This window comes from Procambarus clarkii, chromosome 4 (genome assembly GCF_040958095.1).
Source record: "Procambarus clarkii isolate CNS0578487 chromosome 4, FALCON_Pclarkii_2.0, whole genome shotgun sequence".
Classification (NCBI taxonomy): domain Eukaryota; kingdom Metazoa; phylum Arthropoda; class Malacostraca; order Decapoda; family Cambaridae; genus Procambarus; species Procambarus clarkii.
This window is the reverse complement of record NC_091153.1, coordinates 7,649,989-7,722,077: the sequence shown is the minus strand read 5'-3', so window position 1 is coordinate 7,722,077 and position 72,089 is coordinate 7,649,989. Positions and strand designations below refer to the sequence as shown.

The 72,089-nt window shown below is 40.6% G+C and overlaps 1 protein-coding gene across 2 annotated transcripts; it reads left to right on the top strand.

The window, feature by feature from the left end:
• Window positions 1-30,029: 30,029 nt before the first annotated feature.
• LOC123751564 (long-chain-fatty-acid--CoA ligase 4) lies at window positions 30,030-63,335 on the top strand. 2 transcript variants are annotated; one of them, XM_045733666.2, is made up of 3 exons: window positions 30,139-30,155; window positions 32,548-32,815; window positions 55,024-63,335. In XM_045733666.2, the coding sequence occupies exon 3, from the start codon at window positions 55,031-55,033 to the stop codon at window positions 57,053-57,055; it is 2,025 nt and encodes a 674-aa protein (XP_045589622.2). In that variant the 5' UTR covers window positions 30,139-30,155; window positions 32,548-32,815; window positions 55,024-55,030; the 3' UTR covers window positions 57,056-63,335. The 2 variants fall into 2 exon arrangements, with proteins under 2 accessions (XP_045589614.2, XP_045589622.2); XM_045733658.2 differs by lacking the exon at window positions 32,548-32,815 and having other exon boundaries at window positions 30,030-30,155.
• The last annotated feature ends 8,754 nt before the right edge of the window (window positions 63,336-72,089 follow it).

Sequence of the window (72,089 nt, the reverse complement as noted above, 5' to 3'; positions counted from 1 at the left end):
TGCTTCTATATTGGAGCGGAGTCTTGAGGTGGGTAGAATATAGTTGTGCAATAATTGGCTGTTGATTGCTGGTGTTGACTTCTTGATGTGTAGTGCCTCGCAAACGTCTAGCCGCCTGCTATCGCTGTATCTATCGATGATTTCTGTGTTGTTTACTAGGATTTCTCTGGCGATGGTTTGGTTATGGGAAGAGATTATATGTTCCTTAATGGAGCCCTGTTGTTTATGCATCGTTAAACGCCTAGAAAGAGATGTTGTTGTCTTGCCTATATACTGGGTTTTTTGGAGCTTACAGTCCCCAAGTGGGCATTTGAAGGCATAGACGACGTTAGTCTCTTTTAAAGCGTTCTGTTTCGTGTCTGGAGAGTTTCTCATGAGTAGGCTGGCCGTTTTTCTGGTTTTATAGTAAATCGTCAGTTGTATCCTCTGATTTTTGTCTGTAGGGATAACGTTTCTATTAACAATATCTTTCAGGACCCTTTCCTCTGTTTTATGAGCTGTGGAAAAGAAGTTCCTGTAAAATAGTCTAATAGGGGGTATAGGTGTTGTGTTAGTTGTCTCTTCGGAGGTTGCATGGCTTTTCACTTTCCTTCTTATGATGTCTTCGATGAAACCATTGGAGAAGCCGTTATTGACTAGAACCTGCCTTACCCTACAGAGTTCTTCGTCGACTTGCTTCCATTCTGAGCTGTGGCTGAGAGCACGGTCGACGTATGCGTTAACAACACTCCTCTTGTACCTGTCAGGGCAGTCGCTGTTGGCATTTAGGCACATTCCTATGTTTGTTTCCTTTGTGTAGACTGCAGTGTGGAAACCTCCGCCCTTTTCCATGACTGTTACATCTAGAAAAGGCAGCTTCCCATCCTTTTCCGTCTCGTAAGTGAAACGCAGCACGGAACTCTGCTCAAATGCCTCCTTCAGCTCCTGCAGATGTCTGACATCAGGTACCTGTGTAAAAATGTCGTCAACATACCTGCAGTATATGGCCGGTTTCAAGTTCATGTCGACTAAGACTTTTTGCTCGATGGTACCCATGTAGAAGTTTGCAAACAGGACACCTAGGGGAGAACCCATAGCGACCCCATCTACTTGCTTATACATGTGCCCATCCGGGCTCAAGAAGGGTGCCTCTTTAGTACAAGCTTGGAGTAGTTTCCTCAGAATACTTTCTGGCATGTCAAGAGGAGTACAGGCTGGATCACGATACACTCTGTCGGCTATCATTCCGATTGTCTCGTCCACAGGTACGTTGGTAAACAGCGATTCTACGTCCAACGAGGCTCTTATCCCTGTGGCCCGTGCGCCCCGCAGTAAGTCCACAAATTCCTTTGGAGACTTCAGGCTGAAGGCGCAAGGAACATAAGGAGTCAGCAGGCCGTTGAGTCGCTTCGCCAATCTGTACGTGGGTGTGGGTATCTGGCTAATGATTGGCCGAAGTGGGTTTCCAGGCTTGTGCGTCTTGACATTTCCATACGCATATCCAGGTTTATATTCCCCAATGATCTTTGGCAGGTGGAGTCCGGATTTCTTGGCGTTCACAGTTTCGATCAGTTTGTTGACCTTTGCTTTTAATTCGGCTGTAGTGTCCTTCGTTACCCTTTGGAACTTAGTTTGGTCAGAGAGTATGATGTTCATTTTCGCCAGATATTCGTCTTTTTTAAGAATGACATATATTGGCGACTTGTCACCTCTCCTGACAACTATCTCCTTGTTCTCACGAAGGTTTTTAGCTGCCGCTCTAAGCTCGGGGGACAATTCGTGTTAGAATTATTAATCTTACTTTTTCGGTCATATTTAATAAAATATGTCTACAGGAAAGACTGCTACCAAAATATACTAATGTTAAAGTGCACGACCCAGCAGCAAGGAATCAAGCCTTCACGATAAAATATCGCCAGGATCTGATTCGTGATCAGATATACAAGGCAGAGAATGAAATCAAAGACAAAAAAACGCAACTACTTCATGCTACAAACGAGTGGAGAAATAGCAACATCGACCCTAGTATCCGTACCCGCATTGAACAACACCTCGACATCCTCACAGACCAACATCACCTCAGCACTGAAACAAGGATTATCAAGAAACTAACAACATTATATGGAGGACCTATGGCAATTCCACGACCAAGAGATGGCTTCCTGAACCTTGCAGGAATTAACCTCACTGAGGACCAAGTCACTCTCCTAAATCTGGGCATAAACTGTCATGTTATGTCCAGACCGAGTGAAATGGCCCGGAAAGTGGAGTTGGAAATTCTGTTGGACGACATATTCGACCTCGAGACACAAAAGAAGGTCACTACCAAAGATACCTTACAAGCAGAACTTATTGCAGAAGGAGGAAAGAATCGAGGCAACTACAGAAGCACCATACTGTCCCCCGAGCTTAGAGCGGCAGCTAAAAACCTTCGTGAGAACAAGGAGATAGTTGTCAGGAGAGGTGACAAGTCGCCAATATATGTCATTCTTAAAAAAGACGAATATCTGGCGAAAATGAACATCATACTCTCTGACCAAACTAAGTTCCAAAGGGTAACGAAGGACACTACAGCCGAATTAAAAGCAAAGGTCAACAAACTGATCGAAACTGTGAACGCCAAGAAATCCGGACTCCACCTGCCAAAGATCATTGGGGAATATAAACCTGGATATGCGTATGGAAATGTCAAGACGCACAAGCCTGGAAACCCACTTCGGCCAATCATTAGCCAGATACCCACACCCACGTACAGATTGGCGAAGCGACTCAACGGCCTGCTGACTCCTTATGTTCCTTGCGCCTTCAGCCTGAAGTCTCCAAAGGAATTTGTGGACTTACTGCGGGGCGCACGGGCCACAGGGATAAGAGCCTCGTTGGACGTAGAATCGCTGTTTACCAACGTACCTGTGGACGAGACAATCGGAATGATAGCCGACAGAGTGTATCGTGATCCAGCCTGTACTCCTCTTGACATGCCAGAAAGTATTCTGAGGAAACTACTCCAAGCTTGTACTAAAGAGGCACCCTTCTTGAGCCCGGATGGGCACATGTATAAGCAAGTAGATGGGGTCGCTATGGGTTCTCCCCTAGGTGTCCTGTTTGCAAACTTCTACATGGGTACCATCGAGCAAAAAGTCTTAGTCGACATGAACTTGAAACCGGCCATATACTGCAGGTATGTTGACGACATTTTTACACAGGTACCTGATGTCAGACATCTGCAGGAGCTGAAGGAGGCATTTGAGCAGAGTTCCGTGCTGCGTTTCACTTACGAGACGGAAAAGGATGGGAAGCTGCCTTTTCTAGATGTAACAGTCATGGAAAAGGGCGGAGGTTTCCACACTGCAGTCTACACAAAGGAAACAAACATAGGAATGTGCCTAAATGCCAACAGCGACTGCCCTGACAGGTACAAGAGGAGTGTTGTTAACGCATACGTCGACCGTGCTCTCAGCCACAGCTCAGAATGGAAGCAAGTCGACGAAGAACTCTGTAGGGTAAGGCAGGTTCTAGTCAATAACGGCTTCTCCAATGGTTTCATCGAAGACATCATAAGAAGGAAAGTGAAAAGCCATGCAACCTCCGAAGAGACAACTAACACAACACCTATACCCCCTATTAGACTATTTTACAGGAACTTCTTTTCCACAGCTCATAAAACAGAGGAAAGGGTCCTGAAAGATATTGTTAATAGAAACGTTATCCCTACAGACAAAAATCAGAGGATACAACTGACGATTTACTATAAAACCAGAAAAACGGCCAGCCTACTCATGAGAAACTCTCCAGACACGAAACAGAACGCTTTAAAAGAGACTAACGTCGTCTATGCCTTCAAATGCCCACTTGGGGACTGTAAGCTCCAAAAAACCCAGTATATAGGCAAGACAACAACATCTCTTTCTAGGCGTTTAACGATGCATAAACAACAGGGCTCCATTAAGGAACATATAATCTCTTCCCATAACCAAACCATCGCCAGAGAAATCCTAGTAAACAACACAGAAATCATCGATAGATACAGCGATAGCAGGCGGCTAGACGTTTGCGAGGCACTACACATCAAGAAGTCAACACCAGCAATCAACAGCCAATTATTGCACAACTATATTCTACCCACCTCAAGACTCCGCTCCAATATAGAAGCATCAAGAAATATGGACCAATAGGCTTTCTACAAACACTTCTATTCAATATCCATTGTTTCGTGTTCTGTCTTGTGTTGATACTTTTAATACCCTATTAATATCCTCTAATGCCACATCATCCTTCCCACCTTACTCAAATGTAATGCCACATCACCCTTCCCACCTCACTCAAATGTAGATATAAAATCAGGGAAACGCAAGTTCTAATCAGTTGTGTATTTGTGAAGTCTTTGAAAATGTAATAAGTTTTACGAAACGCGCCCGTGTCGCGTCAGACTAGAAATAAAAATGAATTTTGGAGAAGTGATTTTTGATTTACCTCCAACAGTGAAGCATAATGTACGAAAGATTGAGAAAATTCGTGTTAGAATTATTAATCTTACTTTTTCGGTCATATTTAATAAAATATGTCTACAGGAAAGACTGCTACCAAAATATACTAATATATATATATATATATATATATATATATATATATATATATATATATATATATATATATATATATATACTCTGGAGCACCAACAATAAACGTGTCAAATATACAAGCAACACAGATCCACCGACAATTTGCAGTGCATTGTATTAGGATATCAACGTCACTCCCTTCACCATCACCTGTTTTTTATTAAAGAACAACAGAGTTCTATTTCAGCTTTATGAGAGATAATTAATGATTTGCGTCCCGCGCTGCCGAATGCGTGTGCATATATATTTCTCATTAACAATATACAATTAAGTCGAAGGCTACGCTACTTTAGGCTCTTGCTCTTATTGTTGCTGTTGATTTTTGGCAGTGAGAATTTGTTTTAATTAAAAAAAAATTGTGTTTTGTACGTTTTGAATAAAAATACAGAATAATGTCATAATAATGGTGTCAAAATTTTATTGTCCTGTATTGCCGCCATAATAAATTGTTTTAAAAAAGCATTCAAAAACTAAATCCAAAAAATCTTCTGTCTATTCCTCATTTTATTAGCACAATCTATTATACTAAAATTGAAGTCTCCTACAATGTAGAGCGCTTAACATGTGCCATTATTTTATATTGATATTAATGTAAATGTTACTTTATAAGTGGTCCTCTTATGAGCATGGAGAGAAAATATATTATTATATTATTCAGTCAATATTATTATATCATTCAGACACCCCAGAGTTACAAGGGCTCGGGGACATGAGACAGACAGACAGATGAGGAGTCACAATAACGTGGCTGAAATATATTGACCAGACCACACACTAGAAATGGATTCACTTGAGAATGGTCCAAGAAGGACCGAAACGTCGTCGTCCCTTCACTTTCTAGTGTGTGGTCTGGTTAACAGACAGACAGACATAGAGAAGGAGAGAGAGGGGAGGAAAACTCGTGCCTCCCCAACTCTTTACAATTTAGAATAACTGTTCTACATGCTTCTATTTTACTCTCGACTTTTTTTTTTACTTTTAGAAATAAAGGCTATGATTGCTTTAGTGTATCTCTCTTTTTTTCCCCAAATGGAATAATATATTAAGAAAAAGTCATTGTGTTAAAGGGCAGCCTTTTCTCTTATTCAAAGTTAAGTCCTATTAAAATAACTATTATTTGTGTTTAAAATTAATAATTATTGCTTTGTAGTGTCTTAAATAACTACAGTTCATCTTGAATTCATTTAATTAAATTTTACAATTAAATTATCCTTGCTCATTAAAGGGATCTATTGTTTTAGTGTATATTTAAAACAAAACACAAATTTACTAGTAGTTAGAATTCAGTAGTCAAGAATGTGTTTAAGCATTGATTAATGTCTTAATATTCACATAATTTGATCCACTTAGTACAAACGTCTGGAATGGAAATTCAGTAGATTTTCTAGCAAATGTAAACATTAACAGATGTAGAAGTTCTATAGTTATTATTTTCATATTATAAACTGCTTCATTCATACGAGGTTTGGTTCCCTATGTAAAACTCATATGTTCTGGCAATCATTATTTTTATTTAGTTCAAGCCAAATTGTTACTGCATGTAGCTCTGTGATGATTTCCGGTATGAGAGTATATAGAGTAAATATTTTCTGATGAATACAAATATTGCTTCCCTCCTCTTCTATTTCATCTGGCAGAGTGCAACAATTCGTATCTTTTAGTCTGATATGTTGTAAATAATTTTCTATATTCATCCATGTTTCTGTGATTGCAATAACATATATTAATAATGTGTACATAAGTGCATTTAATTCAAATATTTCATGTCGAATACTTCTGCTTTGTTTGTAGTATGACATTCATGTGTAGTTATGTGTGCATTTGAGTGCCTCTATGTTATGGTCATATTCTCAAGAAAAATATATATTCTTAAACTAAATTGTTTTCTGAATTCCAAAGCATTTTATACAGTTTCTCGGCAGGTTTATCCTAAATACAATCCTCCTCTTTTCGCCATTTGTGTGTGTGTGTGTGTGTGTGTGTGTGTGTGTGTGTGTGTGTGTGTTGATTAAGTCCTTACACACTCCACCAATAGCAGCTTTCAATGAAGAGATGAAAAGATATGATCCTCGCACTAGATATGTGCATCCCATCCCCCTATATACATTTCATATCGTTTATAGAGTTGCTCTCAGTTGTCAATACATGAAACTGAATTAGCCTGTTTCCAGACTATTAATTAAATTTCATGTGTAAAGGAAGAAATGTATATGGTTATCACTCAGAATGTTCAGTAATATCCTTATTGTTTGTGATGTGTATTTATATATACAGATGAACACGTTGTACTGAACGGGGATGAGAATAGCTTGAGCTACCTCATCCCTTTGTGTGTCTATTTATACCTCAATATACTTATTTGAATTAGCCTTGAAATTTTTGTATAGTCGGCAATATGTATCAAGAACTCTTCACGATCATTTCTTTCTATCGTCTCTACTAAGAACACCCTCGCATAATTGGAATCCCTCCATTGGACATCATTCTACCTATAGCTAATTGATCAAGCAATTCCTCACTCTAAATAAAAGAGCCTAGGGTCTCCGAGTCTCCTAGGAGACTCGGTTCGAGTCTCCTACAACCCAGGTGCATGGAACTTCACTGTTAATGTTTTCCTGTATCATGCCCTTCTGGGTTTTGGCAGGTGTTAGGTTAATTTTCACTAATATTTAAGATGTCTGCTCGTGGTATTGAATGCATCACTCATCCGAGCCTCAAAAAAACGTCCACATCCTTTCTACTATTTCAAGTCGTTGTTACAAGCTGTCCAGGCCATGTATCTAAAATTTTCTTGCCTGTATTGTCGGCGTTTATCGTCAGAGATTGGTCCTTATTCGTCTTAATATGGTCCTTGAGAACTTCATCAATCCACCATTCGTCTTTAAGAGTAGTAATTTTTTTTCCTATTAAATACTGAACCTTTATTACTTATTTTTGCGTTAGTCGTTTTCTTCTTGCTGATGAACCTTTATTACTTATAAAGGTCCACTTCTCCTGTGCCTTATTTTTATCTTTATTTTCTCTATTGCCTTATTTTCAAACATGTAAATGTTTAAAGTTTCCGATTCTCATGCTTGAGAGTTCGCACTTGTCTATCGTATGTAATTCTATCTTAAATTCAAAGAGTTTTCGAGGTTTCCTGAACGAAACATTGTAAAAATCAAATACGAAAAAGCCTAGCCTTACAGCATTGTCTAGACACATCTATAATAAAGATTGCTATGAGTTAATATATCATTTACAAAACAGCAACCATATTGTCCTTTCTTTACAGCTGAGGAAATGGCGGCAAGCAATTCAACAATTAACCGACAGACGAGATGAATATGGAAATGAAATGAATATTAAGATGGAATACTGATATATGGTCAATAGTGTACACAAGGCCAGTAGTGTGTGTGTGTGTGTGTGTGTGTGTGTGTGTGTGTGTGTGTGTGTGTGTGTGTGTGTGTGTGTGTGTGTGTGTGTGTGTGTGTGTGTGTATGTGTGTGTGTGTGTGTGTGTGTGTGTGTGTGTGTGTGTGTGTGTGTGTGTGTGTGTGTGTGTGTGTGTGTGTGTGTGTGTGTGTGTGTGTGTATACTCACCTATTTATGCATGCAGGATCGAGCATTGACTCTTGGATCCCGCCTAATGTGTGTGTGTGTGTTCACCTAATTGTGCCTTTCCAGTCGAAGGCTTTCTAATGTTACTACTCCTGACCTATTTTTCTTTCATATCTACTTTTCAAACATTAGATCCAGCTCTTTCAGCCTTTCTTCATGCCCCATCCCTCACAATTCTGGAACGAGCCTCAATTCAAACCTGTGTATCTTTTTAAGTTTCCTTATGTGCCTATTGAGATGAGACTACAGCTTTAGAAAATCATTTGGAGTGACTTCAACCCGCGTTCTGGTGATTCTCACACACCTTCCTTAACCGAGTCGACTGGTCGGGTTGACTGTAAAAAACCTGGTTGGGCTCCGGTTCGAGGCCTCCAGAGCCTCCTTCGTATCCCCTCATCTGGAGGCCATGTTCAGATCAACCCTAAAGCTATTTGCATACTAAAACCCGTCAGCCCTTTCGAGCCTAAATCCAATTTGACGCTCTCCTCTGAACTGCTTCGTAGCCTCCCTAAAATCCACGACCACGGCGATATTTAATGGAGAGGCTGGTATTGCAAGGGTATGGGGGTTTGTCGCAGTATTCGTCAGATATATATATATATATATATATATATATATATATATATATATATATATATATATATATATATATATATATATATATATATATATATATATATATATATATTAGGGGTACCACCTCTGGTGCAATTGCAGGGACCCACATCCTCGAAGAAGAAAACAAAGAGCATTCAGAGAAGACCTTGTGGATTCTCACTGAATACTTTAATATTTTCCTCTCCTACCACCCCTATTATGTTTTTTGTGTTTTGTTTTATTTTATATAACAACTGAAAACTCACACCCCAGAAGTGACTCGAACCCATACTGCCAGGAGCACTCTGCAACTGGTGTACAGGTCCCCTTAACCACACGATACTACAGATGTGTGCATAATAAAATCTAGCCAAACTACTTTACGTTATTCGAAATTCAACCCAAATATGTAACAAAAAACTGAGTTTATACTCAGTGCACAATAAAATTGCTTTTAACATGTTGCGAAGCTAATGTAACACAATATTTTAAATTTAATGCATAAAGATATCACCTCGCAGTATGTCTGGGAAATTTTCCCAAAGCCTCGTCTCCTTGCATAGAAAGCTATTTATCTTATGACATGATTGGGAGAGGGAAGGCGTGAGGGAACGGACATTCCTTGCTTTTCCCTTTATCGTAACATGAATTCTCTGCATCCTCTGATATTGTCACATTTAAGCAAATAGAGTAGCAAGATAGGCGGCGTCTCTGATGGAAAATGCCATGCCCCTGCGAAATAGTGCGGCAGCATTCACTAAGGGAACAGCATCAACACATTCCTGCGTATTCTAGCTGCAAATTGTAGCAGAGATAAACATTGCTGTTCATCTGAGCTCAGCTACGCTAGTCACTCCGTTAAAAAATTACCTCCGTTGCAGAGTCGAGATGACTAGTGGTGTCTAGACTTTGAACAGAGTGGAAACTTTTCGTAAATAAATATCTGGGATCAGAGCTGCGATTAACAGTCATCTGACAACCGAATGGCCCTGGGTCTGAGGCGTTCTTACACCTGATTCATCTGGTTGGTCAGTTAGTAGGGGTCATTACCCCCCTTTATTACCGTACAGAGGTGAATTTTTTTGCCAATACTAACCCCTACTATTTAACCATTCTATATAAAATAGCCCTGCAGAATAGCCTCTCCTCGCCCAAAATTTGCCACAAGTGAGATTTATTTGGGGTTGTCCCCAGTGGGACTCAACGTGGTTATGTCGCGACAACCACAAAATCTTTCCGTGTCGGAAAGCACATACAGCACTGACTAGACACATTTCTCCGTGTCAGAGAAATGGTAAAGGAAGAAAACGGACTATGTTTACATATGATCCCAAGAAGAGGGACAGGCGGCATTTACTGTGTTGTCTGTCTCTCTCTTTCTGTTTACTCTCTTCCTCTGTCCATATTTACCCTTACACTCCCGTACATTTCCCATTACCCTTCAAGCTCCCCATTGATCTGGATTTTCTGGAAAAGGCGTAGAATATATAAAAAAAAAATATCTGAAAATGTTTTCTGTTTCTCTACAGCAACACGATACAAGAACGCATTAACTAAGGGGAAAAAATGAGTTGGAGTTTATTATGGTAATAATAATTAGATGTCTTGATCCTAGAACAAATTTAAGCCTCCTTTTCTATCGGATATAATATCTTGCACAACTCGCCACTGTATTCCATGCCGACATCAAAGAATTATTTTCAAAATAATCTGAATTTTGTCTTTGAATATAAACAGTATTTTAATATATCAAGGAAGGTTTGACAAGTGTTAACTCTGTGTGCTGAATATATTAATAATCCGTGATGTCGAAATGTATCAATTAATGCTTCTTAATTACTTGTGGAGGCTTCAGACAGCAAGATTATATAATAATAACGACCGGTGATGAACGAGGTGACATAAATGCATGTGAGGTTGTGTGGTTCACCCTGTCGCAACGGTTGGGCAATACTCCCGGTATGTTATGAGTTAGAACAGTTATTCTGGAGGGTAAATAGGAGAGATCACATGATGTGAATAACTAAGACGTATCAGCAATGGTAACATGGTAGCCTCACCCATTAGTAAATTTATTATGATGAATTATGTCTCTTTAGGACATTGGTGTTGGACTTAAGGTCAATCTACATCTGGAGGGTATTGAAGGCTCCCCACAAACGGTCACTGATCAACCAGCAAACATAATTTAGTACTGAAATACTTTTGTTTGGTGTAGAAAAACTTTCGAGACTGGCTACAGGTTAAATACAGGTAATCCCCACGTCCTCAGTCCTCCTATTACTATTTCTCCTTAGCGTTTTTCTCCCACCAATGGATCTCAGACATCATATTTTATTGTTTTCGTTAGGTTAGGTTGTTCGGTTGGGCTGGGTTATTCCTTCCCTTAATTCTCTTCTCTCAACCTAGATCACTGACCCAGCATTGCTTGCACCAGGCTACTCATCCTCACCCACTCTACCTTACCACCACATTCAGCTCCCAACCACAATCACTCCCCCACTCTGCCCCTATTCTTTAACCCTACTCGCTCTAGCTACCCCCTCCCTATACACCCTTCGGCGCCCCCCACACCTATTCATCTAGTGAAAAGACGAACTCGGCGCCCCCTTCCTACGGACCCAGCACTGTGGGCCAGTCCCCGCCTCATCGCAGCAACTTTATGGACTTCAAACAAAATATTTCGAATAAAGGAGTAAATATTTTCACCTTCACTTTTTTAACACAGACTAATTTAGACTTTTCGCATGAAAGGGTATAGTGGAGGTGTAGGAGGAGAGGAAGAGGAGGATGGAGAGGAAATGGAGGAGAAGGGGAGAAGAAAAAAAATGTGGAAGGAAAACATGGTGGAAGACACGGAGAGAAGGAACAAGTTTGGGAAGACGAAGGACGACGAGAAAGGTGAAAAAGGAGAGGAAGGTGTAGATGCTAGTGATGGGAGAGAAGGATGAGGAACGGTTAAACCCGCATGAGCACACGAGCCACATTAGCTTGGTTACGATGGGTATAAATTATAATAATGTAAGAACTCTTCTATACATAAATAAAACTAAAAAACATAATGTTTCCACTAAAACCGCATTATTTCTCAGTGTGTTACAGGTTTAGTGTCACACATATCCACCAGACGAGGGTTAAGCAAATGTAAATTATTAGTTTTAATGCATATATTCTACATATGTACAAACTCCAGGAGGGAGAGAGAGTACTCGATTATTTTTGTATGCTGGAAGCGTGTGAGCTGGTCGGTTGGTTCCTTTCAGCGCCTCTGCCATTTTCTCTGATCTCAGCCATGTTGTAGAGGGGACTGAAGTAATATTCAGGGAACAGTTGGTGAACTAGTGAAGCTGTTCTGGTTCATCTGTGGTTAATGCAATGGCAATCATTGTTATGGACATTAAAAATGAAAAAAATATTACAACTACAACTAACAAGTTTAAAATTCCATTAGATCCATTAGTTCCAATCGGTTAGATGAAAGGCGAATGAAGTACTCACCTAGTTGTACTCGCCTAGTTCTGCTTACGGGGGTTGAGCTCTGGCTCTTTGGTCCCTCCTCTCAATTGCCAGTCAACTAGTGTACAGATTCCTGAGCCTACTGGGCTCTATCATATCTACATTTGAAACTGTGTATGGAGTCGGCATACCTCTGAACTTTTTCCAGCTTCGTCTTGTGCTTGACAAGGTACAGGCTCCATGCTGGGGCCGCATACTCCAGGATTGGTCTTACATATGTGGTATACAAGGTTCTTAATGATACCTTACACAGGTTCCTGAAGGCAGTTCTGATGCTAACCAGCCTTACATACGCTGCAGATGTTATTCTTTTTATGTGGGCTTCAGGAGATAAGTTTGGCGTGATATCAACCCCCTAGATCTTTCTCTCTGTCCGTTTCATGAAGGACTTCCTCTCCCATATAAATAGAAGTTGCATTCTGGGGAGGGTCAGTAGTTATATATACACAAGCTTCCTGTTCCCTACAACGGGAATTAAAATTTCTGAAACCTTACAACCAGGTTCTCAATTACTGTTTGATGTCCGAGGAGGCGAACAGAGAAGGAATGAGGCCAATATTATTCCAGCTATCCTATTGTTCGAATTCGGGTCCTCTTGCTTGTGGAACAGCGTGAATTACTCCAAAATAAGGGTTTATATAAATAAATGCATTAGTTTGGCATAATTTCCATTGTCTCGTTTTCTTTACGGACGTATCTCATTTTCAATTTCTTTAACAAGGGACACTTAAATAATTTGTAAATCAACTTAGCGATACTTTATCATATTTCGTAATAGTTCAATTTACCTATATTGTATTTCTCTTCTAAGATTTTCAAAAATTACTTGCTTCTCCTTTCTGTTGTTATTTAGTTTAGTTCATTTATTATGCACCCCATACCCATCTTGTGGGCGGTATTTAGCATTTTCATTGTTCTAATTATTTTTAAGTTTCCCTCTTCAAGTTTTCCCAGCTAAATAGCCACTGCCTCTCCAACGCCGCCTCCTTCCTTAATCCTGTGGTAGACATCTTACTGCCTCAGGAAGTCAACAAGCCAGCAAGCGGCTTAGATGCTCACAAAATTGGATTAAATATAAAATATTCGGGCCATGCATGTGTTAGGATTCAGTCAGGGGAAGCGCTTCGCGAGCAATTTGGCCTGGGTTCGTATCCAGGCCGGGAAGGATTGACTAGGCGCCAATCCGTAACTATAGCCTCGGTTCACCCAACAGTAAAATGGGTACCTGGTTGTTAAACGATTTGGCGGGTCGTATTCCGGGGAATATTACGATTAAGGACCCGCCCGAAATGCTATGCGTGGTAGTGGTTTTACAAGAATGTAAGTTCTCTTGTATAAATAAATAAAGAAAGAAAGAAAGAAAGAAATCGGGGCTTATTGGTGTATTATATATATATATATATATATATATATATATATATATATATATATATATATATATATATATATATATATATATATATATAATTAGCGACATCCTGAGTGACGACTCCAAATTTCAACGAATCACGAGGAACCCCGTAGAAGACCTTAAGCGGAAAGTAAACAAAACAATTACAGCAATCAACGCAAAGAAAGGTAGTGTGCATTTCAATAAACTTCAAGGCGACTATGGCTTAGGATATGCCTACGGCAATGTTAAGACGCATAAACCAGGTAACCCACTACGCCCTATAATCAGCCAAATACCAACCCCAACTTATCACCTGGCAAAGAAACTCAATGAACTCCTAACTCCATACACTCCAAGTAAGTTTAGTCTACAATCATCAGCAGATTTCCTAGAATTGATCAAATCTACCCAGCCCGATGGAATCATCGCTTCCCTGGACGTTGAATCCCTTTTTACCAACGTCCCAGTCGACACAACCATAGGAATGATACTGGACAGAGTATACAGAGACGAGAGCACCCCCAAATTAGACATACCTGAGCCACACTTGAAAAGTCTTCTCGAAGCATGTACAAAGGAAGCCCCTTTCATCAGTCCACAAGGAGACATGTATTTACAAATAGACGGAGTAGCAATGGGCTCCCCCTTAGGAGTTTTATTTGCTAATTTTTATATGGGAACCATCGAAGATAGGGTCTTCAGTAGCAGACAAAAACCAACTGTATACTGCCGTTATGTAGATGACATATTCGTAATAGTAAAAGACTCAGATGAACTAATTGACCTAAAAAGACACCTAGAGAGAGAGTCAGTACTCCGATTTACACATGAAAATAGTGAAAATAACAGTCTGCCATTCTTGGATGTACTAATAACAAAAACAGGAACCTCTTTAAGCACCAACGTATATACCAAGCCCACCAACATAGGATTATGCCTGAACGGTAGAAGTGAGTGCCCCCAAAGATACAAAGCCAGTGTTCTCAATGCTTATATTCGTCGAGCGCTTACCCACTGCTCTGAATGGAGCAACGTGAGTAGAGAGTTTGAAAGAGTAACTCAGGTATTGGTGAACAACGGATATAGCAACGCGGAAATAAACGCTGCTATAAGAAGACACTTGGACCGTTGGTATAATTCAGAACCTAGAACAGAAACCACAACACCCCCAATAAAATTATATTACAAATCAACCATGCACAGTGAACATATAAAAGAGGAAAGAATAATGAAAGAAATAATCCGTAAAGGAGTAAAAAGCACTACTCCTAACCAAAACATAAACCTGATAATATTCTACAAAACCAAGAAGACTTCCGAACTCCTTATCAAAAACAGCCCGAAGCCGACGGAGAACCCTCTACAGCAGTCAAGCGTTGTATACATGTACACTTGCCCCCACGAAGGATGTAACCTTCAATGTAAGTACATAGGTATGACGTCGACCAAGCTGACGAGGCGTTTGACATGCCATCTTCAATCTGGTGCCCCTAGGAATCACATGAGACAAGCCCATGACATTACTCTAACAAGAGAAATGTTGAACAAGAATACTTGCATAATAGACAAAACACAAGATTCAAGAAGATTACAAATTCTTGAGGCAATTCACATAAGAATAGAGCGACCTACCATGAACACCCAAATCACGGAACTATTTACTCTACCCACCATGAGAGTAAGGACAAGACAAGAACATATCGATGCCAACACAGAAGACAATGTCCAACATAACAGGCCAATTACACTGGATTAATCTTTGTGTTTAGATAGGAGATGCCTCGTATGGGCCAATAAGCCTTCTGCAGCCCCTATGTTTATCCCTTATGTATCCCCCAATGTTTTCACCTTCATTGTATTATCACCTGACCTAATGCGGGTATAAAATCAACTAGTATTGTAAGATCTGTTCACTTGATAATGAACCATGGAGGTTCGAAACGTCGTGCAAATTATACAAATAAGTGTAATACACTCTATAGTAAATCACTTCTTTTCTTCACCTTAAAAGTACGAAAATGAGTTTTGGAGAACTCCTATTTCTATTAAGCCCTGATGCTAAGAAAATAGTTAGAGGGATAGAAGCCCTAAACCAGAAAATAATAAATACAGAATATGCGGTCATATTCAATGAAACATGTTTGAAAGAAAACCTGCTGCCAGTATACACCAATATAAACCCACATGACCCAGCAGTCCGCAATACAGAGTTTACCTATAGGTATAGGCAAGAGCTCATTCGGCATCAACTAAACAAGAAGAAGGAAGCCCTCCAAACCTTTATAGAGCAGGCGGAGCATCTGTTAAACAAATGGACCCAGTACGACATCCCTATCCAACTCAAGCAAACCATCAACAGTGAACTTTTTAACCTGAAACAACAACATAAAACTCTTGTAGAAACAAAGACACTCCGTAAGTTAACAGCCCTAAACGGTGGACAGCTAAAAATCCCTCGTCCTAAAGATGGCTACTTTAACCTGACTTCTTATGATCTTACCCAGGACCAACGAGACCTCTTAAATCTTGGTCTAAATTGTCAATTCTTATCTAAACCAAAGATGCATCAAAAACGCCTGGAAATCGAAATGCTTCTGGACGATATCCATAAGCTAGAAGACAACAAAAAAGTCATCACCACTGACACACTTCAAGCTGAACTACTTGCAGAGGCAGGGAAAAAACGAGGAACATATTCATCTACAATCTTAACCCCACGACTCAAAGAAGCAGCGAAACAACTAAAAAATCTGAAAGACGTAACAATAAGAAAAGCCGACAAAACAGCAGCATATGTATTGATTCCTACCCATGAATATATGAACAAAATTAGCGACATCCTGAGTGACGACTCCAAATTTCAACGAATCACGAGGAACCCCGTAGAAGACCTTAAGCGGAAAGTAAACAAAACAATTACAGCAATCAACGCAAAGAAAGGTAGTGTGCATTTCAATAAACTTCAAGGCGACTATGGCTTAGGATATGCCTACGGCAATGTTAAGACGCATAAACCAGGTAACCCACTACGCCCTATAATCAGCCAAATACCAACCCCAACTTATCACCTGGCAAAGAAACTCAATGAACTCCTAACTCCATACACTCCAAGTAAGTTTAGTCTACAATCATCAGCAGATTTCCTAGAATTGATCAAATCTACCCAGCCCGATGGAATCATCGCTTCCCTGGACGTTGAATCCCTTTTTACCAACGTCCCAGTCGACACAACCATAGGAATGATACTGGACAGAGTATACAGAGACGAGAGCACCCCCAAATTAGACATACCTGAGCCACACTTGAAAAGTCTTCTCGAAGCATGTACAAAGGAAGCCCCTTTCATCAGTCCACAAGGAGACATGTATTTACAAATAGACGGAGTAGCAATGGGCTCCCCCTTAGGAGTTTTATTTGCTAATTTTTATATGGGAACCATCGAAGATAGGGTCTTCAGTAGCAGACAAAAACCAACTGTATACTGCCGTTATGTAGATGACATATTCGTAATAGTAAAAGACTCAGATGAACTAATTGACCTAAAAAGACACCTAGAGAGAGAGTCAGTACTCCGATTTACACATGAAAATAGTGAAAATAACAGTCTGCCATTCTTGGATGTACTAATAACAAAAACAGGAACCTCTTTAAGCACCAACGTATATACCAAGCCCACCAACATAGGATTATGCCTGAACGGTAGAAGTGAGTGCCCCCAAAGATACAAAGCCAGTGTTCTCAATGCTTATATTCGTCGAGCGCTTACCCACTGCTCTGAATGGAGCAACGTGAGTAGAGAGTTTGAAAGAGTAACTCAGGTATTGGTGAACAACGGATATAGCAACGCGGAAATAAACGCTGCTATAAGAAGACACTTGGACCGTTGGTATAATTCAGAACCTAGAACAGAAACCACAACACCCCCAATAAAATTATATTACAAATCAACCATGCACAGTGAACATATAAAAGAGGAAAGAATAATGAAAGAAATAATCCGTAAAGGAGTAAAAAGCACTACTCCTAACCAAAACATAAACCTGATAATATTCTACAAAACCAAGAAGACTTCCGAACTCCTTATCAAAAACAGCCCGAAGCCGACGGAGAACCCTCTACAGCAGTCAAGCGTTGTATACATGTACACTTGCCCCCACGAAGGATGTAACCTTCAATGTAAGTACATAGGTATGACGTCGACCAAGCTGACGAGGCGTTTGACATGCCATCTTCAATCTGGTGCCCCTAGGAATCACATGAGACAAGCCCATGACATTACTCTAACAAGAGAAATGTTGAACAAGAATACTTGCATAATAGACAAAACACAAGATTCAAGAAGATTACAAATTCTTGAGGCAATTCACATAAGAATAGAGCGACCTACCATGAACACCCAAATCACGGAACTATTTACTCTACCCACCATGAGAGTAAGGACAAGACAAGAACATATCGATGCCAACACAGAAGACAATGTCCAACATAACAGGCCAATTACACTGGATTAATCTTTGTGTTTAGATAGGAGATGCCTCGTATGGGCCAATAAGCCTTCTGCAGCCCCTATGTTTATCCCTTATGTATCCCCCAATGTTTTCACCTTCATTGTATTATCACCTGACCTAATGCGGGTATAAAATCAACTAGTATTGTAAGATCTGTTCACTTGATAATGAACCATGGAGGTTCGAAACGTCGTGCAAATTATACAAATAAGTGTAATACACTCTATAGTAAATCACTTCTTTTCTTCACCTTAAAAGTACGAAAATGAGTTTTGGAGAACTCCTATTTCTATTAAGCCCTGATGCTAAGAAAATAGTTAGAGGGATAGAAGCCCTAAACCAGAAAATAATAAATACAGAATATGCGGTCATATTCAATGAAACATGTTTGAAAGAAAACCTGCTGCCAGTATACACCAATATATATATATATATATATATATATATATATATATATATATATATATATATATATATATATATATATATATATATATATATATGTCGTACCTAATAGCCAGAACGCACTTCTGAGCCTACTATGCAAGGCCCGATTTGCCTAATAAGCCAAGTTCTCATGAATTAATATATTTTCTCTATTGTTTTTCTTATGAAATGATAAAGCTGCCCATTTTATTATGTATGAGGTCAATTTTTTTTTATTGGAGTTAAAATTAACGTAGACATATGACCGAACCTAACCAGCCCTACCTAACCTAACCTAACCTAACCTATCTTTATAGGTTAGGTTAGGTTAGGTGGCAGAAAGAGTTAGGTTAGGTTAGGTAGGTTAGGTAGTCGAAAAACAATTAATTCATGAAAACTTGGCTTATTAGGCAAATCGGGCCTTGAATAGTAGGCTGAGAAGTGCGTTCTGGCTACTAGGTACGACATATATATATATATATATATATATATATATATATATATATATGTATATATATATATATATATATATATATATATATACACACACTAGGAGCCGGGCGTCTTATTTGAATGCAAATATCTAATTTTGCTCGCATGGGTTGAGCTTCGCCTCTTTGATCCCGCCTCAGAACATTCAATCAACTAGTGTAAAGGTTCCTGAGTCTATTGGGCTCTCTGATAACTATATTTGAGACTATACATTGAGTTAGCCTCCACCACGTTATTTAAATTATTGCATTTCATTTGTATATAATATACAAATGATATAGTATATACAAATAAAATCAATACTGTCACTGAATTTTTTTTTAGAATATCTGTGTGCTTATTATATTACGCAATTTCCACCTATGTCCCTTCGTTCGTGTACCACCAGTCCCAAATAATCTATTTGTCTGCCCTACCAATTTGCTTGAGAATTTCGAATGTTGTAATCATGTCTCCTCTAAACCTTTCTGCAGCAAAACATTCATTCGTCACGCTGGGTATTGTCGAGTAATAACCATGTGGGAGGATGGTCACTAAATGGAATGAACAAATTCACATAGGCCTTAATTAGGATTCGAACCTATGTGCTGGATATTCCCAGACGCGTTGAGAGTGATATACCCATTAATATATCACGTTATTGTGACTTCTCTGTGTACTAAATGGAATGTTATTCACGGTGTGAATAATAATAGATGATAGTGTGAAACTTTCAGTGCCTTCTTAAGGCAGTTTTCAAGAAAGTGCAGAAAACTTGCATCCGTCTAAGACGCTTAAGTTCACGCAGAGCAAGATGGATTGGGAAGAGTCATCTCAGAAAAAAATGCTAATGGGAAAGAAAGGAAGTATTGAAAGAAAAAAGAATAAATGGAGGAAGAAAGGAAAGAACTAGAAAAGTTAATAGATGGATAATAAATGAGAAAGAGGATAAGGGGGAAATATAATGAACGTATAGAAAGGTGGGAAGATGAGGGTGGAGAGAGAGAAGGAAAGAGAAAGATTAAGTTACTGAGAATGGGAGCAAGGTGAGGATAAAGAAGGAATCTGAGGAGAGGCAGGGGGGGGGGGGAAGATTAAGGTTTAGGAAGAGTTGAAGGAGAGGACCATTGTGAGAGTGAAGCAAGACCTCCTCCATCTCCCCAGGTCCCTCAGGTGACCAGTGAGACCTCCTCCCAGAATCCTGCTGTCACATTGTCTTCATCTGCCACAATGGCAGCAAATTTGAATATGTCTTCTCTAAACTCTATCTTCCATTTACGATCTTTAATTTTATTTCTCTCAAACACTAGGAAGCATAATCGTGCTTCATAAATACACACACACACACACACACACACACACACACACACACACACACACACACACACACACACACACTAAACTGGAAAAGGTTCAAAGGTTTGCCACCAGACTAGTACCCGAGCTGAGAGGTATGAGCTACGAGGAGAGACTACGGGAATTGAACCTCACTTCGTTGGAAGACAGAAGAGTTAGGGGGGACATGATCACCACATTCAAGATTCTCAAGGGGAATCGACAGGGTTGATAAAGATAGGCTATTTAACACAAGGGGCACACGCACTAGGGGACACAGGTGGAAACTGAGTGCCCAAATGAGCCACAGAGATATTAGAAAGAACTTTTTTAGTGTGAGAGTGGTTGACAAATGGAATGCATTAGGAAGCAATGTGGTGGAGGCTGACTCCATACACAGTTTCAAGTGTAGATATGATAGAGCCCAATAGGCTCAGGAACCTGTACACCTGTTGATTGACGGTTGAGAGGCGGGACCAAAGAGCCAGAGCACAACCCCCGCAAGCACAACTAGGTGAGTACTCGCTCAACTCACCAATTGATTGACTGATGAAAGGCGGGACCAAAGAGCCAAAGCTCAACCCCTGCAAGCACAACTAGGCGAGTACAACTAGGTGAGTACATACATACACGTACGAGGCGGGATCCAAGAGCCAACACACGATCCTGCAGGTACAAATAGGTGAATACACACACATAAACCCACAGTGGAAAGAAGAATATACTAGATACTAAGGGGAATAGAGAATGAGGAATGCACTCTCTTCAATAGTGTATAACAAAGGTAAACTTAATGTGGAGTTTACATCATTTAAATTTTTCAGTTATTTTACATCAAGATCCAGCCGTCTACTGTTCATATTAGAAACTTTATCCACAACTTTTCAGGTACCTGAGCAAAGTTTCGAATATCTCTGAGCTAAGTTTCGAATATCTCTGAGCTAAGCAAGCACAGATTACCAAGTCCCCACTCAGACACTAATGATCAGAGAAATTTTAGTCTTTTTAAGCGCGAAAAAGCCTACATCTGCATTTTCAGATGATATAGGAACAGTTAGCGTCAACATACCGAACAAAAGCAATCACTAAATGCTGGTTAAAATTACTAACAGCATTTAAGCACATCCTTTCTGTCATTAAATGAATTTGTTGAAACAATAACTTTTACTACTTTGTCCTGAACCTTGAAGCCTGTAGCTCGATTTTTGTAATTATACTGACGCTGTTTTGCAGACATTTTAGAATTATATATTATATATATATTATACATATAGCACACTAGGCTGCAGACTTAACACATTTCTCATTATATTTTGTTTCCATCCACTACTCTGATCCCTCAAAATAAGGCTGGATTAATGGCGCATTGGTTACAAAACTAGTTTCGCAAGCTAGAGGACATAGGTTCGATTCTTGAGTAGGTTTGCATGATTTGGTTACCACTCTGGCCCAAACACAGAGACAAACACGCCTGCAGAAAAACACTTACACACCTTACGCTGATTTATTATTGCATGGAGTCGAACCAGCAACAATTTCTCCCAGCTTGACCTAAACACAACAATAAATAAGAGACAGAACTAACGAGGACAGTGCCAGGACGTGTCACTTGAGGACTGTACCTGCTGAGAGGAAAGTAATGACGGGATGAGTATAGGATGAATACACTCATCTTATAGTTTACAAATCTACATTGAGAATAAATTAGTGTCAATATGTGAAAATATCTTCGAACATGTGCTCTCTGTACTCCCAAGCAAACACCTTTAGACCACGACAGTCAAAAAAGCATTGCAACCTGGGATTCAACTGAAGCCGTACTTAAATTTGTACTCATACCTTGCATTTTTTTATCGATTTAAGTCCGCAAAAAAAATGTATTAGATGAGAGGAGACATATTAGGAGAGAGAAGATGTGTTGGAATACAAGTAGTTGAAGCAGTTTGAAAAACTGAAACATTATTTTTTAGATATGTGTGTAGTGATGTTAAATAGATCTTCCGTGATGAGGCTCTCATTTTCCATTTATTTGTCCTGCCATGACGTATCACACACATTATACCTAAAGTTGAGGGTTTCTCTCGTACGCGTTCAACAAAAAGGAAAAATAAAAAGCAATATCCTGGAATCTCTCACTCATAAAATTTATACCCGCTAATCTCTCTTTGTGTCGACTCTCTGCATTGTTGATAATTATGATGGATGAGGCTGTGGTGGTAGAGGCATAGATGATGACAGAGGTACTAATGATTAGGTGATAATGTACTGTTATCATCACTGCCTCATCCACCATAGTTATCATGGTGGATCTCATCCTCCTCATGCCTCATCCACCATAGCCACGACGTAGGTGGTGGCCAAAGAACAAGTGAGGATGACGGAGGAAGGGAAGGAGAGACGAAATAGGGAAGATGAAAAGTAGCAAAGAAATGGAGAGGGGTCACTGGACATAGAGACGCAGGCAGAGAGACAAAGGGTTGGAGAAACAGAGGGGGAAAATAATAGGGAACACACATAAGAAGTCTGAGGTAAGTGAGAAAGACAAATGAAAGGAAGCAGGCATAGGGTGAGTGACGAGGGAGGTGGGACAAATATAAGGCGAATGGCGGGGAAAGAGAGGGGTGGACAAATAAAAGTTTGGGAAGTGAAAAATGAAAGAGGGAAACATCGAAAGGTAAAGACAGAGGATTAAGGACAGTACAAGGCAGAAAGGGGAAAGGCAGGCAAGAGAAAACAAGTGCTGAAGGAGAGAAACAAGGCAGAAAGAAGAGATAAGGGAAGAGACAAATTGTAGGATAGAGAGATTGGATGAGAGAGGTCAGGTCTTATCTTCAGCCACGATATTGTGACTTATAGTCTGCGTCAGGTGGAGCATAGAAGGGATAGGAGGGAAGAGTAGTGAAATGGGAGGGGGTTAGAAGAAATGTTGGCACGGAGGGATAGGGGGAAGGAGTGAGGTGAGCACAGGTACAGATGGTATCATTCAGACTTTGCTGGCACGGTGTGGCTCTTGACGTCATCTGAACACCTGGCCAGTCAGGTGTTTACACAACTAGACCAGCTCAAGACTTGGCCGAGAATCAAGCCTGTCTCAGGTTCAAGACGCTGTGTGTGTGTGCCTAGTGACCTATATTTCTTTGTATAGAGCTCCAACTCTGTGTATCTAGTTTCATCTAGCTGCCTATCCTCCTCTTTAGATAGTACTTTTTGTAACTATGTGCACCATAGTACAAATATTGACGTACTAAGCAATTGGATAGTAGACTTTTTTACTACTGTATCTACTTTATAGAATCCAAAAGAAATGAAGCTAAAAATAAACTTAAAAATTCCTAGGGCTAGAACATCACTTAGTAAGACGTAAGTTAATGTCAGAAGGTACTAAGTTAATAAGACATAAGTTAATAAGTAAAACATTAATAAGTCTAGTAGCCTATTAGTTACAAAAAAAAATGTAAGTTTCATGGATAATCTATAGCGCTGTGATTACCATCGTCGGCTCTCATCCCGATTGCGTCAGAGTTCGATTCCCGGCCAGAGGAAGATGTTCGGGCACATTTTCTTACTCCTGATGTTTCTGTTCACCCTAGCAGTAAACAGGTACTCCGGAGTCAAGCAGCTGTTGTGGGTTGTATCCCAGGGAAGGTCATTCGGTAGACCTAGGGAAGAGCTTTGATTAGGCTGAGGCTTCCTGTCTCCGAAATTCTGAAACTCATGTTTGTTGATGTCTCAGAGGCGATGTGTGCCAGGCCAAGGTAGCTTATATTAGGACTTGGATGCACAAGCTCGGTGCTTGTGCATGCTTCAGCTTGCTTGCTTTAGCTTGCTTCAGCTTGCTTGCTTTAGCTTGCTTCAGCTTGCTTGCCTTAGCTTGCTTGCTTTAGCTTGCTTGCTTTAGCTTGCTTTAGCTTGCTTGCTTTAGCTTGCTTGCTTTAGCTTGCTTTAGCTTGCTTCAGCTTGCAAGATTCAGCTTGCTTCTGATGCTACACACAGTGCTAATATCTTTATTTAATTGAAACATGTTGACCAAAGCCTTTGTAATAACAATAATTCCTGTCCATTAACACCCCCAAATATGTAATAATTAAGCTCCATTACATCCCTCATGACAATAATATTCACACTCCATTACATCCCGCATGATGATAATAACCACCTCCATTATCTTCCCTATGAGTAATTACTAATTACTATCACTATCATTAGAAATAACTTGCTACTATCACTGGCCTTCTCCTTCACCACCATTACACTATAACAAATACCCAGCTATAAACACCATACCATTAAAAATACGTCCCCCTAACCATCACTCCGCAGAGGGAATTAACGCTATTACTTTCCCATTTTATACAATCTTTCCCCTTGAAACAATACCTGTAGCTCGTTTACTCTTCAATTCTACACGCAAGACGTGAAGCCTTGCCTGACCTTGTATTCTGTTGCCAACATTGTTTAGCTGCAAGATTAAGAACTAACATGAGCTGCAGCGTCACTTACTTTGCCTTTACTCTACAGCCACTTTACTTACTTACATCACCTGTCGCCATCTTTGCCAGCTACAGGCGTCGACCTTAGTTACTCTGTGGCTCTCGTCATCAACGCTATGATGATGATAGTGACGATTTCTCATCATAATTAAATATTCACGAATTTTGAAATATCAGTACCGTCCCCAATGAACCTTAGTCTCAGTTTAGAAAAGGAGACAAACAGAGGTGGAGGGGCTCTGTGGTTACGAGATGAACGACGTCGATTCCCTACCGTAAGTCCCAAGTTCGAATCCCGACCGGAGCAGAAACAAACTGGCAAAGTTCCTTTCACCTCATGGCTCTGTTCACCTAGCAGTACATAAGTACCCGGGAGTAAGACAGTTTCTGCGGTCTGCACTGGGACCGGTCATTAATTAGTCAAGTAGTAACTCGGAGACGATTGACTGGGAACCAATCCACAACTGCTCGCCCCCTGTTCATCTAACAGCAATTGGAAACTTGAAAATTGGTTTTACTAAAGAGTAAAACCCGAACACACTAGAAACTAGAACACGACCCGAACTGGTGTTCGGGTCGTGTTCTAGGGAAAAAAAAAGAGTCAGAAGCCGTCTATTCCTGTACCCACACGAGAAGAAAAAGAGTGGAGGCGAGGAAGGTAGACCTTGCCAGTCTTTTATCATGTGTATATAAAACCTTCAGACACTTTGGTGCGGTTGTGGAGCTTTATATATTAAACGAGGAGAGTGCGGGAGCCTGGGAAGGCCATACACAGCCTAGGGCCAGCATTGTAAACAGGGAAGTTATGGGTTTATGACTGGTGCAAGAACAGAGGGGGCCAGGGAGAGGGATAGAGAGAGCGCTGGGAGCGGGAAAGGAACAGAACCAAGAATCAAGAGGGCAGAAATAGCAGAGATGAAGAAAGACATCCTAAAATAGAATGTCTTTCTGTCCGAGGTTAGAGGCCAGACGCTTTGGTGATAGCCTCATTAAACCTGGCATGATTAATGATGATTTTTATTGGGAGTGTATGTGTATGATGTTATTCCAAATTATGAGTGTATGATGTTATTCCAAATTATGAGTGTATGATGTTATTCCAAATTATGAGTGTATGATGTTATTCCAAATTATGAGTGTATGATGTTATTCCAAATTATGAGTGTATGATGTTATTCCAAATTATGAGTGTATGATGTTATTCCAAATTATGAGTGTATGATGTTATTCTAAATTACAGAATATGCAGAACCAGCCTTGCCGGCATTGGGAGAGTCAACACAATAGTTTTCCTGGTGTGTAGTCGAACACAAGTCTTCCCTGATGAGTAGTGTCAACACTTCGTCGACTTCCCTGGAGTGTAGTGGCAACTCTAAACAGTCTTCTGACACCTAACAATCAAAGGAAGCCCGCCTGAGTCTCCCTCACCCCACAAACACTGAAGCCCTAGCAAGTGAGAAGGAGGAAGTGAGAGGAGAGTATCGGGAGGGAAGAGGGGATGGTCGAGGGGACGAGGAATGAGAGAGAGAGAGATGGAAGCATAAGAGATAGAGAACCGAGGAGATAATTGAGACGGAAAGAACGTGGGAGGGAAAAAGAAGTTGGAAGGCAGTACAGGAGGCACTTGAGGAGAGGCAGTAGACAACGCACTGGAGGAGAGGCAGTACAGGAGACACTGAAGGAGAGGCAGTACATGAGACATACAGACATCATGTCTTCGTTTAACCATTACCACACCCCTTGGGTTGCCTCTGAACACAAGTAATGCAAGATAGGTTAGCCATATTAATGCTTTTAAAAATCTCTACAGTTCCAGCTAGGCATTGTACGTGATGCCTTAATTGAAATCTCTGATAAATAAGAAACTTGCGAGATCTTCTGGCAATTCTTTTACTGAATGAGGCTACCGATCCTGCAAATAAGAATTTAGAAATTATATTAGAAATAATCTTTTAAACTGCAGGAAATATGAAGAGCTTGGGAAAGCATTAATAAATGCTTTGTAATTTGCTGATGAGTTCAGTATGTCAGCAGAGTTAGCACCAGAGCCAGTTCACATTACGAGTTAGCTAAACGATCCCAACCAACAAATTTGCAAGTGAACTAATAGTTTTCAGTTGTGAACGCAGCAGCAATACGATCATTGCAGAAAGCTTCACACACACACACGTTTAAAGATTTCTGTTTGACTTCGTTTGTCTATCAACTGCACAACGTTCACGCCAACCAACCAATCAACGCCCAACGCCATTAACCTCAAAATACCATCTCCTTCTTCCCAAACCCTCCATTTCTTTCCCTATACCATCCTCACAACATATTATCTACCCCATCACAAATTACGGTAAATCACTCTCAGAGAGAGAACCTACCCGACTAATCTTATCTAATGACAGTATCACTTAGTGAAAATAATCTGCCACGATAAGCTAGGTCTCCTCCAAACTATCTGAGATCAGATCTCTAATGACCCCAATGACATCTTAGTCAATTAACTATTTGCCGTTAATTAGGATACATTATTGTTGTTGTATCGTCATTGTATTCATACCTGTATTTAAATTAAAAATGTATATTAATTATTATGCTGCTAGTTTTCACCTCCAAGATTTTTTTTCATTATAAATATTTATAATAGATTAATTTATTTAATATTATTATTATTTGTTATATATATTTTAATATAAGTATTATTATTAATATAATTATTATTATTTTAATATATATATATATTAATTGTTTAGTATAAATATAAATATATATTAATATAAATATTAATATAAATATTAATATAAATATTAATATAAATATTAATATAAATATCAATATAAATATTATTATTTGTGATATAAACATTATTATCAATATACATATTATTGTTTATTACTACACATTTTACTATTTATTAACATATATATTTATTCATCTAAATATTATTACTGTAATTATACTATTTAGATCATGGTTTTTTGTTAGGTTACTTATGCTAATTTGACGTAAGTTAGAACTGCACTCTATGCTATAGTTATGGCAGCTCATCCTCCTAGAATGAGAGTACTTATCGTAACTGCTGGGTGGAAAGTACCAGTATGTGGTGACGGATCGCCAGAAAGTACACTTTTTTGTACTTTAAATTTTATAGAACCTGTAAGAAAATAAAGCCAAAAAGCTAAAGTTGAATATTCACAGGATTAGTATGTATAGCACATGCTAATATTAGCTCCAAGATTGTGTGTGTATCAGGCCTAGGATTGCTAGGAAAAGTTAGATTTGGTTTTAGAGTTATGCTGCGGTTAAGAAAGTTTCCCATTTGGCCAAATTCTTGAAGAACACGTCCATTTGGTGACATCTCTTGCTTGGTGTGGTATTCCTGAGGAAGAGAGGGAGTCGTAGAGAACTATTTTGGGGATAGTTTACAAATAATTCTAAGAGGTGGCACGGGCATGAATACAGCCCGTAGGCGTTAGATGTTTAGAGTAAATGTGATATTTAGTGGTGGAACATCTTGAAGTGTCTCTGGGCCTGGCTCGTGTCTAAAGAAAATACGAACTAAACATTGATTTTTAAATAACAAAATTCACGAAATTCCTTCTGAATTAGTCAAATAGCCCCCCTTTTGATTTACGTGTATCCATTTGATCTCTCATTTTCCTTTGTGATGCCTCATACAGCTACCTACCGGTTGCATTTATTGTCACGCTCCACACCTGGCTTATTGCTGTAGTTCCCACACCTGACCTTTCAAGGCCCCGTCTCACACTTGCCCTTTCAATTGCAGGCCCCCCACACCCGGCTTCATATTGTCCCGTCCCCACATCTAATTCCTCCCGCCTCCCCAGCTTAACACCCCACCCCCACGGAGCGCCTATCCCACCCTATCCCAAACATAACACCCCCACACCGAACCCCTCCGTCCCTTCCCCCAGCGTTACCGTCCACACGTGTCTGTCTCATCTACAAGGTCATATACCCCAATGAACTCTTCCCTCGGTACACCCCTCACCTGGCCCCCATCCCTGATATTACGGCCACATCTGCTGGCCCCTTCCCTCGTGTGTCGTCCCCCTACCAACACCCAGCCCCTTGCTCCTCGTTGCAACCCATGTCTAGTCTCTACCAAAATACCTCACCCCACCTAATCTAGGTTACGGCTATAGAAAGAGAAGACGCAATAAATTAGATTACGTTTATAGAAAGAGAAGACGACACAAATTAGATTACGGCTATAGAAAGATAAGACGACACAAGTTAGGTTACGTCTATAGAAAGATAAGACGACACAAATTAGGTTAAGTCTATAGAGAGAGAAGACGACACAAATTAGGTTAAAAGAAGAAACCAACACATTAACAATAGACAACTCAATCGTAATGTTTAAGAAATAAACATTTATTTGATGCGGGATTTATTACACAAAATCCTAACATACGCAGGTTTCACACTTGCTTATCTCATCTTTATCCAACGTTATGGGATATGGTCATGTAATTACATCAATAACCCTGAAACTTGTATCACAAATTTAAGGCAATAAAACCTGTAACTAGTACAAAAATTCTAATAGGCTTCCTGCCCCTAACTCTGAAAAGCCCATTCGCTAATACACATTCACACATGCATGGACCCAAAGCCGCGAGTTTTATTAAAAAATAGTTTATACTTTTATTACCACACCAAAGCTTTTTTTTGTACATTTTAAACTTTATTTGAAGAAAGATGGACAAATAGTATTTTGTTTTTGTTCTGCTAAGAAAATATAAAACATAGATTGATTAATTACTGTATAAGTCACTGGAAATTTAATTAAATAAAGAAAGTGTTGTTAAGAAAAGTACTTTAACATTCCATAATTCCTTCCTTCACACACACATATATAATTTATAAAGTCACGGTTTCTAATAGAGTAATCCTATTTTCATGCCAAGATATGTGATCTTTAGGTCTAACTCTCACGTTTATGCTTAAGCTGCATCCATGTGACACACTTTTCTTAACCCGCGTTATCAATGAGGAGATAGGAGGAGCACGCCACTGAGCCTGGCTTCTTGACCTCAAATGATTGATAAATCGCATTTTTGTAAGTGGGGCGTCTTATCTCGTCTCTGAAACAGCCGAAGGCACCTTTGTGCGTTTTCAGTACGCAATATCTTCCACCTGGTGATGTCTTTCACTTCGTAAGCCTCTATTGGCACGGGGAAAACACAGTGTTTCATAGCACGGTGAGTACTTTTCTCTCCCCAAGTCCCTCTCCTGATAATAATAATAATAATGAGAAAATCTGTAAGAGCCGTGATGAAGATTCGAACCTATGCGCTGGGTATTCTCATTGATTTTCTCATCGATACATCACGTTAGTGTGATTTTTCTCTGTGTAGTAAATAATAACGATAATGTCAGAGTTGCAATGGTACTGCGAGATTTGTCATTGGGGGGTTGACGTTGACACAGCACTATTTTCTTTGACAACATTCCCGATCCCCTTCATGTTGGGCACGTATCCAGCAGCAATTACTGGGAAAAATAGAGTGAATTTTGCCCCCTAGCGTCTGGCCTCCAGTCTCAGAATGAAGACGCTTGAAGGAGAATGTCTGTCTAAGGTTGAAGGCCAAACGCTTCGGGCTATTATCACCAAACTTTACAGGGTGAGTGGTCTGGGGTATGGGATGATCTGAGGCTGGTCGGAGTTGGTTATATTGGTCCTATTAAGAAGTGGGTCAGATGCAATAATAACACCACCTCTTCCATGTAATCAGATTAAAATTCCAAGCCTACTACTTTGTTCATCTCTATCTTTAAATACCCCATTCCATCCTAAGATTCATTACACATTATTTTCATCGTGATTAAATGTTAGTTTGTCTTATGTAGTTTATTGATGAAGATAGTGTATATTGAAATAGTTACACTGACGAAGGGAAAGTGGTGAAGGGTAGGGAAGGTAGTGAAGGGTAGGGAAGGTGGTGAAGGGTAGGGAAGGTGGTGAAGGGTAGGGAAGGTAGTGAAGGGTAGGGAAGGTGGTGAAGGGTACGGAAAGGTGGTGAAGGGTAGGGAAGGTGGTGAAGGAGATGGAAAGTGTTGAAGGACAGGCAAGGTGAAGGGTAGAGAAGTTAGTGAAGTGTAGGAAAGATGGTAAAGAAGGGTAGGAAAGGCCTTCCCTCTCCTTCCGTGAAGGAGAGGGAAGGTCGTACTGTAAATGGGGAACCCAGCGAAGCCTGGGTAGTGATGAAGGTTACAGAGATGAAGACAGCATTTAGTGAACACGGTTACAGTTATGAGGATAGTCGTGTGTAGTGTAGATAGTAGACGGTTACAGTGATGATGGTTGAGTAGGTAAGATGGTTACAGTGAGGAAGATAGTGTGAAGTAAAGAGGGTAAGTGAAATATTGTAGTGAAAATTGTTATAGTAATGATTGAAACAGGAATTTCCTTAAGTACTTTCGTATTTAATAATACATCTTCAAATAGATCCATCTGAAGATGTATTATTAAATACGAAAGTACTTAAGGAAATTCCTGTTTCAATTCTTCTTTCGTGGTCTGAATAATATATAAATATATAAATAAATAAATAAATATATATATATATATATATATATATATATATATATATATATATATATATATATATATATATATATATATATATATATATATGTGTGTGTGTGTGTGTCGTGTGTAGTGTAGATAGTAGATTACAAGATTACATGATTACAAAATGTGGCCTTAACACATATATATAACACAACCAATACAAACAAAATCTAAAAAACAAGTAAAAATCCCATATAGTATATATATATATATATATATATATATATATATATATATATATATATATATATATATGGGTGGTAGGAGAAGAAAATATCAAAGTGTTCAGTGAGGATCCACAAGGTCTTCTCTGAGTACTCTTTATTTTCTTCTCCGAGGCTATGGGTCCCTACACTTGCACAAAAGAGGTGGTACCCCCTTTAGGTAATAATGAATAATATTATATAATAATATTACGTCTCCAAAGGATTCCTGATCAACCAGGCTGTGACTCATACGTCAGGCTGCGAGCAGCCGCGTCCAACAGCCTGGTTGACCAGTCCACCAACCAGGAGACCTGGTCGGCGACCGGGCCGCGGGGACGCTAAGTCCCGAAAACACCTCAAGGTAAGTCAGCCTCGCTGATGAAGGGAGAGAGGTGAGTGAGAGGTTGGGACGATGGGAGGGGTGGGATAAATGAGCGAGAGGTGAGTGAAACAGCTGGTCTCTCCCCCCCTCTCCCAGCGACATAACTTCCATGTCACCTTCTTTCCTCCTCTAAACCCCCCGCCCCCCTCCATCCCACCTCACTCCCTCATCTCTCACCCCCCCCTCCCTCCTCCTCACTCACACGTTGCACCTCACGTGATTCCACGCTGCCGTGGACACCCCCCTCATAACCCCCTTCCTCCTCTGCCCCTCATATCCCCCTCCTCCTCCGCCCCTCATATCCCCCCACTCCCGCCCCACACATCCCCCCACCTCCTCCGCCCCTCACAACCCCCCTATACCTCACCCCTCTCCCCCCTCTCACCACTTTCCGCGCACATCGTACGATCCGGACGATCAATATTCCTCAGTGACTGCTGCAGTGGCCGTGTGTGTAGCGGGTGTCTGGGCCTGTGTTTACCTCGTGTTACAGCCATAGCCTCCTGCAGCCTCCTGCACCTACGGGCTATACCCCATCAGACCGCCCCTAGCCCCTCGGCCCGCCCCTCAGACCGCCCCTCAGACGGCCAGGGACACACACGTGTGTGTGGATTATTCCCGACCGAACGCCATCCGCAGCGGACGACCCAAACAGGACTCTGGTGATCTACCTTTGCCGCCGTCTCCCGCCTCCTACAGGTAAGATGCCGGTGTTTCTTAGGTGGTTAGTGGTTGCTTGTGATCCTAAGGTGCGTGTGGGTCCTGTAGGAGGCGTAATAGGTAGTTAATGAACGAAATATGGCATGTTTAGGTTCATCTTCCCTCACATCCGCTTCCCGTTAGGCTGTAGGACTTAAAGCTGCGTTTCATTCAGTTTGGATGGTACCGCTTGAACGACCGTCTCGTAGATTAGTAGCAGTACGGTAGTGAACGTAGATCACATGTTTGTAGTTCGTTATATACCATATAACGCCCAGTTTTGATGAGGGTCGGGCTGCGCATGCGTTCCTGGGCGCAAAGCCTTATGTTTTCCATCCTCACAGTGTATACTGCGCGTCTGGCAGTGCGCATATGTGTATTTCTAAGTTAAAATGTCGTAATATCTATCAAGGGGGTTCTTCAAATAGTGTCAAATTCAAAAGCCGGTAGAATAGGAATTTATTGACGCGAGACTAGGGTCGTCGATCTAGTTCATTATAACGAGGTTCACCGGGTCAGCCGATTCCAATCGATACATGAGTGTGCACAACTGTTCCTCCTGCCCTAAGAATGACCCAAGATAGGGAGAGGGCGCAATGAGTGCAACTTGAGGAGGCTGGAAGGACCTTTCAAGGAGTACATGAGGGAGTGATGCCGGTATTGACCAGGTGGAGGACAAGGCCCACACTAGCGGGGTCCGGACCGGCATGGCGGGCCCTGCCAACGTTCGGATGACGTAGCCCAAGTCAGGGCCGACCGGACATGCTGACGTATGAAGCTTCTACGAACCCTTTTATTAGCCGTTTTCCTCCTACGTCACTGGTATTGCAGTAAGAGAACTACACATGATAGTTGTACATCCTGTGTGTCTATATATCTCAAAAGTCTAAAATGAATTCCTCCCACAGGACCTTTCGTATCAATTTTATTTTGCCCAGTCACTAATACTTCATTCCGTGTAACTATTTCCAAGTAAACATTTACACTGTATATTTAAAAAACTATCTAAATGTCAATTTAAAAGATAATCCAACGTTCAGTATGAGACTGATGTCTCAAACGTTGAATTGCGTCATATTCCAGCAAAAGTTGCTAGTTAGTTTATATTATCATTGATTTTAGTTTACATATTCCTTATATATATATATTTAAGTTCATTTCTAAGCGTCGCAATGTTCAAACTGAAGACCTAACGCCAGCAGAATCTACAAAGCCCAATCACCTTCGCGCGGACTTGGGTGTTGTGTCTTGGTGTGAATGACATTGCGGGGCGAGGTTTGCACACCATGACATTATCGACGGCGGTGGCACGGAAACTTAGACCTTAGGGGTGTATGAGGATACGGCTTGTATTACCGTGTTTTCAATTATCACGTGTTCTTGTCTGCCCCCCTACCCCCTCTCTCTCTCTCGTCAGTCTGGTGTCTGGGTTAGGTTGGAAGGGCGCCGGTGTCTTCAGAGATGAGGAGCGGGCCATGTATTTCCTGTCAGAGAGAGGGAAAGGGAAAGGGAGAGAGAGAGAGAGAGAGAGAGAGAGAGAGAGAGAGAGAGAGAGAGAGAGAGAGAGAGAGAGAGAGAGAGAAAGAGAGAGAAAGAGAGAGAGAGAGAGAGAAAGAGAGAGAAAGAGAGAGAAAGAGAGTCAGAGAGAAAGAGAGAATCTTGAGAGTGAGAGTCGAGAGAAAGAGAGTCAGAAAGAGTCCTGAGAGTGAGAGTCTGAAAGATAGTGAGAGAATCTGAAAGAGAGAGTCTGAAAGAGAGAGTGAGAGAGAGTCTGAAAGAAAGAGAGTCTGAGAGTGAGTGAGAGAGAGAGAGAGAGATTTAGCTCTTCATTCCCGGCACGCTAGACTTTTGTACTTGGTGCGCCATTAAAGACTTTTACCTGTAAAGTTCTGTTGTATCTGTTTCTGAATTTGTGGATGGAAATAATTTCGTTGGTCTTTCATTTTCACTAGTGGTCCCTTACTTTTCAAAACTATTGTTGGTTGTGGCTTTCATCAATGTTCTTTTATCTTATTTCTCAGACCTTGTAATTCACCTATCTTGTATGTAGTGATTATATCCCCTTTCTTATTTGGTCTAGGGTTGGTATTGAGTTACTGTAACCTGTCGTAGTAACTTGAAACCTCATGAGTATGATTTTAACCCACTTGGGCTGGATGGTAGAGCGACGGTCTCGCTTCATGCAGGTCGGCGCTCAATCCCCGACTGGCCAAGTAGTTGGGCACCATTCCTTTTCCCTCCATCCCATCCCAAATCCTTATCTTGACCCCTTCCAAGTGCTATATAGTCGTAATGACTTGGCACTTTCCCCCTGATAATTCTCTCCTTCACTGTTGCAAGTTTCTGTACATTTTCAAGTTCCTTTGCTTGATGAGCTACGGATTCCATGCCTGTGCTGCATACTATTGTATAGCAAAAGCGGTCTGTGTTTTTTTAAAGCCGGACAGAAAGGATTTTTTTTTTATATTTGTTATATATTTGCCAGTTTCGCTTGTGAAGCTGTGATGTTTGTGTTAGAATTGCATCCAATTAAGTCATTTTCTTTATTGGATTCTTGTTGCTACCTTCTCCGTATGGCGCACATTCCTTCTTGTTTCCCTATCTCCCATTACGTTGTGTTATTTAACACTTGTTGGGGTTGAACTCTAACAGCCATTTGTGTGCCCACTCCTTCAGTTTCTTCCTGAAGCACCCTTTGAGTCCTCAGTTTTTACTTTCTATATATTTATCTCCAAATATTGACATGTACGAGTTCTCTTTCTCGAGTCGGGCCTTTACGTGTATTTTGGATAGCAACGGACCCTAGACCGAGTCCTGGGTGACCTCGCTCGAAGGGACCCCGCCCTGTGTAACCCCACTCTCTGGGACCCCGCCCTGTGTGACCCCACTCTGGGACCCCGCCCTGTGTGACCCTCTACTCTCTGGGACCCCGCCCTGTGTAACCCCACTCTCTGGGACCCCGTCCTGTGACCCTCTGCTCTCTGGGAACCTGCCCTGTGTGACTCCACTCTGGGAACCTGCCCTGTGTGACTCCACTCTGGGACCCCGCCCTGTGTGACCCGTCTCTGGGACCCCCGCCCTGTGTGACCCCACTCTCTGGGACCCCGCCCTGTGTGACCCTCTGCTCTCTGGGACCCCGCCCTGTGTGACCCCACTCTCTGGGACCAGGCATTCTACCCTCTCTCCTCTAGCCAGATTAATCTTGACCAGTACCAGCTGTGATAAGAGTCATGTACCTGCTGAGAGATAAGGCTTTTAAGTGCATTTTCCAAGACCTTGAATATACTGTATACTAAAACATGCTTCTGGTTCAAGAATATGCTTTCCTTAAGCATGCAGAAACTAATTGCTGGAACATCTACTACAATATTCTTAGTTATCTATTTGCTATCTATTTGTGCAAGTGAATGCTTAATTTGTTCCAATGTAGTTTTGGAAATTATGTAAATCCTGAACTGACATAATTGTTCAACGTAATTACAAATGTATGCTGTATTTGTTAAGAGAATATCACGAAGATGCAGGCGATGAGTCACAATAACGTGGCTAAAGTATGTTGACCAGGCCACACACACACTAGAAGGTGAAGGGACGACGACGTTTCGGTCCGTCCTGGACCATTCACAATCGACTTGAGAATGGTCCAGGACGGACCGAAACGTCGTCGTCCCTTCACCTTCTAGTGTGTGGTCTGGTCATCACGAAGATGGAATTAGAGGAGAAGGGGAGGGAGTAAGTGTGTGGTAAAAGACAAGGAGGATGTTAGAGGGGCGAGAGAATGTGAGAAAGGGGGGGAGTGTTGGGGGAAAGGGAGGGTGGTGAATGACAATGGATGCTGTGTGTGAGTGAGAGAGAGGGAGAGAGACAGGCAGAGAGGGAGAGGACAGAAAACGTGAGTGAGAATGTGGAGGGGTGAGTTTCAAAGTTAATTACAGCGTGTTTTATGTGCGTTTTCTAGGTATGCTGACCTATATGTATTTTCAGGGTCAAGGCTACAGTTATGGGAGGATCTACAATGTAATGACGACTTTATATGTTTCATTATTTACATTTAAAACACTTATTAATTTGTTAGCATTGACATCTTCCTCGTATAATACTTTTGCATTTTGTTTACGACATTTGTACAGAAGTTGTTCATTCTTGTATCAAATTCAGTTTTTTTCCCCATTGTTCTTTGTTCTGCTGTTTCTGTCGAATTAGTCAGTTTTTATATCTGCTATTTTCTTTCTAACAATGTTGTGAGGTCCCGTTTTCTCGATATTTGTTCATAGCTCAGTCCCCCATAACTCTGGAACAAGTGTGGCTGCATGAGTTTTGTTCATATTTTGTTTTTGCACGAGTTTGTGTGTGTTTTTTTTAGGTAGGGGAGTTCTATGTCAGGGGAGTGTATTAAAGCATGAATTGTATATATATCGTCTCGAAGGGGGGGGGGGGTTCCTTTTTAAGAGTTCTTGAAAGCACTGGAAGTTGGTCAATTTGATGGTTATGCTGCAGACATTGTGCTGGCTTCTTGGAGCAGACATACCTTTGGTGTTAAGGCTGATTCTGCTTTAAAGTCTTTTTCTGAAATGGTAGGCTGACCCCATTTCATTTTGTTCTGTATTTGGGGGTCTTCTCATTATTCCCTAGCCTTATTATTTTTGTTTGAATTAAAGTTCTGGATTAAAGTTCAATGGCAATTTTTCAGACCACATCTGAAGAATATCTTGTAGATTCTGCAGTGTATCATAGTTGTCTTTTGTTCTCATTCTTCTCATTAGTTTTGTATTATCAGCAAATATTAAGCACTTTCCTTAGGTTATTTGTGTATATTTGCAACAAGATAGGTTCCAGTATTGACCCTTGTGGTAATCCACTCCTAACCTCTATTGATACATTCCCTCTCAAGTGATCCTATGAAAAAAAAGCTGCTATGTAATTCTTATCCTTCTCTACTGCCCTCAGAATTCCTCTGTATTCATTCCTTGTTATTATACTCCCAGTATTTCTTTCCTTTTCATTTACTGCCCGTTTTCTCTCTTAAAGTCTGTTGAACCATAGACATTTTTTATCTAAGGAGACTATATATGAAGGTTCATCTAGGTGTACTTGCTCCCTGCTCTTTAATTTTTTGTATATGCATTAAGCAATTCCCTTATGCAACTTTCACTAATTTTGAGTTCCGTGTTACATCCTACTATGACACTTTCTTGAGTTCCAATCAACATCAGTTACGTTTTTAATCAGTAATTTTGCTCTCTCATTTTATGTGCTGTTGTTGCTCTGTTGGGCATTTGTGTATGATCTCTTGGCTTCGTATTTCTGTCTGTGTATGCTGTCTGGAGGGAAGGGAGGATTGTATACAGTATTTCTACATTTACTATATTTTTTGTACAGTATCTGCTTTTAAAAAAGGTCCTAATGTGTGTATTCAGTGTTGGTCAGGGTATATGGTCCAATTATCTTCTGCAATTTTGTAAACAAAATCTTGTTATTTACTATATAAAAACACCCCCCCTTCCTTTTGTTCGTGTTCATTTCCTTATCTAGTGTACCCCTTCGTAATAATGCATTAGAGATTGCCTCTGATTTTTGTTTCCATTAATGCAATTATGTTGGGGTTCCCTTTTCACGGATCTTTTTTTTTTATTTCATCTACTTTGTCTTCAAGATTACCTGGTTGCTAATGGCCTGGGTCCTAAATGGGGAAATGGGCATACTGCTCTGATGGGAGTATTGTGAGATAAATAGAGGTTGTGGGATAGGCTCTGGGGTTGTGTGTGAAAATATATAGAGGTTGTGGGATAGGCTCTAGGGTTCTGTGTGAAAATATATAGCCTGTATGTGAGATGTTGATCTGTAACCAGGTGCTAGATTCACGAAGCAGTTACGCAAGTACTTACGAACGTGTACATCTTTCCTCGATCGGCTTTGGTTACATTTATTAAACAGTTTGCAAACATGGTAACTTGCCAATCAACTGTTGTTATTTTTTTTTTTTTGAGATATATACAAGAGTTGTTACATTCTTGTACAGCCACTAGTACGCGTAGCGTTTCGGGCAAGTCCTTAATCCTATGGTCCCTGGAATACGATCCCCTGCCGCGAAGAATCGTTTTTTCATCCAAGTACACATTTTACTGTTGCGTTAAACAGAGGCTACAGTTAAGGAATTGCGCCCAGTAAATCCTCCCCGGCCAGGATACGAACCCATGACATAGCGCTCGCGGAACGCCAGGCGAGTGTCTTACCACTACACCACGGAGACTGTAATTGACTGTAATTGTTTTCGATATTGGCTGCATGAAGGTTCATACTACATATATTTTGTTATACATTTACATGGGAAATCAAATTAGCTAATCGGAACAGTTTAATTATTCTCTAAGATAACACGCCGTAAAGATATTAACTCATCAAAAGTTGCTATCTTCCCAAGCACTTAAGTCAGACCTACTCTCGTTTTCTATGAAACGTACAAATGTTGTCTGTTGGTTAATTCGCATTTATTTATTTATTTATTTATATATTTATTTATATACAAGAAGATACATTGGGGACTAACAGAGAACATAGAAATTAAGTTGATTTTTACATTCTTGTAAAGCCACTAGCACGCATAGCGTTTCGGACAAGTCCTTAAACTAACAGATAATTTTTAGATAATTCACAGTAAAATTGACAAACATTTTTACAGGTACTTTACAAGTACATATCATTTTAATTAGAATAATTACAGTGAAATTGACGAATTTTTTTTACAGGTACATTGCTAGAAATTTTGACACAAAAGCAGATTAGAATAATACACAATAATGAACAAGGATTACTAGGCATATTAGGATAACATTTCAGGGTTATACATTGGTTCACTAATGTATTGGATATTGGATATTCTGTATTGTATTGGATATTCTGTATTGGATTTATACATTTGATTTACCGAGAACAAAAAATTATAGGTAATTTACGCATTCTATAAATGGGGGCAGTATACTTGTGTACTTAAATAAGGACGCTTTATAAATGATCTCATGTTAACCGGTTATCTTGCAGCGGCATCTTCGGGGACGACAATCTTGACCTGTATCTTAAGAAGAAGAGTCACGTCCTCCATTTCGTTATCTAAGTACATAATTCATTGGCAATGGGTCACATATACGCAGACACACATACATGCACCAAGGTCCAAAAATGTGCAGCCAGGCTCCTTTCTAGGCTATTCAATTTTATTATTTATTATTATTAATGCTTGTTTATGATACACAGTTTTATCTTGAATGATGTATGTGCACATACACTTCTATTTACTCAAACAACTGTGTACCGATAGTCTTATTAAGGCAAAGTATGCAAAGAATACATTTTAATAGTGATAAATACATTTGAACATGCCAGTAACAAAACGACATTGATAAGGCGTTTTATAAGAAACAGAGCACAACCCATGTGTTCAATTGTACCACATGGTGAACACAGGGAGTATTGTGAGTTGAGTACAGAGAGTATTGTGAGTTCAACAGCAATCGCTGTTGAACTCACAATAAGCAACACACACCAGAAATTGACATTCAGTGGAGGAAATAGCCAATTTGTTCTACTCGGAACAAAATGTTCCAAGTAGCGCGGGCTATGGTGAGCGCGCACTTTTTTCCTTTTTGTTATTATTTTTGTTTTATTGTTTTTCTTTGTTTTATTTGCTTTTCAATCTTTTTATCAACCAAGGATAGATTAGTATCGCAATAAAGACAAGTTCCTGGCTAGCCAATGTGAGGACTATTTCGGGTCTGGGTAGTGTGAGCAGCAGTTAATAGGCTGTTCAACGTCTTCCCAACGAGCATCAGAAATATTGCCGGAACAACCGTGGACATCTTCAAGAGAAAACTAGACTGTTTTCTAAAAGACGTTCCGGACCAACCGGGCTGTGGTGGATATGTGGGCCAGCGGGCCGCTCCAAGCAATAGCCTGGTGGACCAAACTCACAAGTCAAGCCTGGCCTCGGGCCGGGCTTAGGGAGTAGAAGAACTCCCAGAACCCCATCAAGGAGGTATATATTCAATGTAAATATCTCCCCCTTCTCGACACACTTATAATCTATTTTGCATTAGTTTTGGTCTCTTTTTTGCTCTCCCTTTGGTCTATTTAAATCTGTCTGCTTTCATACTGAGTATTGCTTAACTTATCTGGGGTTATATTTGGATTTTGAATTGCCATGCAGATTATGGCAGTGGCAAAAATTCTAATTTAATATATCATAAGCCAAAACGCACTCCCCAGTTGAATTAAATATATTGAAGTGGAATACATTATCATTCATAGTGTGATATTCGTCTGTCTAGCCCCTAACAGCATTTGGGGCACTGATATATCTGCTTTGGATATCTCCCCTCTCCATCCCTCCTCCATGAAAACAGACACACACACAGTAGGGGAGACATGATAACCACATACAACATTCTCAAAGGAATTGATAGGGTAGATAAAGATAGGCTATTTAACATAAGGGGCAGACGCACTAGGGAACACAGGTGGAAATTGAGTCCCCAAATGAGCCTCAGAGATATTAGAAAGAACTTGTTAGTGTCAAAATAGTTGACAAATGGAATGCATTAGGAAGTGAGATGGTGGAGGCTGACTCCATACACAGTTTCAAGTGTAGATATGATAGAGCCCAATAGGCTCAGGAACCTGTACATCAGTTGATTGACAGTTGAGAGGCGGGACCAAAGAGCCAGAGCTCAACCCCCGCAAGCACAATTAGGTGAATACACCATGTATATATGATTTATATTGTATTTTATTAAATAAAGACAAAAAAATACACACTTGTATACAAACGAAACAGAATCCTTAAGTTCATCAATAACCCAACCCTGTCCTATCGGAATCGGAATATGCCCACGGGAAGGAATTGGCCTAGATTTGGGATATTGCCAGGGGGGGAATGGAAATATATATCGGGGGGTGGAATATGCCCGGAAAGGTATACAGTATACCCAAGGGGGAGAGGGGGTGGTCCAGAGAGGGTAAAAATAGCCAATGTTCATAGTCTAGCCAATGCTATCCACAGAGTACTTAAAAAAACCAGTGGAGTATAGGAAGCAAAGTGCACTAAAGGTGTAGAAGGTATAGTCTTAGCCGGTCGGCCGAGCGGACAGCACGCTGGACTTGTGATCCTGTGGTCCTGGGTTCGATCCCAAGCGCCGGCGAGAAACAATGGGCAGAGTTTCTTTCGCCCTATGCCCCTGTTACCTAGCAGTAAAATAGGTACCTGGGTGTTAGTCTGCTGTCACGGGCTGCTTCCTGGGGGTGGAGGCCTGGTCGAGGACCGGGCCGCGGGGACACTAAAGCCCCGAAATCATCTCAAGATAACCTCATCTCGAGATAACCTCCTGTATACAGCCTAGTGTTATGTTCAAACCAGCGAACCCACCCCCCAGTTTCACGAATGAAGTAATAAAGAGAGTACGTTAGTGGACCCTCTACATCACTATCCTCGGCTCGTCACGTTGAAAGCCGGGATGAAATACAGTGCGGTGAGGGGGGGGGGGGTTAGGTATAGTGGTTGGGTGATGGTGGGAGTAGGTGGTTGATGGTGAGGTGTTGGGGTGATGGTGGGAGGGGACGGAGATGGGAGTGAACACAGGTGCCTGGGAGTTAGATTTCAGTTGTGGGTTGTCTCCTGTGGAGGGTCAGTCTTTGGCCTTAGTAAGACCTAAACCAAAGGGATTAATACCTTTGGTTTAGGAAAACCTGAGTAATCCCTTTGGTCTAGGGAGACCTGAGTAATCCCTTTGGTCTAGGGAGACCTTGGTAATCCCTTTGGTCTAGGGAGACCTTGGTAATCCCTTTGGTCTAGGGAGACCTGAGTAATCCCTTTGGTTTAGGGAGATCTGAGTAATCCCTTTGGTTAAGGGAGACCTCAGTAATCCCTTTGGTTTAGGGAGACCTCAGTAATCCCTTTGGTCTAGGGAGAACTCAGTAATTCCTTTGGTCAATGGAGACCTCAGTAATCCCTTTGGTTTAGGGAGACCTCGGTAATCCCTTTGGTCAAGGGAGACCTCAGTAATCCCTTTGGTCTAGGGAGACCTCAGTAATCCCTTTGGTCTAGGGAGACCTCAGTAATCCCTTTGGTCTAGGGAGACCTCAGTAATCCCTTTGGTCTAGGGAGACCTCAGTAATCCCTTTGGTCTAGGGAGAACTCAGTAATCCCTTTGTTCTAGGGAGGGAATGCAATTATCAAGGGAAATCGCCAAGCCATTACGACTATATAGCACTGGGAAGGGGTCAGGATAAGGATTTGGGATGGGACGGGGGGGGGGGGTGGAAGGAATGGTGCCCAACCACTTGTGGACGGTCGGGGATTGAACGCCGACCTGCATATGAAGCAAGACCGTCGCTCTACCGTCCAGCCCAAGTGGTTGGACAAAAGGGAGACCTCGGTAATCTTATCTGGCGTCTTATCACTGACAATGAGAACTCGTATATCTTTCTTTTTGTTGTTTTAGATTCAGATACTCCAAACAAAAGCACAGGATGTATATTTTTAACATAGTTTCATCCTTTCAGTTCTCCAAAAATCATCCATCAAACTGGTCCTGTCAACCATTTATTTATTTGCATATCCACCCACCCTTGTCATCCATTCATACCGCAGAAAATGAAATCAATTACTCTCAGCGTAGATGAATAAACGCCTATCGCATTTCTCTCCCACATTAACAAATATATATATATATATCAAAGTTAACGTCAGCGAGCCGTTTTCTATTAATTTCCCATTTTTTTTGTCACCTCTATTTCACAATTATTTTCATTTTTTGTGCTATATTTGTAATTTTATTTTTGGCGCTAGTGAAATTGATTGGTTGATAGTTTAATTATTTTTTGTTCATAGATGTACGCGAATTTACATTTTTAAATTATTTTTGAACATTAATTTATTAATGTATAAGGTGAACAATTTTTTTTATATTATACCCTGATTAAGTCGACAGCTTGTCTTCTGCATGTTAGTCAACTTTCAGGTCATCTCTCACATTTATTTTATAATACTTGTGCAGTATATAAAACATATTGTAACCAACTACGATTTTCTGTAATCCTTTACACCACCGCCCACGGGATGGGTATGGGGTGCATAATAAAGAAAGAAATTGAATTGATTTTTAACATTGAAGTCTTTAATACAGTACACACAAGCTCTACATGGGCGTAAGGCGAGTTAGATTAACGTGAGATATTTGGTAATTATTTGGACAACGAAATATGCATTCACAATAATTACAATTATTGTATAATAGATCCAAATGTGCACAAAATAAACCAGGGCGTGCGCCTAGAATACATTATTCTACAGCTTTTATTTCTCTCATTCAACTTTTCTCACCATATTTTATATATATATATATATATATATATATATATATATATATATATATATATATATATATATATATATATATATATATATATATATATATATATAATTTATATATATTAAGTCAACAACGAAAACAAATTTACAAACTTAGAAAATATTTAAGTCAAGTCATTGTTTGATGTGGAATTGCTATCAAAATCCTATTGATACAGAATGGTATACCGATCTCTTATTTGGCTGGGTATATGTGATAGATTTTAACAGCAAGCTGGTAGTAATATGATGCTGGTTGAACCCCAATGGTACTACAATTATGTTAACAGGTTCAAGTACGTTTATTGAGACAATACAATATGTCTCAAAAGGATAGAGTAGCTTAGGCTATTTTTTTTCTCGTTCTTCTAACTTGGGTTAAACTTGGGTTGGTTAAAAATACATCACTTGGTACACTTCGGTAGCCACCGGCTACCGTACCCACCCGGCCACCAGTACCAATCCGGCCACCAGTACCCATCCGGCCACCAGTACCAATCCGGCCACCAGTACCAATCCGGCCACCAGTACCCACCCGGCTACACCAGTACACACCCGGCCACTTTTAGACAATAGCCAACATTATTATTTTTCTACAAACCAGGCAATTCTGAATGGGCAAGTCAATTTACTCTGTCCTACCGCAAAAGAAAAATACCAATTTTTATTTTCATGTTCGTAAATATACCAGAACACTTTTTTTTTACCACCGGCCAGCAAACACTTTTTCTAGCCACAGTTTATCATAGACAATGAAAATCAACCGCAAATTAAGTCCTGCTAGTTTATATATATATATATATATATATATATATATATATATATATATATATATATATATATATATATATATATATATATATATATATATATATATATATATATATATATATAATATGCATCCATTTACACAATTTATTAAATGAAGTTTTGGTCCGCTAGTATCCAGAGTGTGGGAATATATTTGTTGAGTTGATCTCGTTCAGACCAAACATGCTCCTTAGAAACGTCTGGGGTTTCAATCCATATTTACATTTTTTTGACATTAATTTTACATCCCATTTAATGCAGCTATACACAATCCCCCCATCTGCATCCTTTTCCCCCCTCCCCCAAAATCTTTTTTTTTATTAAATTTGTGTTTGTGCTTGTACACTACAGATTTGTATTTTTTTTTATTTAATTCTGACATGCGGGTTTATTTCACTACGTTGATGTTCACTGCGAAGTCTGTGCCGAATTCCTGGGTGCTTTTATTTATTTTTATTTTTTTTTCCTTAAACAAATTCAGCCGGTATTGGATTTTGTTTAGTTTACTTTTTATTAAGGACTTGTAACAATATTGACGTTAAAGCGGACAGTTTCCACAGTGAAAAAAAAATATATAAAAAATCAGTTTTCCTTTCAAGTAAAGAAATATTCGCCTTTAACTAAGTTATAAATAGTTAAGGAGAATAGTTTGAAGGAAGCAGAGTGACACATTTGGATATCAGTGGTGTAGAAGAGAGGATTAGTGTAAACAATAAAAGTTCTGCCATTTATCTAAAGTTTTTCCGGGTTGGCTGCAGCAGGGTTTATTATTTTTGGTTTTGTTCCAGGTTGACTGTAACAAGTTTTTTTTTGTTCCAAGTTGGCTGTAGTTTTTAGTTTTTCTGTCCCGGGTTGGGTGTAGCAGGGTTTTTCTGTTCCGGGTTGGGTGTAGCAGGGTTTTTCTGTTCCGGGTTGGGTGTAGGAGGGTTTTTCTGTCCCGGGTTAGGTGTAGGAGGGGTTTTCTGTTCCGGGTTAGGGGTAGCAGGGTTTTTCTGTTCCGGGTTGGGTGTAGGAGGGTTTTTCTGTTCCGGGTTGGGTGTAGCAGGGTTTTTCTGTCCCGGGTTAGGTGTAGCAGGGTTTTTCTGTTCCGGGTTGGGTGTAGGATTTTTGTTTCATTATTATTGTTCTTTTCCAGTGATACATTTGTGTAATTATTCCATTTCTCTTTTACCGCAACATACTTTTACAATTAGATTATCCTTAAGGTTAGAAGGTGTAAGCAAGGGAGACGTATTTTATCCAAACAACTAGAATACAACACAAGAAAAGTCTTTAATATTGATGTTTTACAGGCAACTGGCAATTAATTTCGATATTAAATGCGGATTAATAATCCTTCAATATATTTTTGATTACACTATACATTCATTTTAACTAATTGATTTGGTTTTTGCTCGAGCGTGGTCGAACACAGATTAAGGATGGGTTGAGTTAATGAGCATTTGGCCCACGTTTATGAGGACACACAGTTCCTCATGACTCACAACTTGTTGCATTGGAAGTTTCGAACTTCCTCACTGTTCGAATCCTTCCCTCGAAATGTTCTTGACTGAAAATGCTGTGCATTGGAAAATGCAAACAAGTATGTTTGTCAACATACTTCAGCCACATTATTGTGACTCATCGCCTGCATGCTGTGCTTGCATACTGAATTACGGTAGCAATAATTACCGAATTTGAGACTGTTGCCTAAAATGTTTTCCCTTGCAAAATGAAGATGGGATGCTAAATTTGGCCGCGATGCTCCGAAAGGCAATTATTAAACTGAATTATTAAAGACTAAAATGGTAAATTTTGGTTAAAAATTTTTTTTTTACATAATATGACAACCGGTCACGCCATAATCTCCAGCCCAGCTCATTCTCACAATTTCACAAACGTCAAATTTAAAGTGGTTTTGCCTTACAGGAAGAGTTCGTTTCTAGTTATTAATCTACCTAAACTATAAAGGCTGATATGAATTACTCTGAGGTAGATACTTCAGTTTTGCGGTTCTTGTAATTTCAATAAACCACCGCTATTTTTGCGTTGCGGTTCTAATGTAGGACTAGTTGTGTATTATGTGAGAGGACAGGTTTGTTGGCTAGCCACCACCACCACCACTCGGCCTCACCACCGCCACAAATCCATAATATAGAAACCCTTAAACACCCTCCAATATGCTATCTTAACCCTAGGCAGCTCCTGTCATACCCCCACACGATCAATTTTTGTGATCAAATACCAGCTCGCTGATGGCGCCCATTACCACACTGAAAATTTAGTTTCCACCGCACGCGGAAATTTTCCACGTTGCTTTGGTCTTGCAGGAACCAATTTGGGCTTCCCTCGCTGGCTTTTATTTGGCTTGTATCTGCGTCTTTGTATTCTGCATTGGTTTTTAGTTCGCTGTTTGTTTGGAGATTCTAAGCTGGGGGGTTGGGGGGGGGGGGGGGGAGGCGAACCTGTTGCTTTCAATTCTTGTTCCATGTTCTCTGATGTTTATACAGGTGTGTTTTTGTGTGTGTGTGTGTGGGGAAATGTTTGAATGTGCGTAAGTGTTCATAGCTCTTCCAGCTATCTAGGGAAGATGGGTAAGGGGGGGGGGCTGAGCCTAGTAGAGTCACCTGGGGGAAGGGGGGGCTGACCCTAGTTAGTCACCTGGGGGAAGGGGGGGCTGACCCTAGTTAGTCACCTGGGGGAAGGGGGGGCTGACCCTAGTTAGTCACCTAGTGGAAGGGGGGGGTGACCCTAGTTACTCACCTGGGGAAAGGGGGGAGGCCTGACCCTAGTTAGTCACCTGGGGGAAGGGGGTGTGACCCTAGTTACTCACCTGGGGGAAGGGGGCTGACCCTAGTTACTCACCTGGGGGAAGAGGGCTGACTCTAGTTAGTCACCTGGGGGAAGGGGGGGGGGTGACCCTAGTTACTCACCTGGGGGAAGGGAGGAGTGACCCTAGTTACTCACCTGGGGGAAGGGGGCCCTGACCCTAGTTACTCACCTGGGGGAAGCGGGCTGACCCTAGTTACTCATGTGTGGGAAGAGGGGGGTGACCCTAGTTACTCACCTGGGGGAAGGGGGGGGTGACCCTAGTTACTCACCTGGGGGAAGGGGGGGGCCTGACCCTAGTTACTCACGTGGGGGAAGGTGGGGGGTGACCCTAGTTACTCACCTGGGGGAGGGGGGGCCTGACCCTAGTTACTCACCTGGGGGAAGGGGGGGCCTGACCCTAGTTACTCACCTGGGGGAATATGGGCTGTTCTCATTGTGTTCAAGTTCACTGGGATGTGAGTACATAACATTGATGTTCTTACATTCTTGCAAAGCCACTAACACACATGGCATTTCGGTTAGGTCTATATCAGGTCTATCAGTTCTATGGAGTTTATATATTACAATAAATTTATAAGTTGAGAATATTATCTGTTTAGGACAAAGGTTCACATGCCAGTTTACATGTAGACTATTACTGGAACCGTAATATACTTTCAGACCATCACAACTATATAGATAACTATTCAAGTGGTTTGAAGGTGGGTGAGGTTTTTCATGGTAATGGATTTGGTCTGAGGACTGGCTCCCATCTGGGAATCTGGGAGTGTTATGACATATTATTAATATATATATATATATATATATATATATATATATATATATATATATATATATATAACTGAAAACTCACACCCCCAGAAGTGACTCGAACCCATACTACTCAGTTGCATATAGTCCTGGGGACCATTCAGGTTTGTTCGCATATATATATATATATATATATATATATATATATATATATATATATATATATATATATATATATATATATATATTTATATATATTTATATATATTTATATATATTTATATATATATATTTATATATATATGCACACTGCATTCAGGGTTCCTGCCTGCCATCTGAGGAGCTGGAGGAACTCGACAACTTATGATAATCATCTTTGTACCCTATATGTAGCTTTTTTGTAACAAATACACATATATATATATATTTGTTTTATTTATGCAAAAAAAAATAAAGGTGGTATCAGAAGAAAATATTAAAGTGTTCAGTGAGAATCCACAAGGTCTTCATTGAATACTCTTTATTTTCTTCTCTGATGCTATGGGTCCCTACAGTTGTACCAGAGGTGGTACCCTCACAACTTATATATATTTATATAAACTACTTTAATAACTAGTCCACATTGACTGTTCGAAAGTCTATTGGTTAAAGTGCTGGATACGCTGAGGTGCATGGAGCCCTGGCTGTTTGGGTTTGAATCCTTCAGGGGTGAGGAGTTTTCTATTGCTTATTGGCTTAGGGACCATTCAAGCTTGTTCGCATAATTGTTATTCACATGGCCCCAACATGAGAGGTGATTCGATGAAATATCTGTGCCCAAATTGGCCACCGAGTGCTGTCGGGGGTTGGGTTAAATAAATAAATAAATAAATAAATATGTTTATTCAGGTAAGGTACATACATACAAGTGATGTTACATTAATGGATTGATATATAGATAGAGCTAGTACATACAATGCCTACAGCCACTATTACGCAATGCGTTTCGGGCAGTATGTCTGCATATTTCGGGCAAATGTCTGACGATTTTCAATCTTTTTGAACAGTTAGTGTGGTCTAGTGGTTAAATTACCGGATACACTAGGGTGCATGGAGTCCTGGCTCTCTGGGTTTGAATCCTTCAGAGGTGAGGAGTTTTCAGTTGCATATTGGCTTGGGGACAATTCAAGCTTTTTTGCATATGTGTTACTCCATCGGCTTCCAACATCACCACACAGCCATACAGCCTTGGAAACCTTGAATGGGGCTTAAATGAACCGCCTAAACTCCCTCACCACTCGCACTTTCACAGTGTCTTGAACCACTGAAGGCTTATCCTTGGTAGGAGCTTTATGATGGTGTATTCCGCTTTTTGGAATTAGATGCGCCTCGCATCTCATATGCACATCAGAGGAGACATCCTCAGAAATATGTTGTGTTACTTACGTGGCCCCCCAATTGCGAGGTGATTCGATGAAATATCTGTACGATAAAATTGACCATCGAGTGCTGTCGGGGGTTGGGTTAAGGGTCTCACGACTTCCAACCTTTTTGTACACTCAGTGTGGTCCAGCTGTATAGTACCGGATACGCTAAGGCGCATGGAGCCCTGGCTTTCTGGGTTCGAATTATCCTTCAGGGATGAGGAGTTGTCGGTTGCATATTGGCTTGGCGACCATTCAAGCTTCTTCGCTTATACTGTGTATATATACATATACTGTATAATATTAATGTATATGGCACAAGTAAAAAAATGGACTAATTGAAAGATGAAGTTGATGAGAATAATCTGGCAAATATAATTAAACTCGATCCCATTTCTCATTCCCCTTTTTACCCTGGTACACTTTCTAAAGATTGTATTTTTTTTCATATTAAAGTTTATCCATGAAAGGAAAACTGACTCGAGAAAAAACGATCCAGGAAATTGCCAACTCTCATCTGCCTGCGAGAAAATGGCCCCACGTGCTTCCCAGAGTGGAGATTGTGAAGTTATCTCACATGGTGCTGAGTAAGCTACCTCACTAACATTTTTTCCCCTCATTTCCCCCCCTCCCTCCCTCCCTCTCTCCTTGTTTCCCTGATGCAGCAGCAGCTGATGCGGCAGCTCTTTAGACAGAGAGAGAGAGAGAGAGAGAGAGAGAGAGAGAGAGAGGGAGAGGGAGAGGGAGAGGGGGTTTCTAAGATGACTGTGGGGTGGGAAGGTGAGTATTTTGCTTATATTTACCTCTGCTGGATAGTCTCAGCTCTTATACCTCATCCCCCCTCCCCCCCAACTTTCTAGTTATTATCTAATGCAGTGACTCTTTAACTTTTTTTTTATAATATTGCTATTGAAATTATGGACTGAATTGCAAGCTAAAGAAAAAAAATACTCTTTATTGTATCTGACTCGTCTGTGTTTTAAACATTCACCGATAGCCTCTTGTTCTACCAGTATTCATTATGATTTTCCTTCTCTACTCTGTTAATCCCACTAGGTATTTTGTCTTGATCATGTTTTGTGTGTGTCTTCCCCCTCTCTCTTTCCCCCCCCCCCATCTCGCTTGTTTCCCCCCGTCTCTCATTTTTCCCCACGTCTTTCTCTTCACCTTGTCTCTCTTTCTCTCTTTCCTCAATCACTCACTCTTCCCCACCTCTCTCTCTTTTTCCCCCCGTCTCTCTCTTCACTCGTCTCTTTTTCCCTGTTTCACTTCCCTTATCTTTCCTTGTCTCGCTTTCCCCCTCTTTCTTTTCCACCCTCTCTCTTTTCGCTCCCTCTCCCAACTCTCTCTCTCTCTACCCTCTCTTTCCCTACTCTCTCTTCTCCTTCCCAACAATAAACTTTTTGCACCTCGATATAAGCCTAACATAAATACACTCTGGCTGCCTGTCCCCTGACACAAAGAATTATTATTATTATTATTATTACAGGTATTATTATTATTATTATTATTATTATTATTATTATTATTATTATTATTAATTATTGTATTATTGATGGGATAACCCAGCATCAGAACACTTTCCACAACATATCAGATTGATCTGAATCTTATTTACATGGTTTTGGAAAAAGGGGAGTAACATTGTTAAATTATTTGTTTTCATCTTATGTCTGGCAGTGACATTTCATTTTATTGTGCAAGAGGGTGGAACGAGGTTACTGCAGATGGACTGTTACATATTAAAGGGAAACATTTTCATGCGGCAAATGCTCCTTGAAAAAATAGAAAATGCTATATGCAGTTGAAAAATGCAGAACGCCACATGGAATTAAATTAAATAATATGTTACGTAAATAAATATATTTTAATTTGAAAGGGAATAATTTTTATTAGGTTGGCAATACTTACCTTGCTTGCTTCTTAGGAATACAGACACTTGCTGTATTCTCCATCAGCTCATGAATGTTATTGTGTCTCAAATAGTTTTTAAGAGTTACCCCATTAAGCTTATATATTGTTTTAATTTTTATGTTATACCTGAAATGCTGTGTATTAGTAGCTTTAGGCACTGTACTTATCTTACGTATGAATCCTCTATAGTTAATGTACCATATACAGTATATGTATATACCCTTGCCTAAATAAATAATCTTATTGAGAAAATCAGTAGGTGCCGTTGTGAGGATTTGAACCTGCATACTGGGTACTCCTGAGCACACACCCTAAACAACTCAGCCACGACATGCTTAAAAGCAATGCAACCTGGGATTCAACTGAATCCTCTAGGGGTCCCGAGGCTTCCACTGAAGCCCAATCAGGGTTCCACACCTTGCCCGCATGCACTCTGGCTGTGGTATTCTTTGTGTATTTGAAAAGAAGCGTTGGGGATAGTCTCCTATACAACAGTCAGAGTACATGTGGGCAATGTGAGAAGTCCTAATTGGGCTTCAGTGGAAGCCTTGGGACCTCTAGAGGATGCAGTTGAATCCCAGGTTGCATTGCTTTTAAGCATGTCGTGGCTAAGTTATTTAGGGTGAATGTTTCGTAGTACATGTACAGTACTTGGATTTGGAATCTGGAGAGGGTTCTGGGAGTTTTTTCACTCCCCTATCTTGTTATAAGGGGTTATCTATTGTTAGGCCAAACCACTTGGGCTGGACGGTATAGCGACGGTCTCGCTTCATGCAGGTCGGCGTTCAATCCCCGACCGTCCAAGTGGTTGGGCACCCTTCCTTCCCCCCCGTCCCATCCCAAATCCTTATCCTGACCCCTTCCAAGTGCTATATAGTCGTAATGACTTGGTGCTTTCTCCTGATAATTACCTTACCTTACCTATTGTTATCTTGTGATAACTTGGTCCAACAGGTTGTTACTTGGGAGTGGCCCGCAGGCCCACATATTAACTACTGCCTGGTTGGTCCAGCATTTGCAGTACTCAGTGTACATGTTCACATCCTCATTATGGCTTTTCTGATTTTCTTTGCCCGAAACGCTTTGCGTAATAGTGGCTTTAGGCATTGTATGTACTAGCTCTATCTATAATCCATCAACTTTTGTATCTTACCTTGTATGTATGTACCTTACCTGAATAAAAATTTATTTATTATTATTCATTTATTATTATTTTCTTAATTATACATCATGTTAATGTGATTCCTTTGCATTATTATTATTATTATTATTATTATTATTATTATTATCATTATTACTTAATAATAAGGTGATAAGGTTAGAGTTGAATTCAGTTACATCAGTGTTTGGAATTTTGTAGATCGCTCCCAAAATTAAGTTAGTAACCAAGCCCTTGATTTTGAACTGGGAAGATATGTACTCTCACAGGTGTCTCTAATTTTGATAACTTTTGAGTTTGATAGCTCTTAGCGGTAGTAAATTACTGTACCGCCACCTCTCTGGCTAGGTCTACAGTTGGGGGATAGTTGAGCAATTGTGAATGTTCAATTGTTGAGTTGATTCATTATTCAGCCAGGTCTCAATATGGACAATAAAAGAGAATGTATTGTTCAGTGCTTGCAGTAAGAGCATCACCATCTTCACAGTGTTTGCTTCCAGACCTAACATTAAAGTTAAGAATATGGTGAACTTTGCCATTATTGGCAAAGTTTCCTGCATAGTACTTCAAATTATTATCATTGAATTGGTAATTTCATAGATATTTCATAAGAGGTTTAATTTAGGGTCAATGCTTAATTGCAGTCATACACTGATTACAGCGAGATAGATAACATGCTACTAAAACTATGATTTACAGATGGGGTAAATACAAAAAATAATTATAATACTGTTAACAGTTGCATAAAATTGGAACTAGATACTTAAAATGAATAAAATGGGAATAGATAAAACTATATACTAATACGGTAATAGAGACTTGAATGTTGAAGCAAAAACAATAATAATTGAGATCAATGTAAATTAATAAAAAGTTAATGATCTGATGAGAAAATAAATTAGTCTATTGAAAGGTTAACTGAGCTGGAAATGAAAAGGAACACTAATTGACAGGTGAATCATAAATCATGCTAGACAGATGAATCATAAATCATGATTGACAGATGAATCATAAATCATGATTGACAGATGAATCATAAATCATGATTGACAGATGAATCATAAATCATGATTGACAGATGAATCATAAATCATGATTGACAGATGAATCATAAATCATGATTGACAGATGAATCATAAATCATGATTGACAGATGAATCATAAATCATGATTGACAGATGAATCATAAATCATGATTTGACAGTGATGAGTCAAGACTGACAGATGAATCATAAATCAATCACTTAATTACACACACAAATCACAATAGCATGATGCATCAAATGAACAAAATCCACAAGGGCCGAAAATCCACAAATGCACAACACAAGGGTTGTTCGGCCCTTGTGGATTTGTTCAATCACTTAATGTTTGCTAGGTACTAATATTAGTTATAAAAATATGATAGTAATGGACAGAAAAAAAATGGAGCTTTAGAGACAAGCACAGCTACAGTATAATGGAGCTTGTTGATGAGGATAGGTTATGTGAGGTTAACTCAGATGGGGCAATTGTAGGGTCAAGTTGCTCAAAGTCCTCAGAAGGGTAGAGTTTCGAGGTGAGATTAGGGATTGCCTTGAGTAAGTGGGGATTGCTGAGGTGAATCAGAGGCAGTATCAGGACGTTCAGGTGTCACAGTAGGAGAGGAAAGTATTGAGTTGATAATTTTTTTTTATTTTTATTTATATACAAGAAAGTGTACATGTCATTGTTAGTAATTTCCTGCTGCCTAAAAATAGGCAGATTTCTTGGTAGATTTTTAGTAGATTTTTAGACTGGTAGTTTTTTAAAAGTTTGGTGAAATCCCTCTTTTACAAGAAGCATCTCGTGTACACATAAAGAGGAAGAAGGGTGTTGGTGAGGGGGGGGGCAGGAGTAAACTCAAAATAAAAATTATATATTGAACTTGTAGGATTTTTGCCATAGAACTGTTTTGATGCATCTACTAACTGCCTCTCTCCAGTTGCAGGATGGCAATGCGTGGCGTGAAGACTTCTGAGGGATGGTATGTGAAGGCGACCCCGTCTGGGGAGTGTTACCCTCTAGACTCGGGCTTGGCTCCCAAGTTCCGCAAGGCTGGTGTCACAACACTGCCTGGAGCACTGCAGTATGGTGCCTCTGTTCATGGGTCCAAGTCCTGCATGGCCACACGGCAGCTGCTGGACAGGGAGAGAACGGAAAAAAATGGGAAAATGTTTGAAAAGCTCAGACTTGGGGAGTACACTTGGAAATCATACTCAGAGGTGCAGCAAATGGCTGTGGACGTTGGACTAGGCGTGAGGGTGAGAGGTCTCCAGCCACTGGACAGAGTGGTGATCTTTGCCGAAACAAGGGCAGAGTGGTTGGTGGCAGCTATGGGGTGTCTGCAACACCGCATCACTGTTGTCACCCTTTACACCACCCTTACTGACGCAGGTGTCGCTCATGGCATAAACGAGACAGAGGTGTCGTTTGTCTTCACGTCGTATGACCTCTTACCACGAGTAATACGTGTCTTGGATCAGTGTCCCAAGGTAAAGACGGTGGTTGTCATGGAAGATCAGCTTGATGGTGTTGGTGATGTGAGTAAATTTCCTTCAAATGTCACATTAGTACCCTTTAAGAAGTTAATTAAGCAAGATGACCAGACATCTAGTGTGTTCACACCTGTACCTGATGCTGAGGACACTGCCATCATCATGTACACCAGCGGCTCCACAGGGACACCCAAAGGTGTCGAACTCTCACATACAAACATTTTGGCCAGTGTCATTGGTTATTCCGTCCAGATGAATGTCGGTATGGAGGACCGATACCTTTCTTTCTTGCCTCTGGCACATATCATGGAGCTGGCCACAGAGATTGCACTAATTTCTTTGGGTGCCACCATCTTGTATTCATCCCCCCACACACTAACTAGCACCAGTCCCAAGGTCATGCATGGCACCGAAGGTGATGCCAAAGTGGCTAAGCCGACAGTCATGAACACTGTTCCGCTTGTTTTGGATCGCATCATCAAAGGTGTTTACCAGAAGGTGGAACAACAGGGATGGATCAAGAGCCTAGTGTTCAATGAGGCTGTAAGGTACAAATTCTGGCTGGAGTACATTCCATTTACATCCTACTTTTTGAATGCATTCGTCTTCAGGAAAGTCCAGGAGGAGCTGGGAGGCCAGTTGAAGAGGGTGGTCGTTGGAGGTGCCCCCTTGACACCTCAGACCCACGACACAATGAGAGCCATATTTGATGTGTCCATCCAGGTTGGTTATGGATCCACAGAAACAGCCTCGTGCATCTCAGGTATGGATGAGGACGACACCAGTACAGGTCATTCTGGGGGCCCCAACCTTGGGGTACTCATGAAGCTTGTTGACTGGGAGGAAGGAAACTACAGAGTGACTGACAAACCTAACCCTAGGGGAGAAATTGTAGTTGGAGGAACAGTGGTTAGTAAAGGCTACTTCAAGCTACCTGAAGAGAATGAAGCTTCCTTTTACGAAGAAAATGGGTTAAGATGGTTCAGTACAGGTGATATTGGTGAGATAAATAATTTAGGGTCACTGAAAATCATCGATCGAAAAAAAGATTTAGTAAAGCTGAAACATGGCGAGTATGTGTCACTGGGAAATGCAGAGTCCAAACTTAAGACTTTGTCAAATGTAGAAAATATCTGCGTTTTTGCAGACTCGACCAAAGACAAGACGGTGGCTGTGGTGGTGCCTTCCGCAGAGCGTCTGTGGAAGGTGGCAGCAAGCGTAGGCATCAACAAGGACACTGTTACTATTGAGGAGTTGTGTGCAGATGAAAGAATTAATGAGGCCATCCTGAAGGAGCTTCAAAGCCACGGGAAGAAGTGTGGCTTGACGAGGTGGGAGGTTCCTGCTGCTGTATACCTGACATTGGAGCCATGGACGCCTGACACTGGCCTGGTGACAGCGGCATTGAAGCTCCGACGTCAGCAGCTCAATCACCACTATGAGCACAGTGTCCATGATATGTACTCTCGTTTGGACTAGCACTTCTGATTATAGGAAGATTTGTGGCTTATGACTCCTGAAGGATGGTTAAGTCCTTCTTGGAGACAGAGCCTCTGTTCATGTGTACATAAATATAGATACATAATATATAACACGAAATTAATCACCTGGAATGGATAATTATTGACTCTACTCCATTCCTTCTTTCCACTGACGCTTCCTCTATACAATGTACAGTGGAGTGGTTGTCAAAGACTTCGGTGCTTGTGCTGTATTGATGGTTTTGCCATTCAGTAAAGAGATGGCAGAGAATAAGGCTGATTAATTAAGTTTTCTATTGAAGTTACATTATTTTTTGGTGGATTTATCTGGAGTGCCTTTTTTTTTCAAACCATTACATTTGTCTAGTTATTGAATTAGAAGTCACATTTATTCACCATATTCATTGTCTTACCAGATGTATGAAGTAGTATTTTGTATATGGTTCACTTGAATACAAATGAATATTCAGACAATCTACTAATACTCCTTATGTGTTACCATAAACAAATTTATACATTTCTAAGAGAATTTAGTAGCATGGGTCATTCCTCCATCTTTCTTAAGCTTGTGGGGTGGGGCTTCAATATGTACAGTCAAATCTTGCCAAGACCCCTTGACTTATTGAAGTGCTCGGGACATGCTGGTAGCATTACCTAATGGTGGTGTAGCAATTTTCACCTCTGCTTTCTTGTTTGTCTCTCACTCATACCGTCCAACTACTAAGGCTGGACGGTAGAGTGACGGTCTCGTTTCATGCAGGTTGCCATTCAATCCCCGACCATCCAAGTAGTTGGGCACCATTCCATCCCCCGTCCCATCCCAAATCCTTACTCTGACCCCTTCCAAGTGCTATATAGTCGTAACGGTTTGGCGCTTTCTCCTCATAGCTCTCTTCTCGCTCATATACCCACACACACACACACACACACATATCCATTGTTGGCTCCATATTTATTCATGCCCTTCATAAACTGCATTTGAAAGCTGATTTTAGCTTAGTATATTAAAGTACAAATAGGTATTTGTTTCATAAATATAAGTGAAATCTAACAATTGATATTATCAGAACTATGAATCACTAAAACACAGTTGTCACAAATTTTTGCAAGCTTGTCTTAAAAGTGCAAAGGTTAAATTTATTCACACTCCCAACAATTAGTATTTTGTTGATTCTCCTTTGGCTTGAAGAGTGAGAAAGCACCATGTAGTGTCTTAATTGCTACAGGTATTTCTCAATAGCATCATTTCATCTGTTCTAAACTTCTGCTCATGCACATTACATGGTAAAGGTTTTAACATTTTTTAAATTACAGTGTTCTAGTGAAGGTTTCACGATTGTTATGACAAAGAAATATTTGTGTTCTATTGTTATTTACAGTATTTAATAGCCAATTGAAAAAGATTTGGGCTCTGTAAAGTGCAGTTGCCAGAAACCTGACAACTTGAAGCTTGAAGACCTTATCACATAACCAGAAAATCATGCCTTTTTTACATTTAATTTGTATAGTCTTTAAAATTACTTGCTTTGAAAATATTTGAGAACAGTGTATTTAGGTATAGAGTTGTTTTTGACAATGTTTCAATGCTACTAATGCTGATTATCTTAAATTTTGTTTTTATTGATATATGGAAGAATGCTAAATGTATTAATAATTTTTGGTTAATACATTCAGTTAAATTATCGTCTTACAAACTGCCATTCAAAAAGATATTACATATAGCTACTATGGATGCTAGCATAAAAATTTGGACTATTGTACCATAAAAATGTCCATGATTTGAAGTACTGTATTAAGCTTGTACAGGGCCAGGGCTTGCAAAAGAAGGCAATAGCCAAATGAAAATTTTCCTAGGCATATTTTTTTTAGTACATAGGCACTAAAGTAAGGCTAGGAAAAGATAGGTTTATGGTTAGCCTGTCTCACTTTTTCTTATGTCCTGTAGAATTTTAGTAAAATTTTTTCTTTTACAACAGTCCATATTTTATACCACAGGGAAAAAAAATGCCAATTCTATTTAAAAGTTTTAAGCAGACTCGCTCAGCCATTCAACATTGTAAGTGAGAAATACAAAATGGACTATTGTTTGACAAACTTTCACCATTCAATTCTAACTTTATGTTACACAGCTGGAGAACCGTGCTTGCGTCATATTTAATCGACGGAGGATCGGCATTGATTGATCCAATGTTACGTGAAGGGGTGATTTGATTAGATTTGACCAGGTTACTTGTCACTCATGACAATGAAAGATGAAATTTTTGTAAGGCTGAAGGGCTACCTGACCTAATTGTTTAGCCACAAGACTAAATTTTGTTTATAAAACACCTGCTTGATACCTGCTTGATGGGGTTCTGGGAGTTCTTCTACTCCCCAAGCCCGGCCCGAGGCCAGGCTCGACTTGTGAGAGTTTGGTCCACCAGGCTGTTGCTTGGAGCGGCCAAACAAATAAGAAGTATTTGGTAACCTAAAATTCATGATGTATAAAGCATTGAGCATATCACTGTAAAATGGCAGATAAGCAGACTACTGAATTACAATGCCATTGTATAGGGATGCTTGTGTTAATGTCAGAGTATCATACAGAATTGGCGTATGATCTGCTTTTATCTTAAGAAATACATCTGTAAAGATTTAGCAAAATGGGGGGATAACTGTAAAATGGTATACTTCTATCATATTCAGAGACTTCTGCTTTTGTACAGAATTGGTAAATGATTGTAATGAGGTAATGGATTTATTTATATGGAGTGACTGTGATTGTGGGGAAAAAAGGGATTTATTTATATGGAGCCACATGTGATTCTGGGAAGGAAAAAAAAATATTTGTATGGGGCCACTGTGATTCTGGGAAGGAAAGAATTTATTGATATGAAGCCAATGTGTTTGTGGGAAGGAATAAAATTTATTCACATGGAGTCACTCTGGTTGTGAAGACAAAAAGTTATACCAGAACAAATCAGAGTTTGGTATTATATTTCATAAAATATTATTTGTTTGTAAATTACTTGTAGATAATTTTTGTTTAGTATTAATGACATACCAGATAAAATACTTTGACTTGCTATAGTAAAGCAATTCAACAGTGTCCCTTTTCCCCCAAAAAGTTAAATTTATAAGCTCTAATCTGACATATCGGATAAAATACTTTGACCTGCTATAGTTAAGGAATTCAACAGTGTCCATTCCCCCCAAAAAAAGTTAAATTTATAAGCTTCTCCAATCACTGTTTAGATTTTTTTTCCAGAGGCTGTGAGGTGTTAATAATGGTATTGACTGTATATTTTGGTATCCGATATAATATTTATCTGTAAATATTGGTGCTGAATAAGCAGGCCATTTAAATAAAAGACAGGTACAGTAATTAAGTTTAAAGCAGTACTGTACTTAATGATACATTATTTATAAGGATTCATATAAGTTTGAAGTCTATATATTTTTGTAATTTATTATTTTTAGTTAAACACTCACTTTATAATTTTTGGAATGTCATTTTGAATGATTTTATTTAACCAATTTTTGTTGTTGTTTACATTTGTATAATTATGTTAATATTTAAATCATTCTTTCCTCCCTTACTTCGCTAACTTTATAGCTGGTGGGAGCAAGTACCAGGTATTACAGCGTGCTAGTCACTTGTTTCTGTTTAAGTGAGAGTTCCTTTACCCAGCACCTCTAGAGTGGGTAGCTTATTGTACACACATGCAGTGGGAGTTGACACTAGGCAGTGTACAAGCATGCTGTGGGAGTTGACACTAGGCAGTGTACAAGCATGCTGTGGGAGTTGACACTAGGCAGTGTACAAGCATGCTGTGGGAGTTGATACTAGGCAGTGTACAGGCATGCTGTGGGAGATGATACTAGGCAGTGTACAAGCATGCTGTGGGAGTTGATACTAGGCAGTGTACACACATGCAGTGGGAGTTGACACTAGGCAGTGTACAAGCATGCTGTAGGAGTTGACACTAGGCAGTGTACAAGCATGCTGTGGGAGTTGACACTAGGTAGTGTACAGGCATGCTGTGGGAGTTGACACTGCTGTTGGCGTTTGCGCTTGGGAGAATGCCACCAGCGGAAAAGTATTTGGTGACTTCATATATTGCCTGAAAGAATTTCGTTTCTGTTTCTATCACTCATGCCTGGGACAGAAATAAATTATACCAGCTTCAGATTTCTTTATTACTACAAAGAAATAAGACATGTATTTCAGTTACCTGTGCAAATACTCCTGCTTTCCCCAACCCAAAAAATATTAGTGACCATAATGAATACTGTACCTGTGAATACTGAAAGAGGAGAAAAATGTCAAGTGTGATAATGAGTTATCCAATCCTAGCTATACATTTAATTGCATTTCCAAGTTCTTTCATGAGAGATCATGATGCAGTGAGAGGTGTCAGATAATTGTATAGAAGAGGCAAGATCTAAATCATCAAATTTAAGGCCTTGTTTCTTCAGTTAATTTTGTTTTGAGATTCGACTCTGCAAAAAGTTGGTGGCAATCTATTAATCGAAGATTTGCCTGCTTTAAATTGAGGTACTCTGTGCAGACCGATACAGTTGCAAAACTTTGTTGCTTCTTTTTTTTTTACAAGGATGTGTTGTAGCTTTCCTGGTTTAGCACTGATAATTACATTACACAAAATACTTTTTGTGTAAGCATCAGATTTTGTTTGATGGCTGAGAGTGTAATTGTTTCCTGTGATTAATCACATTATAGTTTTATTATTTGGCCACCTTTAAAATATTTGGTTATTTATAATAAAGGCTGTCACATAAGCTTAGAGGAAGCTGCATTTGCAGGGAAATGTCTCTCCAAAGAGCAAAGCTTTTGAAGAAGCATTCATGAACAAAATATATCAATACAGTGTGTTTCTGTGTTATCACAACACTGGGGAGTTCTTGTATATACGATCTCAGTGATGCAAGTGACCTGGGTCAGGATTCACAAAGCACTTCGTGTCCACTTCAGAGTTCTTAATTACCGAGAGGTCATCCTCATCCTAGGGTTACTTATTGTTACGGACACCCTTGTAACTCTTTGGAGCTTGTGAGTGCTAAAACGTTTGTGAAGACGTAACATACTAAACTGCATGTAACGCTGGTCGCTTCCAACCAACAGTACCCACTGGGTAGTAAGTGGTGTTGACTAGGCCGCATAAGAAGAGTTATCGTACTCTAACGCTTCAGTTGATATGCAAGTGCTCTTATGAATCCCGTTCTCTGGGGTCTGTGAAGAGCCTCTCATAAGCTCGACCCAGTGAGACACCATGTAACTGGACTAGTCTTGATACCACACACTTATTTCATCGAGCCACCATACAGTTGAGTATTCAGCTCCTTAAACCATTCCCACTACTATAATAAGCAGTCCTCAAAGACACGGATCAAGCAATGTACCTTAATTCATCCTAAAAAAAAGAAGTGCATTTAGACCTTGTCTTCTCAAGGCTTATCAGTCTTTGCACTTCTTATGTATAATTATATCATTAGAATGGTAGTAAATGGTTAGTGTTAGTCTTCTTTGCCATTTATTGGGAGTGAGGTCTTGTGCTACTGAGAAGGTCACACTGTTATGTTTCTTTGTAAAAACAAGTAAAGGATTATTTTTTTATAAGGTGGAGATATTGTTTTTGTGTAAAATTAAGAAATGTTGTAATATATATTGGAAGCAGTGATTGTTAAACTATGTTGATCATGTTTTGCTTGGAATGTTTCTGTACAGAAATATGGGATGGAAAAATTGATTAGGTGAATAATTGTAATGTTGGCAAAAGTGGAAATTACGTTGCAAATTACTCCCCATGACCTAAAGATATTAAAGTTCTCTTGATAACTCAATGTATGAGAAATGCATTTTATTTTGTGAAAACACTATGTACCTTCTTGCTATGTAATCTGCACTAAATATATACATACTGTTTATCCAAGTACGGATTATAATGTTGGCATTACTTCGCATTCTGTAAGGACCTAATTTGCTCACAGCATCTATTTACTAGTTCAGATAATAGCACTTTTTTCCTCCTTTGTAAAGTACTTTGTAGTCTCATATTTATTCAGCAATTTTATATCTTGTATGCAAATGACAAAGGTTGTCAATATCTTTAGAAATTAAAACTTCTGGGCCACCGAAGTTAGGTCATTATTGGAATAATATAACAAGTTGTTTCACATTAAAAATTCCTCTAGGCCCCTAGGCAAATGAGAATACAGATTTCCATATTCCAGCAATAATTGGATATTAAACAAATTAAATAAAATTTATTATAGATTAATGAGCATTTTTTGCCCTCTTCCAACAATGAAAAAATAACATGAAGTACAGGTAGTCTCTGCGTTGAGCCAAAACATTTAAAGCTGAAAAGTCTTGAACCTGAAACAGTCTCTATGGCATAGTGGTAAAGCACTCGCCGGCGCTTCACGAGCACTCTGGCCTGGGTTCGTATCATGGACAGGGAGGATTGACCGGGTGCCAGTCCTTAACTGGGCCCCTATTCACCCAGCAGTGAATGGGTATCTGGTGGTTAAATGATTTGGCACGTCATATTCTGGGAAAATAGGATTAAGGACCTGCCCGAATTGCTACGCGTGCTAGTGGCTGTGCAAGAATGTAAGATATCTGTTTTTTTTTTAGATCCAAATTTAATATACATTGTAATACATTGTACCTGGTATCATCAGATTTCTGACTTAAATTAAAATTTTGAGCATTTAGCCCTTCAGGTGATTTAGCAAGGCATTTAGCCTTTGTGAAAAGCTAATGAGCTGTTCCTGCAGGCTGACATGTTTTGCCTTGGGGCTCCCACTCTTTGCTCTGTTGGGACATACATATAAGGAAACAAATGTAGGGATCATGTTCAAGTCATCGGGTCACCTGCCAGAGGGGCCACTCCTTCAAGTGAGGACACACTATAGCTGTACCGGCGTTGGAGAATATTTGATCCATTGGTTTTCTTCCTTTTCGGGAGTGATGTACATGTTGCTATGGGGGGGGGGGGGGGGTATGTCCACACACAAGATGAGTGGCGCTGCCCAATAAACTCGCCCCTCGGGGCAAAATTTAAATTTAAAATTGACTCCCTGTTGAAAGTGGAGAGCACTGCTTTAGTCAGTGCCCATTTTCCTGTGTCAGCGTATGGTTCGTCTCGCTTCCTTTCAAGGTGGTATCCCTTGGGTTTGGGGTCCAGCCTTTTCCAACTGCATATCTATAGTTAATGATAACTCTTCTCAATCTTGGACTTGTGAGGCAGGTGATAAGGTCTTTGAGTTTGACTAGTATGGAAAATCAGTTTCACCTCCATTGAGGGAGTGTACCTGTGAGCTCTATGGCTCCGGCTGTGTTGGACTCTTGCGAAGCTTTTCCTTTGTCTTGCCCCTTTGATCCCCTAACCCTGCCGAGAGAGCTCTCCAATGTCCCCAGTAGTGACATTGAGTCGCCACCTGAGTGGCATCATATCCGGAGTGAGTGCTAGGAGTTCTTTACAACCCAAGCCCATTCTGGAGCCAGGCTTGAATTGGTTCAGCTGGCTTTGGCTTCGAGCAGCCTGTACTTCCACATATCCACTACGATCTGATTGGTCCAGTATTTCTTGTAGGAATGTGTCAACGTTCATCTTGAACAATTCCAATTCTGTACAGCACTATTTCTCATGTTTGCTGGGAGGATATTAAGTAGCCGTGGACCTTTCATGTTTATACAGAGGACTTGCATATACAAATATACATGGACTTTGCTAAAGCTTTTGATAAGATACGACATGAAAGACTAGCAAGGAAATTACAGACTCATGGAATAAATGGTAGAATACTAGAATGGATAAAACAATAGTTAAAACAAAGAAAAAAAAGGTCATATTAAACGGAAATAAATTTAACTTGAGAAACGTGGAAAGTGGGGTACCACAGGGGTCCATTTTAGGGCCAACTTTTTTTTACCATATACATCATTGACATAGATAAAAATATTACAAACCACATCATCAAATTTGCAGATGACACTAAGACCTATGGTAAAGTGGGAAGTCAAAATGATATTGAGGAATTACAAAGATCTTACATGAACTCTACAAATGGTCAGAAGACTGTCAAATGCGTTTTAATATCGAGAAATCCAAGGCCTTGTCATGTGGGGGCAGATTGATGAAGAAAAGGACCCTTAAAGTTAGAATCCATCATTCACTGAAAGTTGCACAACAAGTGGGAATGAGAGTAAAACAAGCTAACCAAACCCTATAAAACAGACTGCCCATCACTGAACACTGCCCATTTTCTACGAACGACGCTGCGTCAAAGAAGAAAATGAAGGATATGAAAATAAAAACGTACACAATAATAAAGAAAATGAGAAGAGTTGAAACGGTGGATATAATGAGAATGAGACACGAGGAATTATGAGTGGAAGCTAAAGACACAAAGGAACTGGAGATGCCTGGAAGACACTCGTTAGCTTTTAAGACTTGCAAACAAATTTGATGGGTTAAGAGACGAGATAAAGGAAGTAAATTCAGTAAGTAGTTTTCTAAGAAAATGCAAAGATCACAAGGAAATAAGGAGTCGGTGGATTAATTGCACTGTAGCGAGTAGATTATCCCAATAATATACTCGCTCCAAACGCATTAGCCGCATTAGCCTTTCTGCCCGAAACGCTTTGCGTAATAGTGGCTTTAGGCATTGTATGTACTAGCTCTATCTATAAAGCCAACAAACTTTGTAAAATCTCTTTATGTATGTACCTTACCTAAATAAAAATTATTATTATATTATTATTAATGAGAGAAGCAAAGCTCTTCTTGGTACTAATTATGGAACTCAAACCTTTCCCAGCTTCCACATACTATTCCTGTCAACCTTTGGAGAACGGTGAGGTGTTGCCCGAGCATAAAAGCAGCAGAGTGGCGAATAATAACTCTTCCAGGTTCGGGGAGACATCTCCCGTCACGCAGGGTGCAGTCGCACATCTACAGATCTCCAGTATCAGCTCTTGATACTGGCAATGGCTCAAAAGGGCCACCACTTACGGGCTATTCATGCCCGTGCCACCTTTTGGATGGCCTAATCTTTATCAATCGAATAATAACTAGTCTACTTTCAAGTGTGGTTTAGAACAGACACTTGCGAGATACTATACCGACGCTCAGTGCCCTCAACTCACACCAAAGTATCACCTGCGTACCTCTGTATATTCGACCAAATATATATATTATCTTAGTGTTTGTGCTTATTGTCTCCATACTTTACGTAACAACAGAACCGTTACAGCACAGTAGTCTTTGGGTGGAGGGTGGGGTATGCAAATTGTGGGGTTTATATGTATTTAATTCGTACTCGTTCCTAGGGTGCGTATATCAGTAAATCTAGTATAAATGGGCTTTGCTGAAGCTTTTGATAAGATGCGACATGAAAGACTAGCAAGGACCGACCTGAATGCAGGTCAGCGTTCAATCCCCGACCGTCCAAGTGGCTAGGCACTATTCCTTCCTGCCCGTCCCATCCCAAAGCCTCATCCTTCCCTTCCTAGTAATGACTTGGCGCCTTCTCCTGATAGCTTCCTTCCTTCCTAGGGTGTCTTGTACTCAGTGATAAGAAATTGAATTGAACTGCTCCAATGGATTTGTTCATTATTATTAGCATATTGGCAGTAACAAGAGAAGTTAGGATAGACGTCCCATATCTCCTTTAGTATCTCCTCTTTTTAATTGGGTTTCCTCTCACCGTTTTCTCTTGTTTACATCGTCCCTCAAGGATTTTAACTCCCACTATCTCAGTTATTTCGGTCCAGTTCCCACTGTTTAGGTTAATTAATGTAACTGGGTATGGCGATGCGGGATACGAACGTGCATTATGGAGAGTATGTCGAGGCGGTCACCAGGGTGCCTCGCTGCGCTGTATTGTTCTATTGATCTCCTGCAGCTGCCATGACCTTACGCGGCAGATAGGTAGGTAGGTTAGGTAGGGAGAAAGGCAGGTAGGGAGGAAGGTAGGCAGGGAGGAAGGCAGGTAGGGTGGAAGACAGACAGGCAGGCAGGGAGGGAGGCAGCCAGGCAGGCATAGATTTAGGTCTCAACATTTGCGGAAAGCCGGAAAGACTTTTGAAGAATTCTCCGAAAGTCACTACTATTGCGATGTGTGTCACTCCTATTGTGATGTGTGTCACTCCTATTGTGATGTGTGTCACTCCTATTGTGATGTGTTCACTCCTATTGTGATGTGTTCACTCCTATTGTGATGTGTTCATTCCTATTGTGATGTGTGTCACTCCTATTGTGATGTGTGTCACTCCAATTGTAATGTGTTCACTCCTATTGTGATGTGTTCACTCCTATTGTGATGTGTGTCACTCCTATTGTGATGTGTGTCACTCCAATTGTGATGTGTTCACTCCTATTGTGATGTGTTCACTCCTATTGTGATGTGTCACTCCTATTGTGATGTGTTCACTCCTATTGTGATGTGTCACTCCTATTGTGATGTGTTCACTCCTATTGTGATGTGTCACTCCTATTGTGATGTGTTCACTCCTATTGAACATGTACACTAATGACATCCTGTTGCCTGTACAGGTAATTTCACTCTTGCTTTGTACCGGAGTGAGCAGATCACAACCACCCTCGAACCAACACAAATCGGGGCCTGACGGCTGAGTGGACAGCGCTCGGGATTCGTAATCCTAGGGAATCGATCCCCAGCGATGGCGGAAAACAAATGGGCAGAGTTTCTGTCTCCCCGATGCTCTTGTTCACCTAGCAGCAAATATAGGTACCTGGGAGTTAGACCTACGAACTGCTTCCTGTGTGTGTGGAAAACAAAAAAATAAGTTGATTGACAGTTGAGAGGCGGGCCGAAAGAGCCAGAGCTCAACCCCCGCAAGCACAACTAGGTGAATATATTATATCTTGTTGACGACAATTTTAAATTACTGTTGTGCAAGGAAAATGTAAAATGATAACTTATTGAAGAACCAAAAATTCCGCTTTATCTCACAGAGAAAAACAAATCAACATTCCGCCCTAACATAAGGCTAACAAGCGAAACAATTATAAATCATTGATTACACCGTAAATTTCAACCATTTGGGACAGGACGGTAGAGCGACGGTCTCGCTTCAAACAGGTCGGCGTTCAATCCCCGACCGTCCAAGTGATTGAGCACCATTCCTTCCCACCATCCCATCCCAAATCCTTATCCTGACCCCCTTCCCAGAGCTATATAGTCATAATGACTTGACACTATCCCCCTGATAATTCCATACAGCGTAAATTGCAGATGAAATCTGTCATTTACAAATCATTTACAAGTTACAGGAGACACGCCATAGAGCAGCATATCTATAACAAGAGCTCCAGCGCCCTCTGGGTGTAGATACTAGTACTTGGAGGCTTAGGGCGGTGACAGCTGTACGCGAATATTGAAACAATTGAACAGAGGAACGGAGTTGAGGCTAGGCTGGGCGGCGTCGAAGCTATATATATATCTGCCTTCAGAAGCTTGGCTCTGAAGGTAGATAGTGATATTTGGAAGTTTACTCTGAAGGATGGTGGTACTGAAGCTTAGGCTGGCAGTGTTGAAGCTTAGGCTGTCAGTGTTGAGGCTTAGGCTGTCAGTGTCGAAGCTATTAGGCTGGCAGTGTTGAAGCTTAGGCTGTCAGTGTTGAAGCTTAGGCTGTCAGTGTCGAAGCTATTAGGCTGGCAGTGTTGAAGCTTAGGCTGTCAGTGTTGAAGCTATTAGGCTGGCAGTGTTGAAGCTTAGGCTGGTCTAGGAACTAAAGCTTAAAAATCCAGACATTAAGCTTATAAGTTAACATTAAATTTTTAACGGCAGAGAAGAGCTAATAGATAGGACAGCAGAACTAAAGTTAAAGCTTGAGATAACGGGACTAAAGCTCAGACATATAGAACAATTGCTAAGATGTTGTAAGGGCCTGAAGGGGCCTGACAGCTGAGTGGACAGCGCTCGGGATTCGTAGTCCTGAGGTTCCGGGTTTGATCCCCGGTGGAGGCGGAAACAAATGATGAGAGCTTATTTTACCTTGACGCCCCTGTTCACCTAGCAGTAAATAGGTAACCTGGGAGTTAGGCAGCTGCCACGGGCTGCTTCCTGGGGGTGTGTAACAAAGAGGAGGACCGGGCCGTGGGGATGCTAATCCCCGAAATCATCTTAAGATAACCTCAGGATATTCAGCGCTCAACAACCTCACACACACACACACACACACACACACACACACACACACACACACACACACACACACACACACACACACACACACACACACACACACACACACACACACATATATACACACACAAAAAAACATTTGGAGCTTGTTCGAGGGGCAAGGAGCACCGTAATACCTGGCGGATCAATACGAGGTCAGCCGCCACCAACGCCGACAGGAGGAGCAGGTAAGCAAGCCCAAGGTGAGTGTGCAGAGAGAGCAGCCCAGACGAGTTACAGCCCCGCTCCTGTGTCTAATAACCCCACTACGGGGCTCACCATAGCCCGTGCTACTTTGGAACTTTTGTTTTAAGCAGCTGAATCTAAAACAACAACAAAGGGAGAGCAGCCCAGCTCTGAGTGCTGAGCTGACAAACACCCTTCAGGGAATGAGAGGAAGAGGTTGTTGGTACTTGAGGTAAATAGTGATATATGAAAGTCTACTATGGAGGTAAACATTGTGGTATTTGGAGGTGGACTCTGAAGGTAGATAGTGGTATTGGGAGGTTTACTCTGAGGTTGATAGTGATATTGGGAGGTTTACTCTGAGGTAGATAGTGATATTGGGAGGTTTACTCTGAGGTAGATAGTGATATTTGGAGGTTGACTCTGAAGTGATAGTGGTATTGGGAGGTTTACTCTGAGGTTGATAGTGATATTGGGAGGTTTACTCTGAAGGTTGATAGTGATATTGGGAGGTTTACTCTGAAGGTTGATAGTGATATTGGGAGGTTTACTCTGAAGGTTGATAGTGATATTGGGAGGTTTACTCTGAAGGTTGATAGTGATATTGGGAGGTTTACTCTGAGGTAGATAGTGATATTGGGAGGTTTACTCTGAGGTAGATAGTGATATTGGGAGGTTTACTCTGAAGTAGATAGTGATATTTGGAGGTTTACTCTAAAGATAGATAGTGATATTGGAAGGTTTACTCTGAAGGGAGATATATTTTGGAGGTTTTCTCTAAAGGTAGATCTTCCCCGATAGGTCAGCTTGGAAACTGCTGTAAATTCCTCCAAGGAGTGCCGGACGAACCGGGCTGTGGTGGGTATGTGGGCCTGCGGGCCGCTCCAAGCAACAGCCTGGTGGACCAAGCTCTCACAAGTCGAGCCTGGCCTCGGGCCGGGCTTGGGGAGTAGAAGAACTCCCAGAACCCCATCAACCAGGTATATGTGGACCTGCGGGCCGCTCCAAGCAACAGCCTGGTGGACCAAACTCTCACAAGTCGAGCCTGGCCTCGGGCCGGGCTTGGGGAGTAGAAGAACTCCCAGAACCCCATCAACCAGGTATATGTGGGCCTGCGGGCCGCTCCAAGCAACAGCCTGGTGGACCAAACTCTCACAAGTCGAGCCTGGCCTCGGGCCGGGCTTGGGGGAGTAGAAGAACTCCCAGAACCCCATCAACCAGGTATCAACCAGGTATCAACCAGGTATCAACCAGGTATCAACCAGGTATCAACCAGGTATCAACCAGGTATCAACCAGGTATCAACCAGGTATCAGCCAGGTATCAACCAGGTATCAACCAGGTATCAACCAGGTATCAACCAGGTATCAACCAGGCATCAACCAGGTATCAACCAGGTATCAACCAGGTATCAACCAGGTATCAACCAGGTATCAACCAGAGGCAGATCAGTTCCAGACATAGGCCTTCTCTTTCATAATGTCTGCTGGTGGTAAGCTCGTTGGGAAAAATAAATATATAACCACTTGGATCCTCAGGACTCGAACGCCAACCCTGTTAGACGCATGGCCGGAGCTGTATCCACCAATCCATGTTGGTGCGGAGGTGTGGAGAGATAAAATGGCTCGTTGAACTGAGTTAGAAAAATGTGGAGGGGAGAACAATAGAAAAAAATAAATACAAGGAACAACAGGTGAATAAGTGATGTATGGAGAGAGAGAGAGAGAGAGAGAGAGAGAGAGAGAGAGAGAGAGAGAGAGAGAGAGAGAGAGAGAGAGAGAGAGAGAGAGAGAGAGAGAGAGAGAGAGAGAGAGAGAGAGCAAGAGAGAGAGAGAGAGAGAGAGAGAGAGAGAGAGAGAGAGAGAGAGAGAGAGAGAGAGAGAGAGAGAGAGAGAGAGAGAGAGAGAGAGAGAGAGAGAGTAGCCTCCACCTCCCTCCACCTGTAGCCAACATACTCGTTATATGTTAAACATACTCACAGGTAGCCAATAACTCCTCCTCTCTCACAAGTCAATTTTCCAATAAGGCGCTGAGCAATAAGATTGTCTTGAATTTAGATCAAAATAGTTCCCTTCAGAGTCATTTTTACCGTCCAAGGCGTCACTGGGGTGACGAAGACTGGCAGTATACAAGTTAATAACCGCTTCGTTAATGTTTCCGTTCAGTTGTATTCGTGTATTTGTGAGGCTTATGTGGATACAGTTTAATTACCGGTAGCAGTTACAGCTGGCTGTTAAGTGGCCCCTGTAGCGAGGTTATTGAGAGGATGGTTATTGCATCTCCTCAATTATCTTTAATTATTTTTATTTATTCCAGATTGGGCGAACTATAGTCATATCCACACCGCCTCAGCTCACTAATTACTCCTCTGACACAATTACTTACAGACCCCCTGACAGAACGAAGTTGTTCTGAGTAGCGTCTCGCTTGACTAGACTGAACAAATCCACAAGAGCCGTGACGAGGGTTCGAACCTACGTCCAAAAGGATCCCAGACGCTGCCTTAATCGATTGAGCTACGACATGGTCAAAAGAATTGCAATCAGAAGTTCTACTGAACTTGGATCCTGCAGCCTCCCCGAGACACAAACCAGTGTTTTACACAATTCCATCATGCACTGTTCATTTGA

Excerpts from the sequence above, each read along its gene's own strand:
- LOC123751564 (XM_045733658.2), top strand. The coding sequence starts at position 55,031 with ATGGCAATGCGTGGCGTGAAGACTTCTGAGGGATGGTATGTGAAGGCG.